Raw genomic sequence first — 72089 nt, 5'->3', positions numbered from 1 at the left:
CGACCTAAATGAGAGTTGAAGATCTCATTAATAGGAACTCAACGACAAAAAGATGGACGAAAACGGATTCCGTATGAAGGAGTTACGAATTCTTCGTGGTCATTTAGCAGTCTAAACGCCTCCTACTGTTAAATTTGAGATCGGTCGAGAATTAGCCGACGAAGTCTAAACGAAAGTTGTAGATCTTGATTTTACCTACACGTTGAAAAAAAGAACGTCAAAACGGAGCTCGTATGCGAGATTTATGATTTTTCTAAGTTTGAAGACTGATACGCGATAGGGGGTGACGTGGCACCACCATAATTGAACACGTGGCACCACCAGAAGGCTGCCACATGCACCAACTCGGCGAGTAGGTCCTCCTACTCGACGAGTAGGTCAGTCAGCACCCCTATAAATAGAGGTGCCGGGTTCCCTCATTTCCTTACCCCTCAACCCTCTTCTTTCTCTCTCTATACTCTCTCTCTAAGCTCCCTAACCCCCCTAAAAGCTTAGGTAAACCCCTAGCACCCGAAGGAAGCCCCGAGGCTCCCGGAGTCCCAAGAAAAGAGCCTTTCGGCTCAGGAACGCTGCTCCAGCGAAGCCCGGTTTTCGAGAAAACTCGCTGTAAGTAAGCTATGCCTACGCTATCTTTAGTATAGCTTATGTTTCAATATAGTAATGTTATTAGGACCTTATAATAAGTATTTGGGCTATTATTATGAGTTATATTGAGTGTTATTTAACGCTTATATAATAATAATAATAGCTAGACTATTAATTTGTCGTGGTTAACGTCAGACTAAACTCTAGTGGTAATGATATGTGACAACCGTCAATTTTCGGTCAAGTCAAAGTCAACAAAAGTTAACAAGTCAAACCGGTCAACCCAATTTGCCGTGAGTACTAGAGTTAACGTTAAGTAACTTCTAAACAACTCTCTATTCTAATGAGAGATCATAAATCGAAAAGTGCGTTCACCTAAATCTCCTTAACCTGAAACGGTGGTACGTAGAAAGCCAAACCGATACGACAATGTTACATACTCATCGGGAGTATGCAAGATCCCTAATCAAGGCCTAATGGGGTTTATGGACCCTGCAGTGCGTAGCCGGACACTCAAAAAGGTCACCAGTGAAATCTCTCCCAAATCTCTCTCTGCATGTGAAATCTCTCCAAGTATGTCAAATCTCTCCCAAATCTTCCTAAGTATGTGAAATCTCTCCCAAATCTCTCTCTGTATGTGAAATCTCTCCAAGCATGTCAAATCTCTCCCAAATCTCCCTAAGTATGTGAAATCTCTCCCAAATCTCTCTCTGTATGTGAAATCTCTCCCAAATCTCTCTGAGTATGCGGAATCTCTCTCGAAATCTCTCCCCGACTTTCTATAATCACTCGGGGCATCCCGACCCTCGAAATTGGTGAAAAATAGCCCAAGAACGGAAGTCTACGCGAAAAACGGACTTAAGGGAACGAACCCTCCAAACCGAAAGTACTATTCATGAACTGAACCGAAAGCACTATTCATGAGGGTCTGAACCGAAAGTACTATTCATGAACTGAACCGAAAGCACTATTCATGAGGGTCTGAACCGAAAGTACTGTTCATAAGCTGAACCGAAACTACTGTTCATCCGAACCGAACCCAGCTTGGAAAGAAGATCCGAACCGAAGCTACTGTTCATTACTGTTCACTACAGTACCTTCGGTTCTGGCTTCCCTTCGGACCGAACCAACCGCCTGCACTTCTCGCCTTCGCTTCGGACAACTACTTCTCGGACCGAGCCTCGCTTTCGCCTCCCTGCCTCAGCCACCCGCGTCCGAACCTTCGCCCAGAGAACCGAGCCTCGGCCGAGATCCGAAGGGTCTCGCTGGGCAGCTCGGATTTCGCCTATTTTTACATATTTTTGCATTTTAAACCCATTTCTGATTATTTTAACATGGGATTTTCATCCAAAACTTTATTTTTAATTATAAGACCCCTAAATTAATGATTTAATCACATTTTAAGGGTAAAATCTTATTTAAAAAGGAGTTGGTAAAGTACAAAAAGAAGAAGTGTTGACCTTACATTAGTTATGACGCAAGCAACCCCCTCACCCACTCCATGACAACCCACACTCCTCCCCACCATACCTTGTACTTTTTACCTCCCTCACAATCCACCTCCATGCTTTGAGGGCTGGATAATCATCCTCTCTCCTCATTTTTCTTTCATTTGTTCTCATTTCACAAGAAGATCAAACTCCTTTCTCTCTCACTTTCTCTCTCTAGAAATCCAAGATTCAAGGGCTGATCTTGAGAGTTTCCTCCACCTTTGGTAAGCATAATCCATTCCCTTTAAGGTTATCTCAATTATTTCCACTCAAATCATGAGTATCTTACACAAACTCCATTACATTTGTGTTAAAGCTTCGAATCTTCCAGCGATTCTTCAAGTGTTCTTGGGTTGAACACTTCTCTTTTTCAACACTTATCTACTGAAATCACACAAGGTGAGTTCATACCCCTACATTTTCATGTTTTCTCAAGTTTTTAGGGGGGGAATACAAGTTAAAATACTTAGAACATAACTACATTTTTCTAAGAGCTTTCATCAGAAACGTTTCACTCCATTCACGGACTGTTTTGGACATCTTAAATATTTTTGTTTTCAAAACTGTTTTAGGTGCATGTAGTTCCACTTCTTAGCTTTAAAATGACTACTTGCACATCTCCATACGATTTTTCTATAATTTAAGGTGATTTTTACAAAACTGCCTATCATTTCAAACATCAATCCGGACCAGTCTGTGATTATGGACTTTTTCACCCAAGTTAGAGGTCATTGAAAATTATAATAAAAATCAGGAACAAACTAGACTCATTTTCCAAACTCTCAGAAGTTACAGAACCTGATTTGGACATTTTATGATTTTTCTACAATTTTTCCAATAACAGTTACAGAAAATGTTATTAATAGAAAAACACAATAAATTTCATTTCACCTTGTAACATGTTGAGCAAGGTATACATCGTTATGTGATTATGTGTAGTTGCAATATATAACAAATTTTGTATTCTTACATAGACATACATCAGAAAACAAATGGATTTATACCTTCAAGTATGACAAATATATATATATATATATATATATATATATATATATATATATATATATATATATATACGATATTACGAGGCTATATCCATTAAAATATAAACATTGATAAATTATGACAAGTAAGGCCTATGCTCATTTCCCACGAAATAAATCGATAAACTATAATAGGTATAGTTTAGGGTTATTCATATAACAAATACAATATTAAAGGTCTTACACTTACAAAAGAGTTATTGCCGCTATGGACGATTAAGATAATCTATAATAAGTATAGTTAAGCCATCTTACCCCCACAAACGAACGCGTTAGTTATAATCGGTATAGTTATGGTAAATACATATTACAAACAAAGTAATAAACTATAATAGGTATGGTTTATGTTTCATCTACCCTAGGAACTTAATTACAAGAAAGGAATTCACCATCACTTTCGATAAGCTATTCATATGCATAGTTCAGGTTCACTAATCTCTATTACCCCCCGGTGAACTATGATATGTATAGGTTATATTCACATTAGCACATCATATAGGTTATATTCACATCACTTTCGATAAGCTATTCATATGCATAGTTCAGGTTCACTAATCTCTATTACTCCCCGGTGAACTATGATATGTATAGGTTATATTCACATTAAGGGTTCACATTGTTAGACTTCAACTATAATCGTTGAGCGTATATGCTTGAGTCATACAAGAATTTAGTCTGGATTGGCTTAGAATTGGTGGTGCCCGCCTCATCTCCTGTTCCTCGTTGGGTTGTGGACCTAGGGCAGACCCACTACATTCGACGTTTTATCTGACTTAAATCTTCTATAACTTATATACGCTGGACAATTATAGGGGAAATCTACGGGTCAATCTAGGATACATTAACACATCATATAGGTTATATTCACCATCACTTTTGATAAGCTATCATATGCATAGTTCAAGTTCACTAATCTCTATTACTCCCCGGTGAACTATGGTATGTATCGGTTATATTCACATTAAAGGTTAGCATTGTTAGACTTCAACTATAATCATTGAGCGTATATGCTTGAGTCATACAAGAATTTAGTCTGGATTGGCTTACAATTGGTGGTGCCCGCCTCATCTCCTGTTCCTCGTTGGGTTGTGGACCTAGGGCAGACCCACTACATTCGACGTTTTATCTGACTTAAATCTTCTATAACTTATATACGCTGGATGATTATAGAGGAAATCTACGGGTCAATCTAGGGTTCATCAACACTTCATATAGGAATATTTTGTTTACACCTGACTAAGAAAATATTGGATTTTCTGGATTCATATCCTATCGCTTTTAAAAAGGAAAACGGTTTTTACTCCAAACAAAACTCTTATGAACTCACCAACTTAATTGTTGACACTCTTTTTCAAAACTACTTGTATTCTCAGGAAATCAGTGAAACAGGAAAACTTCAACGCTTTGAGGATGGGACGTTAAACCGTCAACAATTTATTTTGTCATCATATTGTAATTGATTTTGAAACATGTAAACATATACTTGATGTAACTTTTTCAATTATATTTATGATGGTTGTATTTACTTTGAGCACTATTATACACGTTGTTGTGACACTGTACATGAAGTCCTCCACCCCTGGACGTTTCCGCCATCCTTGGTTTGGGGGTGTGACAGATTGGTATCAGAGCATTGTTTATAGTGAACTCAGTATATCGAACCACATAAGATATACAAACTATAAATACATTGGGACCGAAAGTCTCTGATTTAAAGTTTTCAAAACAACTATACTTTTAGAAACAAATAATTCTTCAGTAAAAGTAGGAGCATGTGCACACACACACTAGGGTCAGTATCACGATGGGATGGGACAAAAGTAGTAATTGTTGAACAATACGAGTAGGCTTGGGGATGTATAGTCAGGACCGGGAATGGCATAGCCTGATCAATTATGTCTCACCCAGAAATGATTACCATATGCCCAGGAATGGTCGTAGGAGTTGCAACAAGTCTAAAAACTTACCAACACTACCACAATGAAATACCATAGGGGTATTTGGAATTATTATAATTACTTATTTGAGAACTAAATAGATTTTTATCAATAGGTCAATAACTGCCTAGAGGATACAATAAAACTATATGTATCCAGGACGTCATAGGCTTAGAATCTGTGAATCTTTGCTTTACTTCCTGTTCTCGTTGGATTGGGGATTTAGAGTTAGGATCGCTTATTCGAAGGTCTATCCTGTCCCAAATACATGTGACTAGTATACCCTAAATAATATATTGAAGTACCTGATAAAGATCATCTCATAATTATCTAATTAGTACGTCTACTTAGTTATTTCTCATATCCCCATTTCTCGCAAAGATATTATGGCTAAATTCCTTCTCCACGACGACCCGCACTACCCTAACCACGACAATACTGAATGGCTCGGAGAGGAGCCATAGAGTGAGTACCAAATCCCTTTGGATGATCACCAAGCTGAAGGCTTTGCTGATGGCCCTGACCCCAACCCTGAAGTGGAGAACCTACCCTGATAGCCCTTGTTCCAAATCCTAACCCTCGTCCGGTTATTCAAGGCCCAACGCCTCCTTGGGTAGAGTGCTTGGAAACCTGGAAAGAAGAACACGACCAACCTAGGTTGTTAAGTGGAGACATTCGAATCCTTCAGAATCCGGAGACTACACTATTCAAGGGAACCGTAGCTTTGCCCAAAATCTTCCTTACGTTAATGAGATGTAAACCTATTATCCTCGAACCCTATACTACAAACAATATACATATGGTAACTCTAAGAAATTCTTAATATATATCAAGTAATTTTAGAAAGGGATTAGGCGAAACAAATCACTAGTTGCATTTGAGTCACCATCACTAAAATTCATTCACGAGGACTTTGTTGCGAAATACATACAAAATACTTTTAAAACAGAACATGATACAGACAAGTCTGGCTTGATAACTTCTGACTTGTCTCTATTATTAAAAACTTATCGTTTGTACGTCTCTACCAACTTATGACAGGACTATGCCGCCAAAGAAAAAGTCCAGACCCTCCGGGAGCACAGCACCGCCCCCTCCGCAGTTTGATCCCATAATGTTTCAAGCTGCCGTAACAGCAGCAGTGGCGACAGCAATGTCGCAAATGGGTACAAATGGATCCGGCGGATTCGGATCCGGGAATACTAACTCAAATCAGGGGGACAGCACAGGACGCACTAAGGAGTGTTCTTACAAAGACTTCACAAATGGAAAACCTGATTCTTTCGACGGAAGCGGGGGCATCATCGCGCTGATGCAATGGTTTGAAAGGACCGAAGCAGTCTTTGAAATCTGCGCTTGTCCCGAAGCGAGCAAAGTCAAGTATGCGGCATTCACTTTTACAAGAAAAGCTCTTACTTGGTGGAATAGCCGAGTTAAGTCACTTACTCCTGCAGTGGCTAACTCTATAAGCTGGGAGGATCTAAAAGCTTTAATGCTAAAAGAGTATTGCCCAAGAGGCGAAGTGCAAAAACTAGAAGAGGAACTCTGGAACCTCAAAATGTCGGGAATGGATCTCGAAGCTTATACTGCCCGATTCAGTGACCTAGCACTCCTCTGTCCTGCAATGGTCACCCCAGAGGAGAAGAAGATAGAACGATACCTTTGGGGGCTATCATCCCAGATTCATGATAGTGTATTGGCCTCAAGACCAACTACCTTCGACAGCGCCAAGGAGTTGGCACAACAACTGATCGACCATCGAGCCAGCCGTGACACTTCGACAACCACGCCAATTGTCGCGATTCATGCCGCCACAACCCTCACCACACCCACTCCCATAAAGCAATATGCTGGAAACCTCCCGAAATGTAACAAGTGTAGCTTCCATCACACTGGGGCTTGTAGAGAATTGCATTGCATGAACTGCAATAGAAAAGGGCACACTACCCGTTTCTGTAAGGCACCGGTACGACCCATCAACCAGTTCCCCGGCTCTGGAGTAAGCCCAGCCTGTTACAAATGTGGAGAAGCAGGCCACTTTAAAAGGAACTGCCCAAGAGCAAGGGATGCCCGTGGTGGTGGAAGGGTACTTGCGATCACCGAAGGAGAGACCACCCCGGAACTGCCTGCAAATATTAGTACGTGTTTCTAACACCGACGTTTTAATTCCAAATTTCTTTATTTAATTAAGTCTAACATCGATTTAAGCATGCATAGTAGTAATGCCAAAGATTAAACTGGGAGCATAAACAATAGGAAATTCCAAGGCCGTCATAAGACCATTCTAGGAATTGCTTCGACTCCGCAATGGGACTGCATCATAGGGATGTAGGTCAACTTTCGAGAACATACTTCTACTTTATAGGTGAGCGGTTAAAATACATCTAGGTTCAATGTTAGCCCTGACTAGGAACTCTAATTCATTAAGAAGAATTACTAAGTTATTTGTTATGATTTCCTCGCTTATACATTCCCCAGTTATATATAACAAATACCTGGTAGATAATAAAATGTGAGAATTCTGACTTAGTTTCTTTTCCTCGTTGGGATGTGAAACTGAAATAGAATCACACATTTTACTATCCGCCCAGTATTGGTTATATCATAATGTGTATAAGCTAAGTTTCATGTATGATAACTCGTCTCTTAGTCAGAATCAAAATAATGTAGAGCCGACCTTAGTCATTTTCAAACTCCTTGCCTAAATTCGAATTTCGGGACGAAATTCCCTTTAACGGGGGGATGATGTGACAACCGTCAATTTTCGGTCAAGTCAAAGTCAACAAAAGTCAACAAGTCAAACCGGTCAACCCAATTTACCGTGAGTACTAGAGTTTACGTTAAGTAACTTCTAAACAACTCTCTATTCTAATGAGAGATCATAAATCGAAAAGTGCGTTCACCTAAATCTCCTTAACCTGAAACGGTGGTACGTAGAAAGCCAAACCGATACGACAATGTTACATACTCATCGGGAGTATGCAAGATCCCTAATCAAGGCCTAACGGGGTTTATGGACCCTGCAGTGCGTAGCCGGACACTCAAAAAGGTCACCAGTGAGATCTCTCCCAAATCTCTCTCTACATGTGAAATCTCTCCAAGTATGTCAAATCTCTCCCAAATCTTCCTAAGTATGTGAAATCTCTCCCAAATCTCTCTCTGTATGTGAAATCTCTCCAAGCATGTCAAATCTCTCCCAAATCTCCCTAAGTATGTGAAATCTCTCCCAAATCTCTCTCTCTGTATGTGAAATCTCTCCCAAATCTCTCTGAGTATGCGGAATCTCTCTCGAAATCTCTCCCCGACTTTCTATAATCACTCGGGGCATCCCGACCCTCGAAATTGGCGAAAAATAGCCCAAGAACGGAAGTCTACGCGAAAAACGGACTTAAGGGAACGAACCCTCCAAACCGAAAGTACTATTCATGAACTGAACCGAAAGCACTATTCATGAGGGTCTGAACCGAAAGTACTATTCATGAACTGAACCGAAAGCACTATTCATGAGGGTCTGAACCGAAAGTACTGTTCATAAGCTGAACCGAAACTACTGTTCATCCGAACCGAACCCAGCTTGGAAAGAAGATCCGAACCGAAGCTACTGTTCATTACTGTTCACTACAGTACCTTCGGTTCTGGCTTCCCTTCGGACCGAACCAACCGCCTGCACTTCTCGCCTTCGCTTCGGACAACTACTTCTCGGACCGAGCCTCGCTTTCGCCTCCCTGCCTCAGCCACCCGCGTCCGAACCTTCGCCCAGAGAACCGAGCCTCGGCCGAGATCCGAAGGGTCTCGCTGGGCAGCTCGGATTTCGCCTATTTTTACATATTTTTGCATTTTAAACCCATTTCTGATTATTTTAACATGGGATTTTCATCCAAAACTTTATTTTTAATTATAAGACCCCTAAATTAATGATTTAATCACATTTTAAGGGTAAAATCTTATTTAAAAAGGAGTTGGTAAAGTACAAAAAGAAGAAGTGTTGACCTTACCTTAGTTATGACGCAAGCAACCCCCTCACCCACTCCATGACAACCCACACTCCTCCCCACCATACCTTGTACTTTTTACCTCCCTCACAAGCCACCTCCATGCTTTGAGGGCTGGATAATCATCCTCTCTCCTCATTTTTCTTTCATTTGTTCTCATTTCACAAGAAGATCAAACTCCTTTCTCTCTCACTTTCTCTCTCTAGAAATCCAAGATTCAAGGGCTGATCTTGAGAGTTTCCTCCACCTTTGGTAAGCATAATCCATTCCCTTTAAGGTTATCTCAATTATTTCCACTCAAATCATGAGTATCTTACACAAACTCCATTACATTTGTGTTAAAGCTTCGAATCTTCCAGCGATTCTTCAAGTGTTCTTGGGTTGAACACTTCTCTTTTTCAACACTTATCTACTGAAATCACACAAGGTGAGTTCATACCCCTACATTTTCATGTTTTCTCAAGTTTTTAGGGGGGGAATACAAGTTAAAATACTTAGAACATAACTACATTTTTCTAAGAGCTTTCATTAGAAAAGTTTCACTCCATTCACGGACTGTTTTGGACATCTTAAATATTTTTGTTTTCAAAACTGTTTTAGGTGCATGTAGTTCCACTTCTTAGCTTTAAAATGACTACTTGCACATCTCCATACGATTTTTCTATAATTTAAGGTGATTTTTACAAAACTGCCTATCATTTCAAACATCAATCCGGACCAGTCTGTGATTATGGACTTTTTCACCCAAGTTAGAGGTCATTGAAAATTATAATAAAAATCAGGAACAAACTAGACTCATTTTCCAAACTCTCAGAAGTTACAGAACCTGATTTGGACATTTTATGATTTTTCTACAATTTTTCCAATAACAGTTACAGAAAATGTTATTAATAGAAAAACACAATAAATTTCATTTCACCTTGTAACATGTTGAGCAAGGTATACATCGTTATGTGATTATGTGTAGTTGCAATATATAACAAATTTTGTATTCTTACATAGACATACATCAGAAAACAAATGGATTTATACCTTCAAGTATGACAAATATATATATATATATATATATATATATATATATATATATATATATATATATATATATATATATATATACGATATTACGAGGCTATATCCATTAAAATATAAACATTGATAAATTATGACAAGTAAGGCCTATGCTCATTTCCCACGAAATAAATCGATAAACTATAATAGGTATAGTTTAGGGTTATTCATATAACAAATACAATATTAAAGGTCTTACACTTACAAAAGAGTTATTGCCGCTATGGACGATTAAGATAATCTATAATAAGTATAGTTAAGCCATCTTACCCCCACAAACGAACGCGTTAGTTATAATCGGTATAGTTATGGTAAATACATATTACAAACAAAGTAATAAACTATAATAGGTATGGTTTATGTTTCATCTACCCTAGGAACTTAATTACAAGAAAGGAATTCACCATCACTTTCGATAAGCTATTCATATGCATAGTTCAGGTTCACTAATCTCTATTACCCCCCGGTGAACTATGATATGTATAGGTTATATTCACATTAGCACATCATATAGGTTATATTCACATCACTTTGGATAAGCTATTCATATGCATAGTTCAGGTTCACTAATCTCTATTACTCCCCGGTGAACTATGATATGTATAGGTTATATTCACATTAAGGGTTCACATTGTTAGACTTCAACTATAATCGTTGAGCATATATGCTTGAGTCATACAAGAATTTAGTCTGGATTGGCTTAGAATTGGTGGTGCCCGCCTCATCTCCTGTTCCTCGTTGGGTTGTGGACCTAGGGCAGACCCACTACATTCGACGTTTTATCTGACTTAAATCTTCTATAACTTATATACGCTGGACAATTATAGGGGAAATCTACTGGTCAATCTAGGATACATTAACACATCATATAGGTTATATTCACCATCACTTTTGATAAGCTATCATATGCGTAGTTCAGGTTCACTAATCTCTATTACTCCCCGGTGAACTATGGTATGTATCGGTTATATTCACATTAAAGGTTAGCATTGTTAGACTTCAACTATAATCATTGAGCGTATATGCTTGAGTCATACAAGAATTTAGTCTGGATTGGCTTAGAATTGGTGGTGCCCGCCTCATCTCCTGTTCCTCGTTGGGTTGTGGACCTAGGGCAGACCCACTACATTCGACGTTTTATCTGACTTAAATCTTCTATAACTTATATACGCTGGATGATTATAGAGGAAATCTACGGGTCAATCTAGGGTTCATCAACACTTCATATAGGAATATTTTGTTTACACCTGACTAAGAAAATATTGGATTTTCTGGATTCATATCCTATCGCTTTTAAAAAGGAAAACGGTTTTTACTCCAAACAAAACTCTTATGAACTCACCAACTTAATTGTTGACACTCTTTTTCAAAACTACTTGTATTCTCAGGAAATCAGTGAAACAGGAAAACTTCAACGCTTTGAGGATGGGACGCTAAACCGTCAACAATTTATTTTGTCATCATATTGTAATTGATTTTGAAACATGTAAACATATACTTGATGTAACTTTTTCAATTATATTTATGATGGTTGTATTTACTTTGAGCACTATTATACACGTTGTTGTGATACTGTACATGAAGTCCTCCACCCCTGGACGTTTCCGCCATCCTTGGTTTGGGGGTGTGACATGATACTAGGTTTTGTCGAGGAAGTTGTTTTAAGAGTAACGAAGTGCTGTCCGAGTGCCGAGTCACCACCTTCCCAGGTGAGTGCATAGTCCCTTTCATGAACATGATTTTAATACAATTATTGATTGAAGTATTAATTATATGTTTATGTGCGAGTTAATTGATGTTGCCTGAAATACATGTTAAAGAACATACCTGATTATATATGATGATTTAGGATGAAGAGTAAACCTAAATTAATTATGAGGAATATTGGGTAGTATTTTCTTACGAGTACGAGTGACTTATACTCTGAGAATAGAACTTTAGTATATGTCATTGATCCGAGAGCATGGATTAGACATAGTCATTGTCCCTAGTCCGAGAGTATGGATTAGGCATAATCATTCATCATTAACCCGAGAGTATGGATTAGTCATTTGTCCCTAGCCCGAGAGTATGGATTAGGTAAAGTCGTTCATTTCTGATCCGGGAGTATGGATTAGGTAAAACGGCTAATCTTAGGTCCGAGAATATGGATAGTCTCGTTGTGAGGATCGACAGGGTGGGATAAGAGTTGTTTATATATATGGTGATATGGTATATTTTGTGAGTTTAAAGTATATATATGGTATAACATTGTGGGATTGGAATCCCTATGTACTCACCAGGTTTCCCAACCTGACCCACTCAGTTTATTTATTTCACAGGTGTTGATATGAAGTCACATTACACTGAGAGATTAAGGAGATATAAATCACTAGTGATAATGAATGTAAGTTCTGTTTATGCTTATGTTTCTGTATTGACGATGACATCCCAAATGTTTTAAAATGAATAAAAATACTTTTCTTCGGAAGTGCTTTGATAACACGATTATCATGTTTTACTGGGAACAAATTCCGCAACATTTTTATTAAAAGATGTACTCTGATTTTTATAAAACATAAACAAAAATCGGTCTTTTCTGGCCGTGAAAATGGGGATGTCACAGTTGGTATCAGAGCATTAGTTTAAGCGAACTAGGAATTTGGATTTATTTCTAGACTTAAACTTAGAATGCTAAGCGATGATTGTGAGGTGTGAGCACTAGCTTATTTTAGGAATTATGCCTAAAATGCTTTTATGTGGTAAATGCTTTGTGCCTGACATGCTATTATTTGTTCGGATCTATGGTCTGTTGCCGACCGGATCTGGAAACCTTGTGTTTAGGATTCTAAGCGTTTAAATACGATATTAGAACTAGCATATAAACGTTTTGGAGAGATAAGGATGATTTAAACGTCAATCCTAAATAAAGATCTAGATTCACCTTATTCGGTGTATAGATCAAGATGGCAAGGACCCGTAGCGGAAACGTGAATGCAAATGGGAACCGAGATCAGCCCCCAGTGATTGAGCAAATACCAGTTGTGGTAGCCGCTGTTGAGCCAATAACAATGGCCGAAGTGCAAGCATTGATCCAAATGATGTTGGATCGTCAAATGGAGGAAACCAGACGTTTGCTCCAGCAAAATCGAGAGGAAGCGACTATTCAGATCGAACGGCCCGAGTTGAACGAAGGGCAGACTGAGGAGGAGAACTACAGTGGAACCGTTGGTCAAGATGATCCCCCGATGATTAGGAGGAACAATCAAGATGAAGGAGTTGAGAGGAATGGATGCAAGTACAAAGATTTTCTAACTTGCAAGCCATCGAATTTCACTGGGAAGGAAGATCCGATCGGGGTCATGGATTGGATCTCAGAGATGGAATTGGCTTTCATGACATGTGGTTGCAAAGGCAAGCTACAAACCACGTTTACAGTACGTCAATTCAGAGGAGGCGCTGTTCGCTGGTGGAATACCCTAGGGAAGACTTTGAGCCCCAATGAGCCCCTGCAACTGACATGGGCAGAGTTTCTGGTGCAATTCAAACGAAAGTACTGCTCAGCTCAAAACTTACTCGAGCTAGAGAACCAGTTCCTAACGTTGAAGAAAGGAAGCATGTCAATCGATGAATACACGAACAACTTCACAGAAAAGATGGAGTTTGCCTTGCGTCTTGTTCTGGATGAGCTGGCGAAAATTGATAAGTACGCAAAGGGACTTCTGTGACAACCCGATATTTCAACTCTTTGTAATGACCTAAAAAGTCAAGTATTGTAACCACCTTTGAGTGAATGAAATTAACTTTGATAATAAAATGTCCAAAAAGTTTCTATTTAAATTCCTATTATGTTTAATGTCATTAAACCGTGATCGTACGTAAAAAGAACGCCAAAATCCGACTTCGTATATTGAAGTTATGATTTTTCCAAGTTCGGCGTAGCAACAGACAGCTAAAAACTCGAATCGGAGATCGAGCGACTTTTGGCCGGAATGATGTGACATCCCCAAAATCTCGGCCAGAAAAGACCGATTTCATTTATGCTTTTAAAATAATTTCAGAGTAAATCCTTTTGATTTGATATAGTTGCGGAATTTGTTCCCAAAAAACAAAACATGATAAACAATGTTTACCAAAGCATTTCATAAAAGAAATGTATTTTTCATTATATAATCAAAACTCGGGGTGTCATGTTCCGATACAGACCAATAAGCATAAACGATAACATTACAAGTCCTTCAACAAATATATACATATACAGACTTGTAAACAAAACAACTGATGGTTCATCCATCTCATGCCCTCGCGCCAGTTCCTGTAATACAAATAAAACTGAGTGGGTCAGGCTTGGGAGCCTGGTGAGCATATAGGGTTTCAACCCACAATAAATAATCATATTTAATTTCCACCAACCAACAATAACCCAATTACCCATTCCCGTTATTCTCACTTTATGTCCCTAAAACAACTAACATAAGGGACCTAGTCTAAGAATATTTCACCGGGGTGACAACACATGCTTCTGGGGTACCTCAACAATATAAGTCAAATAAGGCAACCATGAGGGGGATGGAGTACAGTGAATGAACACCCGAGTTCATTAACACCTACAGGTAGCGAACCTGCTAATGTTTCCACAAGACTGTCTAGAATAGCCCGTGGTCGTCATCTAAACTCCGCTAGATGACTAAATCAAACAACAACGAGGCCTCTCATCTGTTTATTACACACCAACTATCTACCCATGTTCTACCTAACATATTAGTAGATAAAAATATACATTTTTATACATAGTTTAAAAACCTATATAGCATGCTTTAATCAACAAATAATCCACATAACAGATGAGGCACACACACACATAACACATATCTCATAGAGAATAAATCATATCTATGAGATAGAAGAAAGTGAATACACATTCACACATATAAACAACAATATACCCTACACATAGCACGTATTTTATAGAAAATACTTAATATTTATATGTTAGAAGAAGGTAACTACACACTCACACTTATAAACAACAATATACTTAATACACTCGAACCAAACTTGTATTATTATCGTGTTTATGAAAGGTAGTATACACTCACTTGATCAGAAGATGATCGGACAACACTACGACTTGCAGAAGTAGTAATCCTCAAGAGATCTGAAAGATCTTCACAAAAATCGAACTTCTCGCGGGCAGAGCTTCGGCTCGGGAACCGCACTTCTTGGGATCTTTGGGATCTCGGGACTTGCCTCGGGGCTCGAGTATGATACCGGGGCTTCGGGATATTTCTGGCACGCAAAACGATGCAAAACGGGAGAGAGAAGAGAGAAAATGAACAAAAGACTCGGCTGCCTTCGGATCCTATTTATAGGAGGCTGGAGCCTCGGAGTACTCGGGGCGTACTGCTTCCGAAATCGTCATTGCATGCGTCATCCGAGCCACTTGCTGCGAGTGTCGACACCTTCGGAGTACGCGGGGGGTACTTCGGATGAGTCCGATGACTCGTCCTCGGATAATACCGGAATTAAAGATTAAATTTAATTACAAAATATTTAATAAACTTCGGAAATTCATAACTTTCGCATACGAACTCCGTTTTCGACGTTCTTTACATCCACGCGAAGGTGAGACTACGCTCTATAACTTTCGATTAGACTCCGTCGGCTAATTTTGACTTTATTTTTATTATTTATTTTTAATAGGCCGCGACAGAAAAACTTCGTTATAAATTCATAACTTCTTCGTTTGACGTCCGTTCTCGCCTAACTTTTTATCGCTTCGATACCAACAACGAGACCTTCGATCCTCGTTTAGATTACTTCGGCTAAAAACCGCTCGATCTCAAGTCGAGTATTTCGGGCTGCACACCGCTAAGCCGAAACTTCGATAAATTATAACTTCCTCATACGAAGTCAGATTTGGGCGTTCTATATATATTCGGAAACCTCGTTTCAACTACTACAACATTATTCAAAGATATTAAGTTTATTTTACACTTAAATTTTGACGCTTATTTTTATTCATAATTAATCAAACCACATAATTAAGCAATTAAGCACAAAACATACAATACTCAAATAATACACTTCTATTATTTCAAAACGGGTTACAGAGGTTAACCTAGACTATTACATTGCTAAAAATGGCAAGCCCGGAAACACAGGCGTTACAAATGACCTAAACGAGAATCGAAGGTCTCGACAATGTTCATTCAGCGGTAAAAAGTCTGGTAAAAACCGACGTCAGATAAAGAAGGTATGAATTTTTAGAGAAATTCCTTAAACACGACACTTTAGAAATAAATAATAAAAATATTTTCGAAATTTGCCGACGGAGTCTAAACGAAGGTTGTAGAGCGTAGTCTCACCTACGCGTGGATATAAAGACCATCGAAAACGGAATTCGTATGAAGAAGATATGAATTTTAGAAGTTTATTAATTAAATTAAATATAAATTTAATTATAAATGTTTGGTATTATCCGAAGGGAGTCAGCAGATAGGGACGAAGTACGCCCTGCGTACCCTCGTACGCCCCGCATACTCAAGGCCTAGGCCTCGGATCGTCCACGTCCCGGTCTATGCGAAGCTAGCCTTGTCCCATCCGAAGTCCGAGGCAGTCGAGGACTCGGTCATGCATGACGTACGCGTACGCCCCGCGTACCGAGGCGGTTCCAGCCCCTATAAAAGGGATGCGAGGGTTCCGAAGAAAGGGCTCCTTTTCTCTCTTTTCTTTTGCATTCTTGTCTCGTTTTCCGTTCCCGTTCTAACCCGAAGCCCCGGTCATTTTGCTCAAGTCCCGAAGGTCGTTTTTACTCCCGAGATTCCCGAGAATCCCGAGAAAAATCCGTTTCCCGAGATGAAATTCTGCCCGGTTTCCATGTCGCTTTCTTCAAACTTTCAAGTGAGTTCATACCCCTTAATTAACCTTTTAAATATTCTATAAATGCTTTTATATGCTTTCAAGGGGGGGGATACAAGTAAAACACACGAGTATCATCGTGTGTTATATAAAGAATTATTATATGATTTTATTTAACCAAATCATATGTGATTTATAAACTTTATAGGGAACTCTCGTATATAAAATATGTTACAATAGCAGTCTATCTTTTGAAATATAAATTGTTGTAATGCATGTATAAACTAAACATTTTCTTAGATTATGTGAATACGTGTCTATCTTAGGCTCTACAAAAATCTATACTTTCATAATAAGTGATTCCTTTTCTAGATATTTCTAAACAAACGAGGCACACTTCTAGAAAGCTATGATAGGTATAGTTTTACGAGGATATTGCTAACTTTTACATACTAGAAACACGATTTTCAAGAAGTCACTTTCATATACAAGAACAAACGAACATTTTAACACGTAAATCTGTTTTTATACCATGATTTGTGAGACATTAACTTCACGTACGTTCGAGTACACATTTCAAGTCCTGTATTATATACCAGAATCCCTTGGAGGGGGAGCATGATGTTTGTGTATAGATCTATACGGGCTTGACAACCCGCGCCTTGACTATTAGCTACAGTCCACCATTTGGGGTGACAAACGTCATAACATTCCAACGCCTGAAGAACGTTGTGTATAGGCATTCCGAGTCAATAGTATGGTTATAAAACTCACATGGGGTATTAAAAATACATTGATTTACGAGGTTTTCAAACATATTGGTTATTTTACACTTACAAACATTTTAGAAACAAACATTGGTCTTGAGAGAAGGCTACTTTTATACTAGTAGAAAATATAGGATTTTCTAGAAACAAACAAACAAGGACAAAACATTTCATTTCATACAAACCTTTGTCATTTAATACTTATGAAACTCACCAGCTTAAATGCTGATCTACTCTTTCAAAATTACTTGTATGCCCAGAGATTCAGTAATTTCAGGTATCAATATGCTTTTGAAGAAGGGATGCTGCGGCGCCAGTATAATCTCATATTTTGACATCATATTGTAATTGGTTTTGAACATGTAACTTTTGACAAATGTAAACTTTCAATTATATATATGATGGTTGTATTGCTTTCTTTACTATGTATTCATTTGTTACGTTACCACATGAAGTCATCCGCCCCCGAACGTTTCCGCCGTTCAGGTTTGGGGGTGTGACAGATTGGTATCAGAGCAATGTTTATAGTGAACTAAGTATATCGAACCACATAAGATATACAAACTATAAATGCTTAAGGGACTAATACTCTCTGACAAAACATTTTTCTTTTGTTTTTACGCTTAAGCAGCGTTACGTTTAACTTAAATTGTTGGTTTAATTAAGTACAAATACATGCATACAACAAATTATTTTCATGATATCTAACTATACAACAAGTATTTAGACAAGTTGACACTACGATTAAGACTCAATATATGTAATCAGATTTGGGACAAATATAGCGTGATCAACTATATTTGCCCGAGATTGGACCAACGTATATCGAGGAATGCTCGTAGTAAGCAACAAGTCAAACTTACCAAAACATCACAAGAATCAAACACAAGAATTTAAATACTATAGGAGTATTTGCTACATAAACTAGTTTTACTTACATGTTTAATCTTGCATGTTTCAACCTTATTCAAATTCTTATAACCCTATTTCTCGTACAGTCAAATGGCTAGATTTCACCACCCTGGCGACCCCTACTTTCCCAACCAAGGCAACGGAGGATGGGTCGAAGATGATCCCGAAGAGGACGAGGAACCCATAGAAGTGGATGATGACTCCGGTACCGACTCAAAGCTGGAAGTGATCAACCCACCACCCGTACAACCTCCCGTCTTCGTAAGGAACTTTCAAGGACCGACCCCCGTCTGGGGAAGTCACCTCCACCATTGGAGCCAACAACAAAACCTACGCCCTCCCTACGGCATGTGCCGGGACTTCTACGATGTCCGCGGCGGAGGTTCGGCTGATCGGGTACTCCCAGTAATGGTGGGCAAGCTAGCCAATCAGTCCTATCAATCTGGAGTTCAAGCTAGCCGGCTTCGGGATGTCAACGTGTAAGTACAGGTTCACACTTCCGACATCCGTAGGCTGGACATAATGCAAGACAATGCTCAACTCCAAACCGAGGCATTCCAAGCGCAAATGATTGCATCCCTCGCCGAATTAAGGGAACAACAAGCCGCTTTTGATAGGCGTCTAATGGAGTCAAAGCAATCGGATGTGGAGTCAAGCTCCAAGCACAACCTACGTCGCAAGTAGTGCTTGCAAAAATCTCAAATTTTGTTATAAGTTAGGACCTCGGCTAAAAGTCTTTAAATTTCTCAAACTTTGTAACCGGAGAACCTTATAGGGGTCAAATTTTCGTGATCGTTGTGTCAACTATTATATTAATATAAGTGGCACTATTATTACTACGTTGAGTATTTCATTAAATCCTTGAAAAGTCATCGAGAAACCAAATGCTTGATTCATATTTTCAGTCTTACAAATAACTTTCATTCTTCTATTTTAAGACTCATACTATCATCTGTTGTCGAACTATAGCAATTTGGTTCATGAGACACATTCAGTTTCTATACTAAGCAATTCTTATCGTTATCTTTTCAACCTTTAGTTGAAGGATGCCTCCGCGTAGGAACCCAAGGCGAAACAACGGTGGGGAAGTGCCTATACCACCACCACCTCCACCTCCTCAATTTGATGCTGTCATGTTCCAAGCAGCAGTCACCGCAGCGGTAGCAGCTGCCATGTCACAAATCAATAACTCGAGTACTATTGGCTCGGGAACTGGCACATACCTATCCAACCATGGCGAGAGTCATGGACAACCCCGAGAATGCACCTATAAGGACTTTACTAATGCCAAACCCCGAATGTTTGATGGAACTGGTGGTGTGATAGCCCTGAGGCAGTGGATTGAAAGGACGGAATCAGTCTTTGAAATCTGCTCTTGTCCTGAGCACAGCAAAGTCAAGTTTGCAACTTTCACCCTTATTGATAGAGCTTTAACTTGGTGGAATGGCCACGTTAAGGTACTTACCCTGATAGTGGCAAACTCCATAAGCTGGGAGAGTTTTGGCGATAGGCAAACTCCATAAGCTGGGAGAGTTTTGGCGAAATGCACTTACCACCATCATGGACCTTGTCGGGAAATGCAGTGCGCCAACTGCAACAGAAAGGGGCACACTGTCCGTTTCTGCAAGGAGCCCGCAAAGCCGATCACTCAAGTTCCCAACGCGGGTGTAGGCCAGACTTGCTACGGTTGTGGCGAGGTGGGCCACTACAGGAGGAACTGCCCTGAGGCAGTAAATATCGGCGGGGTGGGACGAGTTTTGGCGATAGGCCACGATGAAGCTGTAGCTGATCTGACTGTAGTTGCTGGTACGTTCCTTCTAGATAGTTCATATGCATGCATATTATTCGATAGTGGAGCGGAGAGAAGCTTCGTGAGTCAAAACTTTATTCACTTACTTAAACCTAAACCTAGAAAGTTAGAAAAATCATTCACTGTAGAGATGGCCAATGGAAAAACCGAAAACACTAACTGCATATACATGGACTGTACGTTAACCTTAGACGGTCATTCTTTCCCAATCAATCTCATGCCGGTCCAAATTAAAAGTTTCGACGTCATAGTCGGCATGGATTGGTTGAGTCTTCTTCGCGCCGACATCATGTGCTTTGAGAAAGCTGTTCGTCTTAATCTCCCTAACAACGAAACATTAGTGATTTACGGTGACAAATCAAGTACAAACCTTCGCATCATTTCGTGCATCCAAGCTCGAAAGTGTTTACGGAAGGATTGTCGAGCATTCCTAGCGCACATCGTCGATACAAGTCAGGAGCTGAAGGACATCAAGAACATTCCGCAAGTACGCGACTTTCCCGATATCTTTCCAGAAGAACTACCGGGATTACCACCACAACACCAAGTCGAGTTCAGAATCGACTTAGTTCCACGGGCTACCCCAGTAGCGAAATCGCCTTATCGTCTCGCACCAGCAGAGATGCAAGAACTTTCCAGTCAACTTAACGAACTCCTTCAAAAAGGATTCATAAGACCAAGTTTCTCACCTTGGGGAGCACCGGTCTTGTTCGTAAAGAAGAAAGACGGATCGTTCTGTATGTGCATTGACTACAGAGAACTGAACAAACTTACCGTCAAAAACCGTTATCCTCTACCCCGTATTGACGACCTATTTGATCACCTTCAGGGAGCAAACTACTTCTCAAAGATAGATCTACGATCCGGATATCACCAATTACGAGTACTAGAGGGGGATATTCCCAAGACAGCTTTCCGAACTCGTTATGGACACTACAAATTTGTAGTGATGCCGTTTGGATTAACCAACGCACCAGCAGTATTTATGGACCTAATGAATAGGGTGTGCCATCCTTACTTGGATCAGTTCGTCATCGTCTTTATCGATGATATACTTATCTACTCCCGAAGTAAGGAAGAGCATAGTCAGCACCTACGAAAAGTCCTAGAAACACTGCGATCGGAGAAACTCTATGCGAAGTTCTCTAAATGCAAATTTTGGATTCGAAGAGTCGAATTTTTGGGTCACGTTGTTAGCAAGAAAGGGATACACATGGAACCCTCCAAAATTAAGGCCATTAAGAACTGGTCGGCACCAAAGACACCTACATAGATTCGTCAATTTCTAGGTCTCGCCGGCTACTATCGCAGATTCATAAAGAACTTCTCTAGCATTGCGAAACCTCTTACTACATTAACCCAGAAAGGCGTGGCCTTTGACTGGGAAGCGAAACAAGAGAAGGCGTTCCAAACGCTGAAACAGGCCTTGTGCACTGCACCGATACTATCCCTCCCTGAAGGGATACAAGATTTCGTAGTGTATTGCGATGCATCAAACCAAGGACTTGGTTTTGTTCTTATGCAGAGAGGGAAAGTTATTGCTTATGCCTCCCGACAGCTTAAGACACACGAAGTGAACTATACGACCCACGATCTTGAGTTAGGAGCAGTGGTATTTGCTCTGAAGATCTGGAGACACTACTTATAAGGAACAAAGAGTACTATTTTCACCGATCACAAGAGCCTTCAACACATTTTTAATCAGAAAGAACTCAACATGCGACAACGACGATGGGTTGAGTTACTCAATAACTACGAATGTGAAATTCGTTATCATCCTGGCAAGGCCAACGAGGTGGCTGACGCCCTCAGTCGAAAGGAATACATTGGTCGGAGGGTCAAATCTCTGACTATGACTATCCATTCCCACTTATCCACAAAAATTAAGGAGACAAAAATGGAAGCTTTGCAACCTGAAAATGTGGCGGGTTAATCCCTGCGAGGAATGGAAAAGAATCTAGAAGTCAAGGGTGGCGGAGCATATTATCTCATGGACCGAATATGGACACCGAAACATGGTGGTTTCAGAGACGTAGTCATGACCGAAGCACACAACACAAGATATTCCGTTCACCCAGGTTCAGATAAAATGTATCTGGATCTTAAGAAACTGTACTGGTGGCCTAACATGAAAGCAGAAATTGCTACCTTTGTAAGTAAATGCCTTACTTGCGCAAAGGTTAAAGTCGAGTATCAAAAACCGTCAGGATTACTACAACAACCGGAGATACCAGAATGGAATTGGGAACGGATTACTATGGACTTCATAACCAAGTTGCCCAAGACGATGGGTGGACTTGATACCATATGGGTCATCGTCGACAGATTGACCAAATCCGTACATTTCCTACCAATCAAGGAGACTGACAAAATGGAAAAGCTTACAAGAACTTACATAAGGGAAGTAGTGCGACTGCACGGTGTTCCGATATCCATTATCTGCAATAGAGATAGTATATTCACTTCAAGATTCTGGCAGTCACTACAAAGTTCCCTGGGGACTAGGCTAGATATGAGTACAACCTACCACCCACAAACTGACGGGCAAAGTGAGAGAACGATACAAACTTTGGAAGATATGCTGAGAGCCTGTGTGATTGACTTTGGAAAGGCATGGGATATCCATTTACCCTTGTCGAATTTTCATACAACAATAGTTATCATACAAGCATAAAGGCTGCTCCGTTTGAAGCCCTCTATGGTCGAAAGTGCAGATCCCCTCTGGGCTGGACTGAAGTTGGCGATACCCAGTTAGCTAGAGGACGAGTTCCCGAAAGCACTCTCACCGGTCCAGAAATCATACGAGAAACGACAGAGAAGATCGTTCAAATTCGTGAACGGTTGAAAGCCTCCAGAGACCGACAGAAAAGCTACGCTGACCAAAGGAGGAAACCTTTGGAATTCCAGGTAGGAGACCACGTTTTATTGAAGGTCTCACCGTGGAAGGGTTTAATACGCTTTGGGAAGCGTGGGAAACTAAATCCAAGATACATAGGGCCTTTCGAGATTCTTGCTAGAATCGGCCCTGTGGCTTACAAACTTAACCTACCGCGTGAACTTAGTAACATACATCCAACCTTCCATGTCTCGAACTTGAAAAAGTGTCTGTCCGATGAGACTCTTGTTATTCCACTCGACGAGATCGAGATCAACGAGAGCCTCAACTTTGTGGAAGAACCGGTAGAAATCATGGACCGAGAGGTCAAACAAACAAAACAAAGTCGCATACCCATCGTGAAGGTTCGCTGGAACGCCAAGCGGGGACCTGAATTCACATGGGAACGCGAAGATCAGATGAAACAAAAGTACCCTCATCTTTTTCTCTGATCCACTAGTATCTTTACTACTTTAAATTTCAGGACGAAATTCCCTCTAACGAGGGGATGATGTGACAACCCGATATTTCAACTATTTGTAATGACCTAAAAAGTCAAGTATTGTAACCACCTTTGAGTTAATGAAATTAACTTTGTTAATAAAATGTCCAAAAAGTTTCTATTTAAATTCCTACTATGTTTAATGTCATTAAACCGTGATCGTACGTAAAAAGAACGCCCAAATCCGACTTCGTATATTGAAGTTATGATTTTTCCAAGTTCGGCGTAGCAACAGACAGCTAAAAACTCGAATTGGAGATCGAGTGACTTTTAGCCGGAATGACCTAAACGAGAATCGAAGGTCTCGACAATGGTAATTCAGCAGTAAAAAGTCTGGCAAAAACCGACGTCAAATAAAGAAGTTATGAATTTTTAGAGAAATTCCTTAAACACGACACTTTAGAAATAAATAATAAAAATAATTTCGAAATTTGCTGACGGAGTCTAAACGAAGGTTGTAGAGCGTAGTCTCACCTACGCGTGAATATAAAGACCATCGAAAACGGAATTCGTATGAAGAAGATATGAATTTTAGAAGTTTATTAATTAAATTAAATATAAATTTAATTATAAATGTTTGGTATTATCCGAAGGGAGTCAGCAGATAGGGCCGAAGTACGCCCTGCGTACCCTCGTACGCCCCGCATACTCAAGGCCTAGGCCTCGGATCGTCCACGTCCCGGTCTATGCGAAGCTAGCCTTGTCCCATCCGAAGTCCGAGGCAATCGAGGACTCGGTCATGCATGACGTACGCGTACGCCCCGCATACCCTCGTACGCCCCGCATATCGAGGCGGTTCCAGCCCCTATAAAAGGGATGCGAGGGTTCCGAAGAAAGGGCTTCTTTTCTCTCTTTTCTTTTGCGTTCTTGTCTCGTTTTCCGTGCCCGTTCTAACCCGAAGCCCCAGTCATTTTGCTCAAGTCCCGAAGGTCGTTTTTACTCCCGAGATTCCCGAGAATCCCGAGAAAAATCCGTTTCCCGAGACGAAATTCTGCCCGGTTTCCATCTCGCTTTCTTCAAACTTTCAAGTGAGTTCATACCCCTTAATTAACCTTTTAAATATTCTATAAATGCTTTTATATGCTTTCAAGGGGGGGAATACAAGTAAAACACACGAGTATCATCGTGTGTTATATAAAGAATTATTATATGCTTTTATTTAACCAAATCATATGTGATTTATAAACTTTATAGGGAACTCTCGTATATAAAATATGTTACAATAGCAGTCTATCTTTTGAAATATAAATTGTTGTAATGCATGTATAAACTAAACATTTTCTTAGATTATGTGTATACGTGTCTATCTTAGGCTCTACAAAAATCTATACTTTCATAATAAGTGATTCCTTTTCTAGATATTTCTAAACAAACGAGGCACACTTCTAGAAAGCTATGATAGGTATAGTTTTACGAGGATATTGCTAACTTTTACATACTAGAAACACGATTTTCAAGAAGTCACTTTCATATACAAGAACAAACGAACATTTTAACATGTAAATCTGTTTTTATACCATGATTTGTGAGACATTAACTTCACGTACGTTCGAGTACACATTTTAAGTCCTGTATTATATACCAGAATCCCTTGGAGGGGGAGCATGGTGTTTGTGTATAGATCTATATGGGCTTGACAACCCGCGCCTTGACTGTTAGCTACATTCCACCATTTGGGGTGACAAACGTCATAACATTCCAACGCCTGAAGAACGTTGTGTATAGGCATTCCGAGTCAATAGTATGGTTATAAAACTCACATGGGTATTAAAAATACATTGATTTACGAGGTTTTCAAACATATTGGTTATTTTACACTTACAAACATTGGTCTTGAGAGAAGGCTACTTTTATACTAGTAGAAAATATAGGATTTTCTAGAAACAAACAAACAAGGACAAAACATTTCATTTCATACAAACCTTTGTCATTTAATACTTATGAAATTCACCAGCTTAAATGCTGATTTACTCTTTCAAAATTACTTGTATGTCCCAGGGATTCAGTAATTTCAGGTATCAATATGCTTTTGAAGAAGGGATGCTGCGGCGCCAGTATAATCTCATATTTTGACATCATATTGTAATTGGTTTTGAACATGTAACTTTTGACAAATGTAAACTTTCAATTATATATATGATGGTTGTATTGCTTTCTTTACTATGTATTCATTTGTTACGTTACCACATGAACTCATCCGCCCCCGAACATTTCCACCGTTCAGGTTTGGGGGTGTGACAACTTCCATGGGAGTACGCGGTGCCAGTGCATCAGGCACACACTCTGGAGGTAGCTATTTGGACTGCCAAGTCTGTGGAGGATATGATTAAGGGAAGAGCTGCCAACAAGGTTGAGGTTGGCGAGAAGAGAAAGTTTGAAGGGTCTTCGAGGTCCGACAAGAAGAGAAAATTCTCGAAGTCTGGTTCAAAGAAGTTCGAAGAAGGAACACAATGGTGTGACAAGTGCAGAAAGAAGCACGTTGGGAAATGCTCTAAGGAGATGACCTGCTTTAAATGCGGGAAGACTGGTCATTATGCTAGTGAATGCACAACCAAGATAGAAGTCTGCTTTAAGTGTGGTGAAGAGGGATACTTCAAGCAAGACTGCCCAAGGAAAGAGGGGGCTACAAAGCCAAATGTGCCGCCAAAACCAAAGGCGAGAGCATTTCAAATGATCCTTGACGAAGCAGATGACAATGCAAGGATTCAAGAGTGAAGGCTTGACATCCGAAGGTCAAGTTATGAAGTGACCATAGAATCATATGATGTAGCCTATTAGAGGCATAGTCTAGGGTGAACTTGAACACCTATGTAATAGTTTCAAGGAGTAATAAACCTTCGTTTTGATATTTGATGTGTTAAGCTGTTATGTGATTTTCTTGTGTGGTGACTTGGAAAACTGCGGGACAATACTTGGGACGAGTATGAGTAGGTGTGAATGGTAGTAGAGGCCTATACTACTGGAAGCACAGGACTCACACTTGGATCAGGGAAAGTCACAAGGTTACCAAGAAACTAGTAATTGATTTCGTTCAATTCAAGTATGTTGTTACCCATCGTTTCGGTAATGACTAAGAAGATTGTTAATATTCCGACCCTAGTGGTCATATCACATTTAGTCCGACTACGATTAGTAGGTTACATGGTTCAGAGAACCAAGTTTGATGTAGCGTCCGACTTAAACCAAACGATTGAAATCAAAGCGAAGTATCGTGCTCGTTGTTAAAGAAGTTGGTAACTAGAAATGTTACATGTTAAAATGTGATTATATCACATTAGACCATGAAGGAAGACATATTCCATTCCAGAATTTGACTCTAAGAGACCCGAGTCTAAGCGTTGCTACATACGATGATAGGTCATTAGAATATGACACATCGGTCAATTGTATTAATCAACTTAACTTATCCTAAGTTTGTTAATAAGAATAAGGAGTCTCTGATAAAGAATGAGGTTGTGACACGAAGGTCATGATTGAAAGTCTAACGAGCAAGTGCAAGATCGAGGACCGCCTGTAGTCATGGAGTCCAAGAGTTAGATATTCATTCAAAGAAACGAGGAAGTTACGTTTATTACCTAGGATGAAGACATAACATATGGAATCATTATACTATCCTATTTCATTGATGATTCCGAGACGTAATCATCCTAAGGGGGAGATAATTGTAACGCCCGTAGATCCGGGATAGTCAATTTAGAGACAATAAGTGTCGAAAATGACTTTTTGGAAAAAGATTATTTATAATAAATAGTCTTAATCAAGTTGTATAATAGTTCTCAAGGTTTCCATACATATAAAGAACGCCGAAATCCGAGTTATAACGAAGAAGTTATGGCCCGTCGAAGTTTTACGGCAAAATCGGCACGACACCGGGAAGCGTAAATAGTGAAATTACGATAGAGCGAGATTTAGCCTTAGAAATCTAAACAAAAGTCGTAGAATATGTTAAAATAAGAGCGTCGATAAAAAGAACGCCCAAATCTGACTTCGTATGAGGAAGTTATGATTTTTCTAAGATTCGGCTTAGCAGTGCACGACTCGAAACTCGAATTTTAGTTCGAGCGGTTTTTGGCTTACGCGACCTAAATGAGAGTTGAAGATCTCATTAATAGGAACTCAACGACAAAAAGATGGACGAAAACGGATTCCGTATGAAGGAGTTACGAATTCTTCGTGGTCATTTAGCAGTCTAAACGCCTCATACTGTTAAATTTGAGATTGGTCGAGAATTAGCCTACGGAGTCTAAATGAAAGTTGTAGATCTTGATTTTTCCTACACGTTGAAAAAACGAACGTCAAAAACGGATCTCGTATGCGAGATTTATGATTTTTCTAAGTTTGAGGGCTGATACGCGATAGGGGGTGACGTGGCACCACCAGAATTGGACACGTGGCACCACCAGAAGGCTGCCACATGCACCAACTCGGCAAGTTGGTGCTCCTACTCAGCGAGTAGGTCAGTCAGCACCCCTATAAATAGAGGTGTCGGGTTCCCTCATTTCCTCACCCCTCAACCCTCTTCTTTCTCTCTCTATACTCTCTCTCTCTAAGCTCCCTAACCCCCCTAAAAGCCTAGGTAAACCCCCTAGCAACCGAAGGAAGCCCCGAGGCTCCCGGAGTCCCGAGAAAAGAGCCTTTCGGCTCGAGAACACTGCTCCAGTGAAGCCCGGTTTTCGAGAAAACCCGCTGTAAGTAAGCTATGCCTACGCTATCTTTAGTATAGCTTATGTTTCAATATAGTAATGTTATTAGAACCTTATAATAAGTATTTAGGCTATTATTATGAGTTATATTGAGTGTTATTTAACTCTTATATAATGATAACAATAGCTAGAGTATTAATTTGTCACGGTTAACGTCAGACTAAACTCTAGTGGTAATGATACTAGGTTTTGTCGAGGAAGTTGTTTTAAGAGTAACGAAGTGCTGTCCGAGTGCCGAGTCACCACCTTCCCAGGTGAGTGCATAGTCCCTTTCATGAACATGCTTTTAATACAAGTATTGATTGAAGTATTAATTATATGTTTATGTGCGAGTTAATTGATGTTGCCTGAAATACATGTTAAAGAACATACCTGATTATATATGATGATTTAGGATGAAGAGTAAACCTAAATTAATTATGAGGAATATTGGGTAGTATTTTCTTACGAGTACGAGTGACTTATACTCTGAGAATAGAACTTTAGTATATGTCATTGATCCGAGAGCATGGATTAGACATAGTCATTGTCCCTAGTCCGAGAGTATGGATTAGGCATAATCATTCATCATTAATCCGAGAGTATGGATTATTCATTTGTCCCTAGTCCGAGAGTATGGATTAGGTAAAGTCGTTCATTCCTAATCCGGGAGTATGGATTAGGTAAAACGGCTAATCTTAGGTCCAAGAATATGGATAGTCTCGTTGTGAGTATCGACGGGGTGGGATAAGAGTTGTTTATATATATGGTGAAATGGTAGATTTTGTGAGTTTAAACTTAATATATGGTATAACATTGTGGGATTGAAATCCCTATGTACTCACCAGGTTTCCCAACCTGACCCACTCAGTTTATTTATTTCACAGGTGTTGATATGAAGTCACATTACACTGAGAGATTAAGGAGATATAAATCACTAGTGATAATGAATGTAAGTTCTGTTTATGGTTATGTTTTTGTATTGACGATGACATCCCAAATGTTTTAAAATGAATAAAAATACTCTGATTTTTATAAAGAATAAACAAAAATCGGTCTTTTCTGGCCGTGAAAATGGGGATGTCACAATGACGTGTAGAAGAAAGCTTTTAGGACTCGTTATGGTCATTATAAGTTCATGGTGATGTCATTCAGGTTCACCAACGCACCAACAACGTTCATGGATCTCATGAACAGGGTTTATCGGCCGATGCTAGAACAGTCAGTGACAGTATTCATAGATGATATCATAGTCTACTCCAAGACCAAGAAAAAATACGAGGAACACTTGTGAGAGGTGTTGGAGACCTTGATAAGGGAGAGCTTCTATGCCCAATTCCCCAAATATGCGTTCTGGTTGCGCGAGATGCAGTTCTTGGGGCACATCTTCAACTAGAAGGGTATATTGGTCGATCCAGCCAAGATCAAGGCCGTGATGCGATCGGAGGTGTCGAGGAATTCATCTAAGATTTGGAGTTTCCTAGGTCTCCATGGGTATTATTGAAGATTCATCCAGGATTTCTTTAAGATTGCAGTGCCTTTGACCTCCTTAACGAAGAAGAATGTTACTTTTCAGTGGGGCCTTGTTCAATAGTTAGCTTTTGAGACTTTGAGACAGAGATTGTGCGAGGTCCTGAATCTCACGCTTCCCAAAGGTATTGATGATTTCATGGTTTATTGTGATGCCTCCATTTCATGATAGGGAGTTGTTCTTATGCAGAGGGTGCATGTGGTTGCTTACGTTTCAAGGCAGTTGAAGCCTCATTAGGCGAATTGTCTTACGCATGACTTGGAGTTGGGGGTTGTGGTTTTTGCCCTCAAGATTTGGAGACACTATTTGTATGGTTTAGGTGTACTATTTACATTGACCACAAGAGTTTGTGGTACTTGATGGATCAACCGAATTTGAATATGTGGCAACGGATATGGTTGGATGTGGTAAAGGACTATGATTGCGAGATCCTATACCACCTTGGGAAGGCCAATGTGGTGGTCGATGCTTTGATCCGTAAGACGGTGATTGCTCCGTTCAGGGATGTTTGTTTAAGATGGTTATTACCTTGCCTTTGTTGTATTTGATCAAAAAGGCTCCAATGGATGGATTGAAAAACGAGAATTGGAAGGCCGAGCGAATGAGGGAGAAGATTCTTTTATTTTTCAGAGACAGTCGAGGGGTTGTTGACTCAATGTGGTAGAGTTTGTGTTACGACTACTCATGGGGTGAGACAGAAAGTTCTGGAAGAGGCACATAAGTCAAAGCTTTCAATCCATCCAGATGCTACAAAGATGTATAGGATCTAAAGTTGAGTTATTGGTGGTCCTGTATGAAAAGGGAAATAGCATGGTTTGTTGAGCGGTGTCTGAATTTCAAGAAAGTCAAAGTCGGACATTAGAGACCCTATGGCAAGATGTAGTCGTTAGTCGTTACCCATTCCCATGTTGTAATGCTCGTGTTTCTAGGCTAAGCATTAATAGTATGATGTTGTTGGATCTATATACCCAAGAATCATTATTGAGTGGTGTTAGTCCCAAAACTAAGGATCCAATTCAGTAATCAATGAAGTTAATTGCAATTAAGGTGAAATGTAGAAGAAGAAGAAGAAGTAACATCAAGCATGCACACATCTATTACGAGTAAATGTCAAGTTCATCTTCAGAAAGTACAACCACTGCAGAGTTCTGACTAAAAAAGTACAATCTGACACAACTCAGTTACTATAAATAGTACCCCTCCTACCAGCACAAGAGTGTGCAGCCGTACACACGTGTGCGGCCGCACACACATGTGTGGTTGCACACATTACAAGCTCAATACAAACAATACTGCAATACAAACTCTGACATCCTGAATAGATCTATACAACAATTATGACTAGCTCAAACCACAAAATTATGTACCTTCAATCTCCCCCTTGGTTTGAGACTAGCATAGTCTTGAACTTCATTCGTTTGGCTTCTCAGCAGGCTTCTCAAACAACTTTAGATCTGATCTCCCCATCGAGCCCATACACATTCTTCCGTTGATGATCGTAGCCACCATTGCAGTGAATTCTTTAGCAACAGCTTCCATGACATCTTTTCTACAAATGATTTGATGATGAGCCAGAGTCCGTATATCCCTTTCTCTGAAATGAAGAAGATCTTTAGCACTAATCAATCTCAGAACGTGTTCGTGATCCTTCAATTTGATAGTTGCAGTTGCAGTTTCATCATCATAGGCCCAAAATTCCATATTATCCAGATATCCCTCATGAACATGTTGAGGAATAGGAATTTCCTTTTGTTTCTTAGTTGCAGGCCAGAGTATGATCTTCATGGGTTCGCCTGATTCTGGATCAAGAACATCTTTGTCTTTTCTATACAGAGCTCTTGCAGTCATCATTGATGGAAAGTTTTCTCTGACCTGTCTATCAAGAAACCTTTTGAAATTAGAGGCACTGGGATTATCAGAGTGATTATGGAATGGGGCCCTGGATAATTCGGCTAGATCAGTTTTGGTCCAAGAGTTGAAATCGTGGGTGCTTTTGTAACATTCAGATGCTCCTGAGTTTCGCTTTACAACCCACAAATTCGTCTCTGGATCAAAGGCCCACATTCGGATACCGGACATGTCTCCATACTCATCACCGAACATTCTTTTCTTGAAATCTGTTACAGTCAAAACAGGGACTTTTGCCTTGCGATTTTCATTAGAATTTTTCATGAATAAAAGGCCTTCACTTTGATTTGCAGTTACGATTCTTTTGCCCTGTTTGATTGTGATTCTGGCTCTGCTTCCTTCTGGTTCTTTTTCAAACCTGTTGACAATTATAGTTGATCTTAGAGCAGGTGGGTTGACAGGAAGATCATCAATTGTAGAAGGTGATTGAACTGTGGGAGGATCAGCTATTCCATGTGGCTGTTGGAAGAGGGCTTTGACGTTTTCACCAAATGCATCGTACAAACCGTTCTTGCGATTGAAATAATTGGCTAATACAGATCCAAGACTCGTTTGTAGATCATTAATTTGTTTGGTCTTTTCTTCATCCTTCGCCCTGAGCTCAAAAATGTATGCAGAAAGCTGATCCATCTGAATTGACTCTTCGATGAGCTCTTTACGGAGAATCCCAATCTCCTCTTGAAGATCAGGCGAAGAAGATTTGTCATCACCTGTCCGACCCTCCTTAAATGATATTCCTTTCCCGCGTGAGGAAATTGGACTAGATTGAGCCAGATGTTTTACTAATCTAATAGAAGCTTCATCTAGTGAAGGTTGAGTTGGAGAATATTCTGGAATGGATGAGGATCCACCTGTCTCAAACATGGTACTCGGACCTTCATATGTTTGCTTTGGAGGAGAGAGAACAGTGGTAGCAGTGATTGTTGACAGAACTTGAGGTTCACTTCTTACAGCAGGAACCTCCAGACTTGCAAAAGATTGGCTTGATTTTGTAGAAGTCTGAGGTTGAGTTGAGACAAGGATGACTGGAGCAGAAGTTGAGATGAATGACACAGAGGGAGGAATCTCTGATGTCAAATCTCCTTGGCTTGATGCGACCTCCGAGTCCTTTGAAGTAGAGAGCATAATCTTGAGAACATTTCTTTCATCTCTAGTCTTGGTTGCTGAAGAAACAACTTCATCGACTTTATTGACACGGCTGCTGGGAATATCAAAATTTTCATCACTCAGATCAAACTCTATGTTTGTTGGAATGTCGTCATTGATTCCCGTAAAGTCAATTTCTTTTAAAAACTCTACATCATCATAAAAATCATCGTCATCATCCTCTCGAGTAGATTTTGATTCATTTGCTTTCTGAAGATCATGCTCATCAGCTACACAAGCTGTGGGAGAGTCATGAATCTCCTCCACTTCTGGCTCGGAGGGAGAGTGAAAAATATCTTCATTTTCCGTCGGCATGGATTGTTCTTCTGATTCTTCTCTATCATTCTCTTTAAAAATTCCAAATTTTATTAATGGAAATTTTCCTTCAAATACAAACTTCCCGCCTCTCTTTTGTTTCATTAGTCCAAAAGCACTTGGACCAATGGATTTGAAATCCAAAGTATCATTTCCTCTCTGCAGCTCGGGGTGAGTCACATTAAGGATGATTTGCAAAAATCTTGGATACATCCAGAATTTGTCCCTTTTGCACCCTTCAAGGTTTAGTATCATTTCATTCATTATAAATTTTGAGAAATTGAACTCAAATCCTGCAGCCAATGCTGGAATGGCACCAGTGTTGGCCAGAGAGATCTCGTTTGCTCCTGATCTCCTGCCGGAAATGCAGCTCACAAACACATGAGCCAAATACTTCCAACACGGAGGAAGCAACTTCTTAATTGTAGGGGGAAAGGTTCCCTTGTATCCCATATGCTCTAAGACATCCTGAGTTTGATGAACGTCAATCTCCATGGTGTCCTCAGGTTTTTCCTCTATTTGGAGAGATTCTCTAATGGTGCTCTCTGTTACTTGAATTTTCTTGTCTTCGATTGTTGCTTCAACAAACTTTTCACCCTGATCATTCTTCTTTACAACAACACTCCTCCAGAAATCCTTAATCAAACTCTAGTAGATAGCAGGAGTTGTAGTTAGGGCATGAACCAAGCAGGATTTCTTCAGACCATCCATAATGAATTTCAAGTCATTGTGAGCTGCAGGAGGGTCTTCGAGAAAAATTGCGGAGTTGTGGACTTTAGCGAATTCCATGTCTCCCATCTTAATCTGAAAGTCAACACACAAAATTATTAGGGCAAAACTATTGAAAATGATGTAGCTGCACACAGAATTACACACAGCCGCACACGTGCAAGTGTACAGCCGCAACCGCACATGGCTGATCGCACATAAAATTATACAGCCGCACACGGTCAGCCGCACATGCCCGTGTGCGGCCGCACACAACGTGTGCGATCACACTCGAAGACAAACAATGTGATTATGATTCAACAGCAAACGATGGAAACTTTTTATGAAAATAATCGGAAAAATAAGCCGTGTTCATAAGAATTACCGAGTAAGAGCTTTGATTTCACGAAAAAATTATAGAATATATAAGGAGTTTGAGAGAGAAATGGGTGTGTGTGCGGTTGAGGCAAGAAACAGTGACGGTGAAAAACTCACCGCACACACACTATTTATATACACATAATTTTCATTTCCTCCCCTTTACCTTTTAACATTAAAAACCGATGCCCCTTCCACTCACCATTTTCTCAAAAATGAATTATTTTTAGGATTTTTAAGAGATTAAATTCATAATTCCTAAAAAATAAAATAAAACTAAAACAAAATAAGACTTATTAAAAAAATAAAAATAAAAAAAATAAAATAGAATAGAATAAAATGAAATTGGAAATACTATTAACGACGAGGAATTAAAAAAAATCAATTTAATCCTATATAAATTGTTTTAACCTATTGAAATTAGGGATCAAAGTTTTTAGACAACCTTTATCCGCTTGTCGGTACCTTCCATCTTCACATTTTTGTCTGGTCGATCGCCGGTATTATTGTCCACTTAAACACGAAAAATTGTGACAAAATTAGGACATACTATAAGTGACAAGACAATGTGATCCTAAGTTCCTAGATAATATATTTGATCCTAAGTTTCTAGATACTATATCTTAAGGACCATTTAGCTAACGACGACCAGGGATATTGTTGTCCACCTAAATTGAGCAGCGAGATCTATAGACAATCTTTGAGTGTTCAATTTTAATTGTACTGGAACATGTTTCCCGCTTCTAGATATGCCCCGGTAATCAAGGACTTCCAGAGTATTCCTTACATCGGATGAGCAGACCATCATTAGGGGAGAAGATAGATTCAGAGTATTATCACTTATAGTGCATATGTTGTGTACCAAGTCAGATTGTTAGTCACGCAAAGGAGACAGCATATGGCTAATAGATAAGAGGAATTTCATATATATATATATATATATATATATATATATATATATATATATATATATATATATATATATATATATATATATATATAATATGCAGAGAAATAGAGTTGCATATGTTACAGTCCAGGTCGGATCTCTTCCAATCATGCAGAGGAGGTAACATATGACTAACAGACAGAAAGAAAGAAAATGATTTTCTACAGACCTAATTTATCGGAATTTACCAGTTGCCCCATCAATACCGAAATTAAGGACAGAATCCGCACATGGAGGAAAAGTTAAACCACGGTTCCAGATAGGGGTTCAATTAATGTGACGAGTAGATTCTCATATATATCTCTCTGCTCAACCTATCCGAGTGTCGTATTGTCAGGCTGAACGGATCTAACTAGGTCAAGATTTGTCAAGTCTATAGATTCCTTAAGTTCATCTGCACCTAGTCATGTCCATTTAGAATCTTTCGTGCCTACCGACGCATCAAATCAAAGCATAGACGCTTCAACTTTGGGTATGCTACACAGACTTAGATTGCCTGTTATCACTTGATAATATCACTTCCCCAAAACATCTCCTTCAAGCACATTTTATAACCAGCATAATAATTTTTGTTTTTCTGATTTTCTAATGTTTTTGGATTTTCTAACTTTTTATGTTTTTGGATTTTCTGATTTTCTAATGTTTTTGGATTTTCTAATTTTTTTTTTATGTTTTTGGATTTTCTAATTTTCTAATGTTTTTGGATTTTCTGATTTTCTAATGTTTTTGGATTTTCTAATTTTTTTTTTTAATGTTTTTGGATTTTCTAATTTTCTCTCCTAAATTTGTGCATATAAAAAAAATAAAAAAATGCGCAAATTTATCCTAAGATAGACATAAAAGAAATTAATCCTCAAAATGAATCATTTTTAGAAAATTAACCAGCACGTCGAATCGAGCTTTGTTAAATGGCTTGGTGAACAAATCTGCTACATTATTATCAGAGCGGACCTGTTCTAGCCGAATGAGCGAACGCTCATAACATTCTCTGATAAAATGAATCTTGATGTCGATGTGCTTGGTTTTTGAGTGCTGGACCGAGTTTTTGGCAATTTGGATCGCAGCCTCATTATCACAAAAAAGAGGGGTTTCTTGAAAATTCAAACCGTAGTCCAACAGCTGATGTTGGATCCAGATGACTTGTGAACAACAAGCAGACGCAGCGACATACTCTGCTTCTGCTGTTGAGGTGGAAACGGTATGCTGCTTCTTACACTGCCATGAAACCAATGTATCGCCCAGAAATTGGCATCCGCCTGAAGTCAATTTTCTATCAAGCTGACACCTACCATAGTTGCTGTCTGCAAAAGCGTAAAGATCAAATTTTGGATTTTTCGGATACCAGAGACCTAGTTTTGGGCACCCTTTGAGATACCGAAAAATCCGTTTAACAGCATGTAAATGAGAGAGTTTAGGATTAGCCTGGTAGCGAGCACATTAACAGACTGCAAAAATTATGTCTGGTCGACTGGCAGTTAGATATATAGTGATCCGATCATTGATCGATAATGCATCTGATCTACGGATTCACCCTCAAGATCAGGGGTCAGAAGAGGTCTTTCCGCCATGGGTGTAAGAGCAGGTTTCACGTCTCGGAACCCGAACTTCTCCAGTACATCATCCAAATACTTTGCATGGTGAATAAGGATTCTGGTTGAAGATTGCTGGACCTGAAGCCCTAGAAACATGGTCATCTCCCCAAGCGAACTCATCTCGAACCGTTTCTTCATCACAACTTCGAACTCTTTGCAAAGCTGTTAGCTTGTCGACCCAAAATAATGTCGTCAACATAAATTTGAACAAGAATTTGATCGGGACGGACATGTTTGAGGAATAGGGTTTGATCAATGGTGCCTCAGGAATAGCCGTGGTTGAGCAAATGCTGAGTCAGGGTAGCATACCAAGCTTTAGGAGCTTGATGCAATCCATACAAAGCTTTGTCTAACTTGTAAACATGATTGGGAAGTTTGGAGTTAACAAAACCGGGTGGTTGGTCAATGTAAATCTCCTCCTTGACCTTGCTGTACAAGAAAGTTGTCTTGACATCCATTTGGTATACGGTGAAGTTCATGTAGGAAGCATAAGCAAGGAAGATACAAATGGCTTCCAAACGAGTGACCGGAGCATAAACTTTCGTATAATCAAGACCCTCAACTTGCCGAAACCCTCGAACCACTAATCTCACCTTGTTGCGCACAATTACACCGGAGTCGTCTTGTTTATTCCGAAAGACCCATCGGGTGTCAAGAGATTTCTTTCCTTTTGGCAGCTCCACCAACTTCCAAACCCCGAGCTTCTCGAATTGATCCAGTTCGTCATGCATGGCTTCAACCCAGCTAGGCTCATTCAGAGCCATGTCGACAGATTTAGGCTCTATCTGAGAAATGAAGAAAGAGTAGAGACATGTGTTAACATCCCCACTTTGACTTCTCGTTTGAACGTCGTCGCCCAGTTGGCCAATGACGTTCTCAATTGGATGATCGTGCTGAATGCGTGCAGGGATCTCGTAGCTGATATCATTGACAGAGACTGGAAGAGTAAGAATGTTAACTGCTCCATCATTTGCTGTGTGATTCACAGAAGATGAACAAAGTTCGTTCGGAGGATCTTCTACAAACTCTTCAGCAATACTTTCTGGAAAGAGAAGTTTCATCAGATTTGAAGTTACAGCGGAAGTCTCGTGGTTCATGAACTCTCTTTCCACCGGAGTTAGAGGAGTAGCAACAACATCAGAAGAAGGTTGTTGAGGAGAAGACTCAGAAGATTTAGTGTGAACAGAGGGTACCATTGGAGGATCAGAAGAAATCAGTGGTGGTCGGTAGACGACTTCGTCTTCTTCATCTTCAATAAGGTTCTTCGAATTTGATGTAGATCCTTCTTGATTATCTGAGGACACATTGAATGATTTGAAAAGAGATGTGTAGTCAAATAGCCAATCAGGACCCACTCTTGCATCTATCTCATTTTCTTCGAGCCAACAAACATCGAAAGATTCTACAATCTGTTTTGTCTTCTTGTTGTAAACCCTGTAAGCAGTTCGAGCAACATATCCAACAAAGTAACAGTCATCGGCTTTTGTATTGAATTTGGGGTTGGATTCCAAGTGAAGAAGGGTGCAAGGGCAGCCAAATACTCAGAAATGGCTGACAGATGGCTTGTGTCCAAATAGAATTTCGTACGGTGTCTTCATTCTGGCTTTGTTGATTAGCACACAATTCTGAACATAACATGCAGTGTTAATTGCTTCTGCCCAGAAGAACACAGGAAGCTTGGAATCACAGAGCATCGTCCTTGCGGCGTCTTTTAGAGTTCAATTCTGGCGTTCGGCAACCCCGTTTTGTTGAGGTGTTCGAACTGAACTGAACTGACACACAATCCCTTTCTCAGCGCAAAAATGATCAAGAACAGCGTTCTTGAACTCTGTTCCATTATCAGTACGCAACGCTTTCATTCGATTGTTGTTCTGATTTTCAATCATCACAATGAATCTTTTGATGAGGTCAGCCATCCCAGCTTTGTTGGGCAAAAAGAAAACCCAAGTGAAACGAGAGTAATCGTCTATCACAACGAGGCAATATGAGTTGCAATTGATACTGAGAATATTAACCGGACCAAATAAATCCATATGTAACAACTCGAGCACTTGACTTATGGAGTTTATCTGCTTTGGAAAGTGTGGTTTCCGATGATGTTTTCCCTGAGCGCAGGAAACACATTTTTCAAAAGTAATGAAATCTTTGATAGGTAACCCTCGGACCAGTTCGTTCTTCGCAAGCTGATTCAAGTTCTTTGCATTTGCATGACTGAGACGACGATGCCACAACATCGCATTTTGTTTAGAAGCTTTGGAGAAAAGACAAGTGACATCGTCAGGGAAATTGCTATTCATGTCTATAATGTAGGCATTTCGATCCCGCTTAGATCTTACAAGAATCCAATCTTCAAGGATGACAATGCCAGACTTTAAGATCAGACATTCCTTATCTGTGAAATGAGTGGAGTAGCCCTTGTCATATATCTGGGATACACTCAGCAAGTTGTGCTTCAGTTCCAGAGCAAAGTTAACATTCTCAAAATTCAGCACTCCATTTGAAACAGTTCCTCTTTGAGTAATTTTTCCGCCCTCTCCGCCCGCAAAGGAAACATATCCTCCATTAAAAGTTTGAATGTCATGCAGTTGGGATATGTCTCTAGTCATGTGTCGGGAGCAGCCGATGTCGACATACCAAGGTCTGGAGACATTTCTCCACAATTGTCCCTGCACGATGAGCGGAATCATTTAGTTTTGGGAACCCAGGTCATCATAATCCTGGGTTGACCCTTTCCTTTCACAGATTTTTCATTTGATTCTTTCTTTTCTTTTGATTTAGAGGTGAATGGTGACTGATCTGAAGTTGTTTTTAAAAGTGATTTTGGTATCCACTGAAAGTTAGGTTTTGAAAATTTTTTAGTTTGTTTCGAGCAGGTGGATTTTCTACTTGAAGAGTTTGAAGATCCAGTCCCGCTCTTTGGCAAATTCAGCTTAGGCTTATCTTGAGCTGATTTTGGCAAACTCCTGTTGTTTTTATGAAAAACCTATTTATTCTTTTGAGACTTTTCATTTTCAAGTCACCATTTCGAGAACGAGTTATGGGGGTTTTTCTAGTTAAAGATCGTCCCCGAAATTCGTTCTCTCCTCTTTTTGTTGTATGAGAAACAAACATCCGGTTCATATAATTTCTTGCAATGTGTCCAGCAGTGCCACAGCTAAAACATATTTGTTTATTATCAATGGTTTTGGCACTGCTGTTGACAGATTTATTCTTATTTGTTTCATTATTAACACTTCCACATTTGCAAGTTCCATCGCAGGATTTTGAGGCAAATGTGGAGGGTGTAGAAACATTCAAATCAGATTTATCAGTTTGATTAGAGACAACATCATCATTCATAGAAATATCAGACTGAAATAAAACACCTCCAGACACAAAAACATTAGCATTTGTTTTTGACCCAGACTCTTAACAAGAATTAACACCAGACTTAGACACATGATTATTTGACTCAAAAGTTTCAGCTTCATGCTCCCCTGAACTATTGATATATCTGCACTTAAATAGAAACGTTAATATGCAAACTCTCATTATTAGACTGTATTGCCTGCTCAGAAGCTGACTTTCCGTATACCATACTAGGTTCTCTGTCAATTTCTTCTTGAGACAGAGGAATAGAAGTGTAATTGTGATTAAAAGGAGGAGGGACACTCTCCAATCCTAGTCCAATTTTTATTTTATTTCCATGAGTGATACCTCTCCAATGTGATTGTCCTTCAATTAATTTTGCAATCTTTTCACTTGACCCATCGTATTTCTTGAAATTAAATTCAGATTTTTCAAAACAGTTTTTTAATGTGTCAAGTTCCGCGGTTACAGCAGCAAATTTTCTTTTGAGATGATCATAGTTCTCACATTTGTTGCTGTAATCCTCTTGCTACTTTTTAAAATCTTTTGTTTTATTTTCTAATTGAGTTTTTAAGGGCTTTTGATTTTTTCTAAGAGTATATCCCTCATATTTCAAGTCCTCGTTCTCTCTTTTGATTATCTCAAGTTGATCTCTTAAAAACTTAACAGTTTTAATACAGGATGGAGAGCAACCGAATTCACTAACCTCAGATTTGACCGGTTCAGGAGTGGTCTGCACCATGAATGCAAATTGCAGATTCATCATTTCCTCTTCTGGATCTGCTTCCATTTATTCATCTTCTTCCTTGAGTTGAGCAAGATTTGCCTTTTCAGGTCCTGAAATGTTTAGGGCCTTAACTTGATCTTCCCAGCTAAACGATTGGGCCACCATTGCCATATTTGCAGACTGATTTGTTGAAGATGATACTTTGTTGTTGCTGTGAACATAAGTTACTGGCACCATGGTTCTTTCAGAGTTCTCTCATCGATCGGGTTTTGGGCATTCCCTTGCAAAGTGACCTGGTTCATGACAATTGTAACAACGTAACTTTCCTTTACTAAATCCCATCTTCTTGTCAGAATTTACACTCCAATTGTTCTTTCCAATATTCTTTGAGAATTGTTTAGCCCTGAACACTGCGATTGCCATCTGCCAAGTAATATCCATCTCTTCCACATCTTCAGGGTGAATTTGGTCGAGATCAGCGAATGAAAGTTGTGGAGAGAGCTCTCCGGCAACAAAGGCATTATAACAATTTACTAATCCAATAGCTAGAGCCAAGTTTTCCTCTTTTTCACTTACAGATGAACTTTGAGAACCAATTCCTTGAGATTGAACTGAAACACCTGTGGAAGAACCAACACTCGAACCAACTTGAGTTTGTTGTATTTGAGGTATGTTGTATGGTGTGGTTTGATGGGCTGCATAAGGTTGAATTTGGGGAACATGAATTTGAGAATTTGGATGGGTGGTAAAGCTTGAGAAAGAGGTGTTGTTGTTTTGAATTCCAAGATTAGCTGTAGAGTACGAGTTGACATGGTTGATTTCTCTTTGTTTATCATCAAGATCGCAAGCTTTAATGATAGCCATTGTTTCAGATAAGCTCAATCGGTTCAGGTCTTTTGTCTTTTTAATCACTGAGACATTCATGTCCCATGATTTTGGAAGAGAATTTAGCAGCTTCTTGTTAATTTCGGACCTAGTAACCATCACACCCGTGGAGCTCATTTCAATGGTTAGTGTGATAAATCTTTGTAGTTGATTTTCCAATGTTTCTCCCAATACGTAATTGAACATGTTGAATTTTTGTCGGAGCATGTCTTGTCGACTTTGCTTCATGTCTTCATTTCCTTTATAGACTTCTATGAGCGCTTCCCACAATGCTTTTGCTGACGTGTATTCACGAAATCCTTGTGCAGTATCAGGAGACAATGCCATGGTGAGTGTAGCGAGTGCCTTTTCTTGTTCTTCAACTCTTTCAAAGTCATCATCAGTGTAGTTTTCAATCTGTTTTTCAATTACTCTGCCATCGTCTAGAGTGGATGTAATCCGAATTGGTCCTCTTAAAATACTTCTCCAAATTTTGAAATCTTTCATCTTGATGTATTTTTCAATTCGATATTTCCATTCAGGAAATCCTTCAGCTAATAGCAATCTGGGAATACGAGTAGTGGTTCCCATAATTGCATCCAAATCTTGATGAGCAATCATGCTTTCAGATTCCATTTTGACAAGCTTTGAGTGATTGTTAAAAAATAATAACCACACACAGGTTAATCACACACTTGACTTCAACCGTACACCCAACAACAGAACAGTACTTAACCGCACACACTAACAGCAAAGAAGTCTTAACCGCACACGCTAATAGCAAACAAATTTCAACCGCACACACACTAATAACAAACCCAACCGTACACAATGTAACCGCACACTCAGTCGTACACTGTAACCGCACACTCAACCGTACACTTCTCAACAACAAAAACCAACCGCACACACTTCAAGAATACGCTCCACCGCACACACTATGGCAGCAAACCTTCAACAGTTGGCAGCAAACCTTGAACAGTTGGCAACAAACTCGATTTTTTCAGATTTTTGATGAAACTTGATTTCAAGCTTTTGCAAACTATTAAAAACAAGAATCAAACAACAGTTCTTCGATCAAAAATAAGTCAAAAACAGTGAAATTTTTGCACCCTCACACTCCAAAATACTTCAATTGATACCAAATTGGCTCTGATATCAATTGTTAGTCCCAAAACTAAGGATCCAATTCAGTAATCAATGAAGTTAATTGCAATTAAGGTGAAATTTAGAAGAAGAAGAAGAAGTAAAATCAAGCATGCACACATCTATTACGAGTAAATGTCAAGTACATCTTGAGAAAGTACAACCACTGCAGAGTTCTGACTGAAAAAGTACAATCTGACACAACTCAGTTACTATAAATAGTACCCCTCCTACCAGCACAAGAGTGTACAGCCGCACACACTGTGTGCGGCCGCACACACATGTGTGGTTGCACACATTACAAGCTCAATACAAACAATACTGCAATACAAACTCTGACATCCTGAATAGATCTATACAACAATTATGACTAGCTCAAACCACAAAATTATGGACCTTCAAGTGGCATTGCTAATAAGATATGATCCTATAGGATCACACCTTAATCAAGTTGGTACTTATTGAATATTTATTATAAATTTGATATTAATAAATAAATTCAACTCTTGTATTTAATTAGAGAAAAATTATTGTTCTATCAAAACAATATTGTAAGAAGTAGAAAAATAGTCTTTATTTGATAAGGTATCATATAATAAGTCATGTACAAAGTTTTGGACACTTTTCTTAACCATGATTAAATCAATACTTACTCTACCATGGTTAAAGGACAAAGTAAACAATTTTTTATTCAAAAGGCCATATGGCCGAACGTATGTAAGAAGCATGGAGGTTGTTTGTCAACCTCCATGATAATGTCCCCATGCCTCCCTTTATAGCCCATACTTTTGAATATAATATTCAAAAGTCCATGCTTGGATGGTATTTTAAAAAGAGGGTCTCTTACATGAAGAATGCACAAGTTTTTGGTCTAAAAATTCTTCTCCTTTCCTTTTCTCTCAAAACCATGAGCTAGTGAAGAGCTTGGAGCTCTTTCCGCTTTTGAAGACATTACAAGCTTTTGGTGTTTACTTTGGGTCTTTCTTTTAGAGCTTAATTGTTTAAGCACTTAAGACTACAACAAAAACGTTATACAAGAAGAAATCTAGCAATTTTGGTACCTTAATCTTGTTGGTGGATTGCTTGTAAAGAAGATCAAGCTTATTGTTCTTGCCATCTACTTCAAGACCTCAAATCCAAGAGGGTCCAAAGGGTAGAAAGTTTGTAATTTCTAAACACCTTATGGTTGTTATAATATCATTCTAACCTCTTTAAAAGGATCCTTGCTGGTTTGGTTTGTTGCTTCACTTGAAAATTTTCAGAAAATTTTAAAGCTTCCATTGCCGTTTTTTATGAAAAACTATCTATTTTATGCAACAAAATCCCTTCAGTGGTATCAGAGCCATCTTTTAAATGTTAGAATGATTTTTATGTTATAATAATCTTTGGATTTTGGAAAACAAGCATAAATTTCTTTTTGGCTAAAGAAATCTTCATATTTGTTTTCTTTGGCAACTTGTTAAAAGTGTTTATTTTTATATAACTATTTTTTCATGCATTTTGGTTATATAAAAGTTACCTTAGGAAAAACAAAGAGTTGTTTGTTGATATATTTGTTATGTATAAACAAGCCATTAGGACATTTATGGTTGGTATTTATTTATTCATATGATGATGTAATAGATAAATAGTTATTATTTCATTTGTTCATTTTATATATAATAAATTAGTTTTAGACTAGTTGTATTTTATTTTTTTATAAAATGTAACAAGATGGAGCATGAAGTTTTTGAGAATACATGGAGCCTTTTGAAGACCTTGAAGTGTACTAATAAGTCTTTTAGGAAATTATTTAATATGTGTTGTGATGACTCACAATAAATATCACTAGAAAATGGCTTTGTTTATACATTTTAAATGCATGCTTGTGATGTTTAATTTTTTTGTTATAAAATGTTGAAAATATGTTTTCCATGCTAAAACATATTTACAAAAATTAACATCAAACTTGGAGTTTAGATTTTTATATAAAAGTTTCAACATAAGATGTCAAATTTGAGTTTTTGTTTTAAATATTTTAAAACTCTAAAGTATCCAAACTTTTAAATATATAGAAAGTTTAAAATATATTTAAACTTAATCTAAACTCCAAAACATAATAATAAAAGGTTGTTTTATTAACAAAGTTAGAAACCGGTTCCAATCCATATAACGTTGAATTAAAATTGTATATAAATTTTAACCGGTAAAATGTTATATGAAATAAATTCAAATTTATAATTGTTTGAACACTTTAAATGTACCATAGAATAATTTATGGATGAAATATTCATGATACAAAATGTTTTAAAATGCTAGAATTATAAAACATTGATAAAAGCCTTTATTTACAAAACGTCAAATCTATGTAATCCATTTAAAATTCACATGTGATTTTTGTGTAGTTCATATGGATTTTATGTTGGAATAGTGTCTAAGGCTGCAACTATATTTGGTAAGTATTTGACCCGGTTGTGCATGGTCCTTTTGGGTTGCCTTCACCATAGCAACTTGACAGGATGATTTATAATGAGAGAAGAAATATTATTAATATATTATGAGAATAATATAAGGAATAATAATATTGTTATTTGATTAATATAAGTCATAAATCAATTAGGAATTAATTTGGTGACTTAAAGAGATTAATTAAATAAAAGGGCATAAACTGTCAATTGTATGATAGTTGTACTTTGGGCTATAATTCCTTATGACTAAGGGGGTGGACGGTTTTAGGGTTTAGAAGGACCTAGAAATCGTCCAAGGCTTATCAATAAGAAGATTGGATTACTTAGGGCCTAAGTTATCCAATTAGGGTTTTAAGGGTGAAACCCTAGGAGGCTCACTAGTATAAATAGACCCATGGGGTCAAGAAAATCGACACTCTTGCAATAGAAGAAACCCTGGCCGATTTCTTCCCCTCCCTTCTCTCTCTCTCTCTAATCATCCTCTTGCTAAGTTGGTGTTTGTAAGCCATTAGAGGAGTGACATTTGTGACTCTAAGCTCCAAGGACAAGAAGATTCAAGCAAGCAATTCAAGGTAATCTTTCATATCTGATCTCATGTGTTATTATATGAATGTTTACATTAGATCAATCAATCAAAGTCTTGGATACATTGCATGTTTAATTAGTGAAATCTAGATCCAAGCATTAGGGTTTGCATGTGCACATAGGAAAGTTCTTATGGCTCAAACCCATCAGTGGTATCAGAGCATTGATTGGTTTCTATTGAATTGATGCATTGGTTGCTTGATTGTTGATTGCTAAATTCATTTTTGTCCTTCTGCCTGATGAAATCGGCGAGTACCACTGTGTACTCCGCGAGTACATTGTGGTACTCGGCGAGTTCGAGCGTCAGAAGGAGCTAGTTTCAGGATTTCTTGCTATTTATCTTATGGAAACTTGCCTTTATCTTAATGGGTCAATATAAATCCGCTTTTAACATATATTTGAGTATATCCTTGACCTAACTGAAGATATTTACCAATAAATTGAATAATAATTTCCTTATGTGATAATTGATTGATTATTTTAATTAAATTGGTAAATTGTTTTGCAAGAAACAATTAAATAAATCAAATATGGATAATTAAGTGATTAAATGTTAATTTAGATTATTTGTTATTTGATCCCTTATGTTTTGAAAAGTTTAAAACTTGTCCTCAAGTTTTGAAATTTACGTTTTGTGATTAAAAGCTTAATTTAGACAATTTAAATTTCAAACCCTAGAGTTTTACAAGTTTAAAATTCAACCCTATACTAATATCATATTACAAGATTAATATATATATATATATATATATATATATATATATATATATATATATATATATATATATATATATATATATATATATAATTAAAATGCTAGTCTTACCGTTAGTAGGCCTCATTCACGAAGCCGGTCTATAAGGTGGGTATAAGGTTGCTACCTATAAAATGGCGCTTAATGGGTGTACACTCACACCCACCGCTTGCTTGATCGGTGGAGGGTCGTTAGCCGAACGGGTAGGATAGGGCAACTTTATCTCCTCATTAAAAGTATAATATTAAATACAAAGTAACTACATGTTTTTCAAATTCCCAATCCTAGTTACTTTAGGAAAAGTGAATTGATGCAATCCCATGAAATTACACTTTGCACCCTTGCTAAGAAGTTAGTGGAGCGTGTGTGGTTTACCGGCACACTAATTGGTTCTAAGCAAAGGTGGCAAAGGGTGATTCATTGTTTATCATAGTTCGATGGAGCGTGTGTGGTTTACCGGCACATCGAATAGATGATTGTTACAATGAAGGCACCGTGTAGATTTGCATGGTTATTCACACCCACTTTGTGATCCTCGGTATCCCAGTCACAAACGAGAGGGGCATATCGAGATTTAAACATGCCATTGAAAAGTTCAAAGAATCTTATCAAAACCTAGGAATTCTCAATACATTTAGAACTTAAAGTTAGGATTTCATGGTGGAGAATTAGTGAATCCTCATTCACTTACCTTCAAATTGTTTGCATGTTGGATTACGGTATCCCTTTTCTAATATGTAAATAATGTTGTTGGATCCTAACCCTAATTTTTCTTATTTGGTGATAATTAGGTATTTTAAATTCTAATCAATCTTTGTCCTTTCTATTTGTAGATGTCGAACGCGAACAACGTTGCTGCTAGCTCGTTCACATTGATGAGCCTTTGCCAAAAGGTGACTTTTGATGGAACAAACTTTAGCGAATGGATAAGATACATTCGTACGATTGCTCACTACGAGGACAAGGAGTATGTCCTTGATGAGAAGCTCGAGAAGATCAATCCAGAAATCGCTACTCCGGCTGAAATGACCGCTTTTGAGACTCATGAACGTGATGCAACGAAGGTTCATTGCATCATGATAGCCACAATGAACGCCGAATTCCAAAAGTCCTATGAGGACATGTATCTGTACGAAATGCACCAAGACTTGTTGGAGAGATACCACCAAAATGCGAGGCAGGAACGTTACGAGATCTTTACTAACAAGATATCTGCTAAAATGGGACATGGAGAATATCTAACCGTACACTTGCAAAAGATGCAAAGGTATGTCGATCGTCTTCGCAAGTTGAATGTCGAATTTAGGGAAGACTTGGCTATCGACATGGTCCTTCACTCCTTGCCTCCGTGTTACAACCAATTTAGGATGACCTACCACATGAACAAGCAAGAGGTCACCCTAAGTAAGCTCCAAGGTCTCCTTAGGGTTGCTGAGAGCAACCTCAAGGACAAGTCTGTTGCACCCACTCCCAATCCACCTGCTGCTCCTGTTTTGGCTACTGGGCATGGAAGGGGAAAGAAGAGGAAGGCTTCATCTAAGAGCCACCGCAAGGGAAAGTCCCGAGATGGTTCCTCTTCTAGTGGGACCAAAGTTGATCCTGCTAAGCCTAACCCTAACCCAAAGGAGGCAGAGTGCCACCATTGCCACAGAATAGGGCATTGGAAGAGAAGCTGCCCAGAATACATGCAAGCCATCAGGGAAGGAAAGATCAATCCGTCTTTTGCAGGTATATACACAATTAAATCTAATGATTCATCTCATGCTATTTATTGGGTCCTCGATACCGGGTGTGGTTACCACATTTGTTCTGAATTGTAGGGACTAAGAAGAAATTGGGATGTGGAGCATGGAAGAATAAATCTAATCATGGGGAACAGAAGATCGTTGCCTGTGACCAAGATTGGAGTGTATTCTCTAGTGCTTAGTAATGGATTATGTTTAGATTTGAATAATTGTTGCTACTTGCCAGAAATGGCAAGAAAAATCATTTCGTTTCATGGTTTGTTTAGACAAGGATTTAGATTTTCTTTTAATAATGAGAATGGTTCAATTTATGCTTATCTAAATGGTGTCTTATACTTTGAAGCAATGCCATGTAATGGAATTTATGAAATTGTTATGATTGTAGATAACCTAGGAAATGATGTTTTATGCATGGATTATTCCAATAGTATGGATAGAGCATCCTTGTGGCATTGTCGTCTTGGACATGTCAACAAGAAGCGCATAGCCCAACTCCAAAAGGATGGAGTGTTGGAGTCATTCGACCTTAGGGAAGATGACACATGCGAATCTTGTTTACTTGGAAAGATGACCAAGTCACCCTTCACTAGCACATGTGAAAGGGGTGAAGGTTTATTGGACCTCATACATACCGATGTATGTGGACCCTTTAGATCAACCACAAAGGATGGGAACCGCTTCTATGTGACTTTTACCGATGACTATAGTAGATATGGGTATATCTACTTAATCAAGCAAAAGTCAGAAACGTTTGAAAAGTTCAAAGAGTTCAAGAATGAAGTGGAGAATCAATTGGGTAGGAAAATCAAGATACTTCGATCCGATCGAGGAGGAGAGTACCTAAGTCTTGAATTCCATGACTATCTCAAAGAGTGTGGAATACTTTCACAATTGACGCCACCTAGGACACCTCAGTTGAATGGTGTGGCAGAAAGGCGTAATCAAACCTTGTTAGACATGGTCCGCTCTATGATGAGTCGTGCTTCACTACCTATCTCATTCTGGGGGTATGCCTTAGAGACTGCCGCCCATATTCTTAACCGAGTCCCTACTAAGAAGGTTGCCAAAACACCTCACGAGATGTGGACAGGGAAAGCTCCCTCGTTAGCACATATCAAGGTTTGGGGTTGCGAGGCTTTCGTAAGACAAGATACTCACGACAAGCTTGAACCTCGTAGTGAGCGATGTATTTTCATTGGCTACCCGCAGAAATCCTTTGGATATCTCTTCTATAGACCGAAGGACAATGTTGTCTTCGTTGCGAGGAAAGGAGTTTTCCGAGAGCGAGAACTCATAAGCCAAGGAGACAGTGGGAGGAAAATCGAGCTTGAAGAGATTCAAGAATCGATTGATGAAGGAACCTCTACCGATGGCGCTCAACCCGAGGAGGAAATTCCGGTTGAGCCAATTGACGAGTCCTTACCTCTTAGACGTTCCGAAAGAGTTAGAGTTCAACCCCAGTTTTATGGTTTTCATATTACTACCGAAGGGGACACGTATATTAGTGATGGTACACTAATAAATCTAGATGAACCTAATAGCTATAAGGAAGCCATGGCAGGCCCGGAGTCTACAAAATGGAAAGAGGCAATGGACAACGAGATCCAATCCATGTATGACAACCAAGTTTGGAATTTGGTTGATAATGTGCTCAGACGTAAGACCGTTGGGTGCAAATGGATCTTCAAGAAGAAGACCGACGTGGATGGAAATGTACACACATATAAAGCGCGATTGGTTGCGAAGGGCATTAATCAAACTCCCGGAGTTGACTATGATGAGACCTTCTCACCAGTTGCGAAGATAAAGTCTATTAGAGTGATGCTAGCTATTGCCGCATTTCATGATTATGAGATTTGGCAAATGGATGTCAAGACTGCTTTCCTTAATGGAAAGTTGGCTGAGGATGTTTACATGGCTCAGCCAGAGGGTTTTGTTGATCCGAAGCATCCAAATAGAGTGTGTAAGCTTGAGAAGTCCATTTATGAACTTAAGCAAGCGTCTCGCAGTTGAAATCTTTGCTTCGATGAGAAAGTCAAAGAGTTTGATTTGTACAAAGCGAAGATGAATCATGTGTATATGTCAAAGCCAGTGGGAGTATAGTCAGCTTCCTCATAGGAAACGACATCCCGACACTGCAGGAGGTTAAGTCCTGGCTCGGGACGTGTTTCGCTATGAAGGACCTCAGAGAGGCTTCCTATATTTTGGGAATAAGGATAGTGAGAGAACGAAGTAAGAGACTAATAGGACTTAGTCAGAACACTTACTTGGATAAAGTACTAAAACGTTTTAGTATTGAAAATTCGAAGAAGGGAGAATTACCGATACAAAGTAATGCCAAGTTGAGTAAGACTCAAAGTCCGAGTACCGAAGCCGAAATAGCAAAAATGAGCCGAGTACCATACGCTTCCGCAGTTGGCTCAATCATGTATGCTATGACTTGTACTCGTCCTGATGTAGCCTTTGCTTTAAGCATGGTTAGTAGATATCAAGGGAACCCTGGCAGAGCCCATTGGATTGCAGTCAAGAATATCCTTAATTACCTTCGGAGGACCAAGGAATGGTTTTTATTCCTCGGAGGGAGTGATAACTTGAAGGTGCGAGGGTATAGTGACGCCAGCTTTCAGACCGACAGGGACAACTACCATTCGCAGTCGGGCTGGGTCTTTACCCTGAATGGAGGAGCAGTAACTTGGAAAAGTTCCAAGAAGGAAACCGTAGCTGATTCAACGTGCGAATCAGAGTACATTGCAGCGAGCGAAGCGTCGAAGGAGGCAATATGGTTAAAGAACTTCATTGGTGATCTTGGAGTTGTGCTTGCCATAAAGGAGCCTATGGAAATTTTCTGTGATAATGAAGGAGCGGTTGCCTTGACCAAGGAACCAAGGGATCATGGTAGATCTCGTCATATCGACAGAAAGTATCATTTCATTAGACATCGAGTAGAAGAAGGACACCTCGTGTTTAGGAGGATATCATCAGAAGATAACCCAGCAGATCCGCTTACGAAGGGACTGAGTAGGGTCAAGCATTTGCAGCATGCTATGAGTATTGGACTGAGAGATGATATTAGATTAGATTAGATAGTTTTAGAAACTTGTAATAGATAAATGTAATTAACATTTGATGATTAAATAATGGAGTATTATTTATAAGTAAAGCTACTGTCTTATGTTAATTGTTTAACTATTGTTTCACTTTGCATGTTTTGACTTCCTGAATAATTGAGTTATTTAGAATATTCGAATTATTCAAACAATCCACAATCGTTCATATGTTGGAAGTAGGTATGAATGAAGATTGTCATGAATTGGTGTGTAGATTGTCTAAATGGTATTAGACATAGCAAAAGTTTGCTGCAACGTTCATGAGTGCTTATGAACTAGTTTTGATCATTGGAACAAACCTGCGCTTGCTGGAATCACCTTATGGAATGTGATAAAAAAAGGGTGATCGCAAGACGATATATCATATGGTCTTAAAACCTAGATATATGGTTTGTTATTTGTTAATTGGTTGTACATTGATAATGCGAAACCGCATCAGTAAATTGATGTTATAAAACGCATTGTTGTGTATAATTGATTAATGAATAAGTAAATGCATATAGTCGAAGTTTATCTGTTACTTTTATCCTAAGAGGGTAAAAGCGATATCTCGGCCGATCGATGATTTGATTTGACTTATGTGTCGGGCCCGGTCAGAACTAAATTGATGTGTTCGATTAAGTTCTATGTCAAATAAATTTGAGATCGAGAAACCAATTGCTAGACAATTGGTTCCATAGTATTGTCTGCATGATATCTAAACAGAGGACTGTACGATCCCTTATCTAAAGGACAAGATTGATAAGATCAGAGTTTGACAGCGTCTTTGAGAGCTACGATTGCTAATCGGATTATGCTTGTATGTATAGTTACTAGACTTATCCAAGTGGGAGACTGTTGGAATAGCGTCTAAGGCTGCAACTATATTTGGTAAGTATTTGACCCGGTTGTGTATGGTCCTTTTGGGTTGCGTTCACCATAGCAACTTGACAGGATGATTTATAATGTAAGAAGAAATATTATTAATATATTATGAGAATAATATAAGGAATAATAATATTGTTATTTGATTAATATAAGTCATCAATTAATTAGGAATTAATTTGGTAACTTAAAGAGATTAATTAAATAAAAGGGCATAAACTGTCAATTGTATGATAGTTGTACTTTGGGCTATAATTCCTTATGACTAAGGGGGTGGATGGTTTTAGGGTTTAGAAGGACCTAGAAATCGTCCAAGGCTTATCAATAAGGAGATTGGATTGCTTAGGGCCTAAGTTATCCAATTAGGGTTTTAAGGGTGAAACCCTAGGAGGCTTACTAGTATAAATAGACCCATGGGGTCAAGGAAATCGACACTCTTGCAATAGAAGAAACCCTGGCCGATTTCTTGCCCTCCCCTCTCTATCTCTCTAATGATCCTCTTGCTAAGTTGGTGTTTGTAAGCCATTAAAGGGGTGACATTTGTGACTCTAAGCTCCAAGGACAAGAAGATTCAAGCAAGCAATTCAAGGTAATCTTTCAGATCTGATATCATGTGTTATTATATGAATGTTTACATTAGATCAATCAATAAAAGTCTTGGATACATTACATTTTTAATTAGAGAAACCTAGATCCAAGCATTAGGGTTTGCATGTGCACACAGGAAAGTTCTTATGGCTCAAACCCATCATTTTAGGGCCACCTTATTCAAGTGAGTTGTCAAAAATAGTCAAGGTGTTTTAGTATTTGCTTATGTAAAAAAGGTCACCTAACCATTTGTGAAATATAACTCACATGTCTTTTAAATGGATGATTTGATCAATTTCTTAAGTGAAAAATGCCACCTAAGAATAGGCCGGAGTTTTGAAGCATAGATGGGATGAAGATACCATATAAAAACAAAGTAATGTTTTTGGATCCCATAAATCTAAGAATTACATAAGAGTTGTAATTCGTTATCGTAAACTATCGATCAACAAAATCACTTGAGTAGTGGGTCGCCTCCTCAAGTTATTTTGGATGATGTGGATCTTAGCTTTTCAAAATTTATTTTAAAGGGTAGTTATTTTTTGAAAAGAATTCATATCGAAGATATTAAAATGAATCTTGTTATTTTTTTGATGACTACCCTAACTTTTACCACCTCATCCGTCACCATCCAATCCATCCTCGGAAAAGAAAAACTAAGTGGACCCAACTTCTTGATTGGTTCAGACAACTGAGAATTGGCCTCAAGCTTGAGAAAAAGGACTATGTCCTTGATGAACCTATCCTAAAAGAGCTCCCAGCTAATGCTCCCAAAGCATCAAAATATGCTCGAGAAAAACATGTTAATGATTCGACTGAAGTGGCTTGCATCATGCTTGCAACTATGACTCCTGAAATTCAAAAAACTTTTGACTTTCATGAAGCGTTTGAAATGATTGAACAACTGAGAGTTATATTTCAAATTTAAGCTAAGCAAGAGAGGTTTGAGACCTTGAGAGCTTTCATTGGTTGCAAGATGGATGAAGGATCTTCTATGAGTGCACATGTACTCAAAATGAAAACTTATGTTGAGCAACTGGCCCGCCTCAGATTCCCATTTGGGGATGAGCTGGCGACCGATGTGATCCTAGCCTCATTTCCTAAGTCATTCAACCAATTTGTGATGAACTTCACAATGAATGACCAGGAGAGGAGCATTAAAGGTTCTAAATGGCGTGAGGCGTGGCGTGGCGGCAAGGCCAATCCTCAAGCTTAACGAGCCATGGCGTTTTTCAAGGTGTGATGTAAGGCGGCGATGTTGTATTAATTTAAAATTATATTACCACATAAATATAAATTTATATTAAATATAACTACTTTTTAGAAGTGTTAGATCAATAACTAATAACAAAAAGTTAACAAAAACCACAATACTTGTATCTCCGATTTGAAAAGACATAACAAAAAGCAAAAAAATCTATCTCAAACGAAAAAACACGCGCCATTACATGCCATAACGCGCCATTTTCACGCCATATCATGCCTTGCCACGCGCCACGCCTAACAACAACGTTAAGAAGCTTTTCATAACGGCGAACCCACGCCTCACGCCATGGCACGCCTTTTAGAACACTGGGAGCATTAATGAGCTTCACAGCATGCTCAAAAATTTTGAGACAAATATCAACGAATCTGGGAACAATGAAGTGTTGATGATCCCTGAGGGTCAAATATCCAAGAAGAAAACCGGTAATAATACCGGTAAGGGGAAAGGCAAAGCTGCCAAAAAAGGCAAGGGGAAGGGAAAGGGAAGCCTCCTTCCACTAACCCAACTCCTAAACCCAAACCTGCTGCTGACGCTGATTGCTTTCACTGCAATGAAAAGGGACATTGGAAGCGCAACTATCCCCAATGTTGGATTTGGTGTCTAAGCCCATAACTATAACTGGGATGTACTTGACCCGATTGTAGCATGGTCCTTTTTGGGTTGCCTTCACCATTGCAACTTGATAGGATGGATTTTGTGAATAAGGTTGCATATGGTTTATTAATATATTACAAGAATAATACATTAATATGAAACCAAATTATTATTTAATTAGTATTGATCAAGAATTAATTTGGTGATTAAAAGAGACTAATTAAATATAGGGGGATTGATTATGAAAATCAGTCATTCTTGTAGTGTGGGCCAATGATCCATGATCATGTAGATGGGCTAAACTAATCCATTAATATTCCATGGAGGTTAAACCCATGGAGCATGAGAATGTGGAAAGTCATGGGTTATTAGGGTTTGCAACGTGTAACCCTAGGATGTGCAACACTATAACTAGATCCCGTATAGAGCCAAAATCGGCTACACCATCTCTTGGAGATAACCAACTTATTCTCTCAAGCCTCCTTTCGCATTTTGGTGTTTGTGAACCAATATAGGCATCACACTTGAGGTGCTAAAGCTTTCAAAGGTCAAGAGCTCTACCCTACTCAGGAGGTAAGCATCCAAACTAAAGTTTTGTATCATATAGCTTCAATTGTATGCTAGATAGGGAGAATGCTTTGGAAAAACAAATGCATGTATAATTAGAAAAAACATAGATCCAAAGCATTTAGGGTTGCATGTGCACCATAGGAGTGTTATACTGCTCAAAACCCAACACCAAATACCTAGAGGAACTTAAGAAGATCAAAGCCAACCAGTTTGGCACCTCAGGTATATATGTGATTGAATTATATACATTCTGTACTAATTCTTGGGTATTCGATACCGTAAGTGGTACTAACATCTGCATGATTTTCGTGGACTAATGAATGTTAGAGAACTAAGAGATGGCGATTTGGAACTTCATGTTGGCAATGACAATCGTGTAGTTGTGAAAGCCATAGGACAATATCATATTTTTCTTCCAAATGGCCTTAATCTTATTTTGAACAATTATTGTTATGTACCTAGTATAACTAGGAATATTATCTCTACTTCTCGTTTGTATGAAAAAGGTTTTCGTTATAAGTTTGACTTTGATTTTGAAAATATTTATGTGTTTAAAGATAATGTGTTCTATTTTAAGCTTTGTATGAACAAGGTTTTCGTTATGAACAAGGTTTTCGTTATAAGGTTATTGCTATAAAAAATATTTCTTGAAACTAACTTTATATCTCATAAAGTAAGTGGGAGCCCCATTGATCTCAAAGAAATCGAGAGACACAACCTTTAGTTAAGAATGATAATCAACAAAGCATTGTTGAACCTGAAGTTACATGTCGGAAACCACACCAAATGTACGACTTTCCACTAGAACTTGTCAGGAATTTGATAGATTTTGATTTGTTATTCCTAAAGAGGAAGTCTTCTTGATAGATCAATGTGAGCCAATATATTACAAGGCTACTACTACAGACCCGAAGTTTGACATATGGCTTGAAGCCATGAGAAATGAAATTCAATCCATAGATGACAATAAAGTATGGGACTTGGTTGACTTACCTCCTAATAACAGGGCTGTTGGAAGCAAGTTGATATTTAAGAAGAAGATCGACATGGATGGAAATGTACAAACTTTCGAATCATGACTTGTCGCTAAAGGATATACTCAAATTCAAGGTGTTGACTATGAAGATACCTTATTGCCAGTTGCTAAGATTAAATCTATTAGGATTATCATGGCTATAGCTGCATATTATGACTATGAGATATGACAAATGGATGTCAAAACCGCTTTCCTCAATGAATATCTTGAGGAAGATGTTTATATGGAACAACCTGAAGGTTTTGTCAAACCAGATAACCTGAAGAAGGTGTGTAAACTGAAGAAGTCCATTTATGGATTGAAACAAGCATCTAGGGCCTGATAGCTTCGTTTTGATGAAAACTTCAAAAAAAATTGTTTTTCAGAAAGTCCCGATGAACCATATATATATACATCAAAGCAAGTGGGAGCCATATTTTTTTCCTAATTCTATATGTTGATGACATATTATTGATCGGGAAAGATATCCTGACATTAAAGGAGACTAAGGCCTAACTTAGTAAGTCCTTTCAAATGAAAGATCTAGGGGATGATGCATACATACTCAGTATTTGGATCTAGAGAGACAGATCTCAAAGACTCATTGGTTTAAGTCAGAGTACATACATTGAAAAAATCTTAAAACGTTTTTCAATGGATAACTCGAAACGAGGAATAATTCCTGTACTGCTTGGTACCATTCTTTCTAAGGCTGACATCCCTAGTACATAAGACGAGTTCAAAAGAATGAGATGCATACCGTATGCTTCAGTAGTAAGTTCGATTATGTATGCTATGACATGTACAAGGCCGGATGTAGCTTATGCTATTAGTATAACTAGTAGATACTAAGCTAATCCTAGCAAAAATCATTGGGTGGTTGTTAAGAACATACTTAAGTACTTAAGAAGAACTAAAGATATGTTTATGGTCTATGGAGGAGTTGAAGAAGAGCTCATTGTAAGATGTTACACTAACGTTCGTTTCAACACTGATCGAGATAACTCATGATCACAATCGGGATATGTGTTCATACTTAATGGAGGAGCCATAAGAGTTCAAAACAAGAAGTGGTTGCACTCTCTATAGCAGAATCAGAGTACATAGCTGCATATGAAGCGGCTCAAGAAGTTTATTGGATGAAGAAATTCATCGGTGATCTAGGTGTTGTTCCTGATGGGTTTTGAGCATTCTAACACTTCGTAAGTGTACATGCAACCCTAATAAACCTTGGATCTATGTTTGTCTAAGATACATGCAAATAATTACTTTCCAAGGTTCATATCCTAACTAGCATGGCATGGGGAACATGAATCAAATAAAGCTAGTGGAAATACCTACCTTGTAGTAGTAGTTGATTGCTTGGAGTTTTAGAGCCTAGCACCAATAGTGTGGATGCCTCAAATGGAAATCACAAATCACCACAAACTTGGAACTTTGAGAGAATAGTCACTACTATCTTGAAATCGGCCCTCTTGCTTTACTCACCTCAACTAGTGTGATTTCAAGAACCAAAGCCTCCATTATATAGTGTGGTGGATAAGGGTTACATCCATGTAAATCCTAATACCCATGTCTCTTCATTTCCATGAGATCCATGGGTTAAAGCTCCATGGAGTATCCATGGACTTTCCATGCAAGTCTAGCCCATTCCAAATAAGCATTAGCCCACACTATATAAATATAGAAGCCCATATTTAATTAGTAATATCTTTGATCTCTAAATTAATCCTAGATTAATTATAGATCAATACTAATTAAATAATATGATCTTATATTAATATATTAGAACTTATAATATATTAATAAATCATAACTTGTACTATTCTCAAAAGATTATCCATAACTTGTTCAGGTGAAGTGCAACCCAAATGGACCATGTCGGGTCGGGTCAAGTACATACCAAATATAGTTATGGACTTAGACACTATATCCAACAATCTCCCACTTGGATAAGTCTAATAACTATAGTTGCAAGTATGACTTCAGGAACCGATCAGCAATCGTAGCTCTTTAAACTCTGTTGAACTAGAACGCGCCATTTTAGATAAGTGATCATATAATCCTCTGTTCTAGATATCAGCCGGACAAATACATGGAACATGGTCTTACTTATTGTCGAGCATTTGTTTCCCGATTTCTGATTTGTTTGACATAGAACTTAACTGAACACATCAATTTAGTTCTGACCGGGCCCGGTACATAGGTCAAAACAAAATCATCGAGGGGCCCATATATCGCTTCTAATCCTAGAAGGAACAGATAAACTTCGACTCATATGTTTGTTCTACCACTCATTGAATTACACACAAGAGCACGTTTTATAACATTGAGTTACCAATGCTTTTCGTACAATCAATGTATAACCAACTCATAAGTAACAAATCATATCTCTAGGTTTGAAGACTTATATGATATTACCATCTCACGACCACTCGAGATAAAATTCCATGAAGTGATTCCAGTGAGCGTGGGTAGAGTCCAATGCTCAGAACTTATGAGCACTCATGATTGTTGTAGCCATGTCCAACACCTTAGACCTCTGCAACCAATCATGACAGTCTTGATTCATACCTACTTCTGACATATGACCTACTGTGGAGGTTTGAATAATATGATATACCAAACATAATTATTCTGGAAGTCAAAACATGCAAACGAAATATAGTAAACGATCGACAAGAGATAGCAACACTTTGCTCATAAATAAAACACCTTTTATTCATCATCTAATGTCAATTAGACTTTACAAATTTCATAATTTATCTAACTACTAAAACTTATATCATCCTTCAGCCCTATACTACGAGCATGCTAGAGACGCTTAACCCTACTCAGTCCCTTTGTGAGGGGATCTGTTGGGTTCTCATCCGATGATACCGTCTTTGCCACGAGGATTCCATCTTCTATTCGATGTTTGATGAAGTGATATTTTCTGTCAATGTGTCTGGATCTCCCATTATCTCTTGGTTCCTTGGCTAAGGCAACCGCACTATTGCTGTCACATAAAATCTCCATTGGCTCTTTTATAGCTGGTACAACTCCAAGGTCTTCGATGAAGTTCTTTAGCCATATAGCCTCCTTTGCTGCCGCGCTTGCTGCTATATACTCTGATTCACAAGTGGAATCAGCCAATGTCTCCTGCTTGGAACTCTTCCAAGTGATTGCTCCTCCGTTTAAGGTAAATACCCAACCCGACTGAGAGCGGAAATTGTCCCTATCAGTCTGGAAGCTAGCATCGCTATACCCTACAACTCTCAAGTCATCACTCCCACCGAGGGTAAGGACCCAGTCCTTTGTCCTTCACAGCTACTTGAGGATATTCTTTACCGCAGTCCAGTGTGCCTTGCTAGGGTTCCCTTGATACCTGCTAACCATGCTCAAAGCAAAGGCTACATCAGGTCGAGTACACGTCATAGCGTACATGATTGATCCTACAGCTGAAGCATAAGGTAGTCGACTCATTTCTGCTATCTCAGCCTCAGTACTAGGGCTTTATGTCTTACTCAATCTGGCATTACTATGAATGGGTAACTCACATTTGTTGGAGTTATGCATGTTGAATCTTTTCAACACTTTGTCCACATAGGTGCTTTGACTAAGTCCAATTAGTCTTTTACTCCTGTTTCTTAAAATCCTTATCCCTAGGATATAGGCAGCTTCACCAAGGTCCTTCATAGCGAAACACTTCCCAAGCCAGGACTTTACTTCCTGCAGGGTTGGGATGTCATTTCCTATAAGTAGTATGTCATCCACATACAGTACCAAAAAACTGACTATGCTCCCACTCGCCTTGATATAGACACAAGATTCATCTTCACTCCTTAAAAAGCCAAATTCCTTGACTTTGTCATCAAAGCAAAGATTCCATCCACGAGGTGCCTGTTTCAATCCATTAATGGATTTCTCGAGTTTACACACTCTATTGGGGTACTCTATACTGACAAAACCCTCTGGCTACACCATGTAAACATCTTCAGCCAACTTTCCATTAAGGAAAGAGGTTTTGACATTCATTTTCCATATTTCATAGTCATGAAATGCAGCAATGGCTAACAGAACCCTAATAGACTTTATCTTGGCCACTGGTGAGAAGGTCTCATCATAATCAACTCCCGGAGTTTGAGAATAACCCTTTGCAACCAGTCGTGCCTTATAAGTGTGTACATTACCATCCATGTCGGTTTTCTTCTTGAAGATCCATTGCACCCAACTACCTTACGATCAGGTACATGGTCAACCAAGTTCCAAACTTGATTGTCATACATGGACTGTATCTCGCTATCCATAGCCTCTTTTCATTTAGCAGCCTCAGGGCCTGCCATGGCTTCCGTTTAGCTGTTAGGCTCATCCAGACCTACTAGTGTCTCATCACTAATAAGTGTCTCACCTTCTGCAGTAATATGGAAACCATAGTAATGCTCAGGTGCATTCCTAACTCTCGTGGAACGTCTCAGAGGTACAGACTCGTCGATTGGCTCAACAGGAGTTTCCTCCTCAAGTTGAGGGCTAGGGTTTGAAGTTCCTTCGCCACTTGACTCTTGAATTTCTTCAAGGTCAATTTGCCTCCCACTGTCTCCTTATCTTATAAACTCTCTCTCTTGAAAGACTCCTCTTCTTGCTACAAAGACCAAATTATCACTAGGTCTGTAGAAGAGGTAACCAAAGGATGTTTGTGGGTAGCCGATGAAAATACACCTCTCGCTTCGGGGTTCTAGCTTGTCATGAGTCTCGCGCCTCACAAAAGCCTTGCAACCCCAAATCTTGATGTGGTCTAGGTTGGGTACTTTACCAGTCCACATCTCGTGAGGAGTTTTGGCAACTTTCTTTGTAGGGACTAGATTAAGGATATGGGCGGCAGTCTCTAAGGCATACCCCCAAAATGAGATTGGTAGCGAAGCTCGACTCATCATGGAACGAACCATATCCAACAAGGTTCGATTACGCCTCTCAGCTACACCATTCAACTATGGTGTCCTGGGAGGTGTCAATTGTGAGACAATCCCACATTCCCTAAGATAGTCGAGGAACTCTAAACTAAGATACTCGCCACCTCGATCGGATCGAAGCATCTTAATGTTCCTGCCCAATTGATTCTCGACTTCCTGTTTAAATTCCTTAAACCTTTCGAAAGTCTTTGACTTATGCTTGACTAAGTAGACATATCCATATCTACTGCAATCATCAGTAAAAGTCAAATAATAACGATTAGCATCCCTTGTGGCATGTTTGAAAGGTCCACACACATACGTGTGTACAAGGTCCAACAAACCTTCACCCCTCTCACAAGAGCCTGTGAAGGGTGACTTTGTCATTTTTTCAAGTAAGCATGATTCGCAACTATCATCTGACTTTAGGTCAAACAACTCCAAGACTCCATGTTTTTGGAGTTGGCCTATTCGTTTCTTGCTTATATGTCCAAGACGACAATGTCATAATGATGCTTTATCCAAGTTATTATTATTAATAGAATCAATACACATCACATTATTTCCTAAGTTATCTACAACAGACATAGCTTCATACACACCATCATAAGGTAATGCTTTAAAATAAAGAACATTATTAAAGAAAGCATCAATAGAACCAACTTCATTATTAAATGAAAAGGTAAGCGCTTGTTTATACAATGCATCAAAGGAAATAATATTTCTTGCCATTTCTGGCGAGTAACAACATTTATTCAAATCTAAATTTAACCCACTACTTAACGACAAAGTATAAACTCCAATCGTGGTGACAGGTGTAACTTTCCTATTCCCCATGATTAAGTTTATCCTTCCTTACTCCACATTATCACTTCTTCTTAGTCCCTGCAAGTCACAACAAATATGAATACCACAACCGATATCAAGGACCTAAGAGTTCGAATTGGGTGAGTTATTAGAAATGATAGTGTAAATACTTGCATGGTTGGGTTTAACTTTCCCATCCTTCACATCTTTCTGGTACTTTGGGCAGTTCCGCTTCCAATGTGCCTTTTCATGGCAATAGAAGCATTCAACCTCTTTTGGGTCAGAGGAAGGAGTGATGAAACCTTTCTTGGTTCCACTTGAAGAAGAGCCATCAAGGGTCCTAACCTTGGTACCCTTCGAAGAACTCTTTCTCTTCTTCCCTCGTCCTTTCCCGATTGCCAAGACAGGGGCGGTGTTGGTAGGAGTAGGAGTAACAATCACCTTACCCTTAAGACCACTTTCCGCGGTCTTTAAGAGTCCTTGAAGTTTGCTGAGTGTGACCTCTTCCTTGTTCATGTGGTATGTCATGCGGAATTGATCATAACATGAAGGTAAGAAGTGCAAAATGATATCTATTGCAAGCTCCTCGGGGAAGTTCACATTTAGCTTCAGCAAACGGTCCACAAATCTTTGCATTTTCTACATGTGGACCGTGATGGGTTCATCATCCTTCATCGAGGTTTTATCATGGAGGAGATGATTTCATACCTCTCTTCACGAGCACTTTGGTGGTATCATTCCATCAAGTCTTGGTGCATCTCATAGGGGTAGAAATCTTCATAGGATTTTTGGAGATCCGCGGTCATAGTGGCCATCATGATGCACGCCACTTTGGTGGCATCCCTTTCATGTGCCCTAAACTCAGCGATCTCTTGAGGAGTAGCAACTGTCTCATCAATCTCCTTAAGCTCCTTATCGAGGAAATATTCCTTGTCCTCGTAGCGAGTAATCGTTCTGATGTTTCTGATCCATTCATTAAAGTTGGATCCATCAAAAGTGACTTTCCCACACAAGTTGATAAGAGAAAAGGAGCCACTAGGATTAGAGCCAGAAGCAGCGTTGTTTGCAGACATCTGATAAGAGAAGAAATAAAGGATTAGTTTAGATATAGCGATAGTCCTTAATAAAACACCCAAATGTAGTATTAAGGCTAGGACCCAATCACAATATATTATACTTAGAAGAGGTATGTCGTAATCTAAGTAATAACATATTTGAAAGGTAGGTGAATGACGATTCACCAATTTCCACCAAAGTCAAAATATTAAAAATATTTAATTTGGTTTTTAGAAACTCCTGGATTCTTTTGAGATTCAATGAACTTTTCAAAGGCATGTTTCAATCTCGAGTGTGCCCTCCAAGTTTTGTGACTGGGATGCCGAGGATCACAAAACGAGGTGTGAAGTAACCATGCAAATTACTTGGTACCCTTAATAAATTACCCCTCAATCGATGTGCCGGTTAACCATACACGCTCCATCGATACTATGATAAATATTAAGTCACCCTTTACCTACCTTGTTAAGTCCAAGTTAGTGTGCCGGTTAACCACACACGCTCCACTAACGACTTAGACAAATTGTAAAGTGTAACTTCATGGATTAGCACCTTATTCACATTTTTCCTAAAGTAACTAAGATTTGGAATTTAATAAAACATTTAGTTACTTTATAAGATTCATCATACTTTTAATGAGAATTTGTAAGTCCTTGTCCTATCCGTTTGGCTAACGACCCTCCACCAGTCAAGCAAGCGGTGGGTGAGAGTGGACACCCATTAAGTTGGCAACAACCTTATACCCACCTTATAGACCGGCTTCGTGAATGAGGCGTACTAGCGGTAAGACGAATTTGATCTTATACATATATATATTATTATTAACTTATAATATTATAAGTATAAGGTTTGAATTTTAACTTTTAAAATTCTAAGGATTGGAACTAAAGTTTTTTAATATGACTTTACTTGTTCCAAAACTTGAGGGCGAGTTTTGTAAACTTTCAAAACTTTTCATTTCTTGTAACTTATGAGTTTATTAGGGTATTAAAAATGAAGACTCTTCATTTTTATAACCCATGTGTTCTTTTAATGGTTTTTAAACAAAGTGACTTTTGGTTTTCCATAACTTGAGGACAAGTTATGGACTCCATTAAAACACATAATGATCAAGAATTAATCTACCACATAGGTTACAAATAATTCCTATGATCATCTAAACATCATAAGATCAAGAACATGAATATGAACACTTTCATGAATCAAAATTACACTTAAAAACTTTGTAATTTTGATAACAAGTTGTTGTAAATGGATTAGCAAAGACATTACACTATCTAAAACAAGTTTTCAAGTACCAAAACAGTTTAGGGTAATGTTTCTAGTCCATTTCCAACAACTAAAGTCGAAAATCGGCATTTGAGGCTCCTTCTCGCCGAGTGCATGAACCTACTCGGCGAGTAGGTTGAAGATTCACATGAACTCGGCGAGTTCATCGGGTAGACAACAAGTTTTTCGACTTTTTCAAATATTTGCATCAAGTATCAAACAAACAGGCCTAGTGTCACGAGTCGGTGTTCTAGAATCCTCCAAACCGATCAAGAAGATAGTAGAACAAGTAATAATCTACCATAAGTCCCTAGAACGATCTAGAATTCTCTAGGATACAAAAGTATAGAATAGAATTGTGTAGAACTTTGTATAGATAAAGATCTTGTAAGAACAATCTAGAATACTCAAGAATATATGAAATCTAGAAACTTCCCTTTGAGGAGGTGTAGGATGCCTATAAATAGGAGGAGGACTCATTTGTACAAGGCATCCAAGAAGTTCTCTTGTAAAAATTAAAGTCGTATAAAGAAGCTCTTTTCTTAGAAGTGTTCCTTGTTATTTCTCTTGCTTCCTTTAATCGTTAATACATCTAAGCCATCGAAGTTGGCCTGACTTAGTAGAAGAAAGTACTAAGTGGCGCACGGTGATTAAAGCATCCTGTGACACGTGGTATCAGAGCTGGGGTTCGTACAAGCAAGAGATCATGACTACAGAAGCATGAAGTAGTGAAGTCGCAAACGTGCCCCCCGTTGTCGAAGAGAAAATAAGAAAGTCCAGGAAGAGGGACCAATCGATAGATGCCTTGGCAAGCTTAGAGAACAAGCTTACAAGGATAGAGATTAACGTCGGTGAGATCCTTGAATGGAAGGATACCGTCGATCAGTTCGTTGTCGAGATAAGTGACACGAGCGATGGATTGAAGGAGACCATCGGTGTCATCAAGGAAGAAGTCCTTGGACTTATTAACACCCTGCAGAATGAGTTCCGTGAGAAGGTAACTACTCTAGAAGCTGAAGTAAGCTCTTGCAAAGCCGCAATTGCTGGAGGAGCAAGTACAAAGATGACACCACATGACGATGCACCTAAACCCCTAAAGTACAGAGGTAAGCGTGACCCTAAACTTCTTGAAGAATTTTTTTGGTCCATAGAATGTTATTTCAATGCAATCGGGGTAAAGGATGATAAGCCCAAAATAGACACGGCTGTCCTATACCTATGTGAGAACGCCGCCCTATGGTGGAGGCGGAAGCATAACGACATAGAAAAAGGTTTGTACACCATAGAGACCTGGGATGAGTTCAAAAGGCAACTCAAGAAGCAGTTTTGTCCCCATAACGCCGAAGATGTAGCAATGAAGAAGCTTCGGGCACTGAAACACGTTGGGTCGATTAAAGATTATGTGGCAGAATTTACTGCGTTAATGCTGGAGTTGCCTGAATTACAAGAAAAAGACAAGTTATTTTACTTCCAAGATGGACTACAGTCTTGGGCCTATAGCGAACTCAAGCGAAGGAATGTCCAAGACGTTGACGAAGCTATTGCTGTAGAGGAAGACCTTATGGACTTCCGAAGAGATGCACCGATCAGAAGGACTAGTGGGGGAGATAAAGCTGCACCAAGTCCGTCACCAAGGGACGATAGACCCGCTGTCAAACCCTCAACTTTCAAAGGAAAGGCGATCGAAGGAGGGACTCGTAAGGAGGTGAAGTGCTATTTATGTGACGGTCCCCATCTAATAAGAGATTGTCCCAAGAAGAAAAGTTTCAACGCCATGGTCTTTAAAGATGAAAATGAAGAAAGGGGCGAACAACAACTAAGCTTGATGCGTCTTCTCAACTCGATGGCTAAGGAAGAGACAAAACCAAAGAAGGGAGGAGGTCTCATGTTCGTGAAGACTAAAATAAATGGAGAGACAACTAAAGCCCTAGTCGATACAGGTGCGTCTCATAACTTTCTTGCTGAAAATGAAGCCAAGAAAAGGAATATTCAATACACCAAGGAGATAGGTTGGCTGAAAGCAGTAAATTCCCCATCCGAACCCATCCCTGGTGTCGCCCACAATGTGCCCATCGACATTGGAGGATGGAAAGGAACCATTGACTTAACGGTAGTCCCTATGGATGATTACTGCATGGTGCTTGGGATGGAATTCCTAGACGAAGCCCGACCTTTTTCATTTGAAGATCAAACCATGCGCCTCACCAAGGGATCCACGATTCACATCGTTCCCTTAGAAAGAAGCAAGGCGAATTCCCGTACCATTTCAGCCATGCAACTTAGCAAAGGCCTTCGGAGGGGCGAGGTGACATTCCTAGCCACATTAAAAGAAGAATTCGATTTTCCGGAGATGGAGGTACCGAACAAAATCAAGAAGGTACTGGAGGAATTTAAAGAGGTAATGCCACCGGAATTACCCAAGAAACTACCACCACGAAGAGAGGTAGATCATGAGATAGAATTAGAACTAGGAGCAAGGCCACCAGCGTTGGGACCGTACCGAATGGCACCACCGGAATTACAAGAGCTAAGAAAATAGTTAAAGGAGTTACTAGATGCTGGCTTCATCAGACCTTCCAAAGCTCCGTTTGGCACCCCGATATTGTTCTAGAGGAAACATGATGCTAGTCTAAGAATGTGTATTGACTATTGAGCCTTGAATAAGGTAACCGTGAAGAACAAGTACCCAATCCCCTTAGTCGTCGATCTCTTCGATCGACTCACAAATGCTCGATGGTTCACAAAGTTAGATCTACGATCGGGGTATTGGCAAGTTCGCATAGCAGTGGGAGGCGAGCCAAAGACAACATGTGTGACCAGGTATGGATCGTTTGAGTTCTTGGTCATGCCCTTTGGACTCACAAACACACCAGCCACATTTTGCACCCTCATGAACAAAATCTTTCACCCGTTCTTGGATAAGTTCGTAGTAGTATATCAAGACGACATCGTAGTATACTCAGAAACGTTGGAGGAACACGTGGAACATCTAAGATTGGTTTTTCAGTCATTAAAGGAAAACCAATTGTATGTGAAGATGGAGAAATGCACTTTTGCCCAACCCGACGTAACATTCCTTGGGCAAAAGATTAAGGACGGCAGGATCTACATGGATGAAAGAAAAATAAAAGCAATTTCAGAATAGGAACCACCTAAGAACGTGTCCAAACTACGATCGTTCCTAGGTCTGGTTAATTATTATCGAAGATTCATATCAGAATACTTGGCAAGGTCAACTCCACTAACGGATCTACTAAAAAAGAAGTTCGCGTGGGAGTGGACGGATAAGTGTCAAGAAACGTTTGAGGAGCTAAAGAAGGCCATCACGAAAGAACCAATTCTAGCGTTACCCAATTACTCGAAGCCGTTCCAGGTACAAATTGATGCCTCAGACTTTGCTATAGGCGGTGTTTTGTTACAAGATGGTCATCCAGTGGCGTACGAAAGTCGGAAACTTAATGAGACCGAGCGAAGGTATCCGATACATGATAAGGAGATGACAGCAATTATACATTGCCTTCGAGTATGGAGACATTATTTACTCGGGAATCGGTTTGTAATTCAAACTGACAATGTCGCTACAAGCTACTTTCAAAATCAGAAAAAGCTAAGTCCCAAGCAAGCCCGTTGGCAAGATTTCTTGGCTGAGTTCGATTATGTCATGGAGTATAAGCCAGGGAAGGCAAATGTCATCGCCGATGCTCTAAGTCGGAAAGCAGAATTGGCAACCATCTCCCGGGTAACCTGTTCATTTACTGATCGCATCAAAGAAGGAATAAGCCATGACCCGTTAACAAAAAGCTTAATGGAGATGGCTAAAGAAGGGAAGACTCGAAAATTTTGGGTCGAAGATGGACTATTACTCACTGTCGGTAATCGAATGTATGTTCCGAAATGGGACAACTTAAGGAGAGAAGTCCTAAAAGAATGCCACGATTCAAAATGGGCAGGGCATCTTGGAACACACCGAACCATGGCAATTGTATAAAATACTTACTACTGGCCAAGGATGAGGGACGATGTAGACGCCTATGTTCGGACATGTCTCGTATGCCAACAAGACAAGGTGGAGCAGTCCAAAACAGCAGGGTTGTTAGAACCGTTGCCGATTACGGAACACCCTTGGGAAAGTATAACTTTGGATTTCATCTCGGCCTTACCTACATCTGAAGGTTGTGGTTCCATCATGGTGGTCGTAGACCGTTTCTCCAAATACAGGACGTTCATTCCTGTGCCCAGAGATTGCACAGCTGAGGAAGCTGGTCGGTTATTCTTTAAACATGTGGCAAAGTATTGGGGACTACCTCGGAACATCATAAGTGATAGAGACCCTCGGTTTACTGGAAAATTTTGGAGGGAATTATTTAAGCTCATGGGTTCCGAGCTCCACTTTTCAACCAGTTTCCACACGCAAATTGATGGACAAACCAAGAGGGTGAATCATTTGCTGGAGATTTATCTAAGACACTTTGTTAGTGCTAATCAACGGGATTGGGTAATTGATGTAGCCCAATTTTCTTATAATCTACAACGGAACGAGGCTACCGGAAGAAGCCCTTTTGAAATCATCATGGGTCAACAACCTTTGACACCACAAGAACTAACTAAGGGGTATAAAGGCGGTAGTCCACCCACATACAAGTTCGCTAAAGGGTGGAACGAGGAACTTGACATAGCAAGGTCTTACTTGAACAAAGCAGCCAAACGCATGAAGAAGTGGGCAGACAGAAACCGACAACCGCGTGATTTTATGGTTGGCGATGAAGTGATGGTAAAATTTCCCCAAAGAATGTTCAAGTCCACTCGACAAGTACACAAGGGCTTAACAAGAAGATATGAAGGGTCGTATCAGGTGATCCAAAAGGTCGGGACAAGATCATATAAGCTCGACCTACCCACCCACTTAAAGGTCCACCCTGTATTTCATGTAAGTCTCCTTAAACCTTATAATCGAGATGAAGAAGACCCGTCTAGGAGTGAATCACAATGAGCTCCAGTTGCGAATGTGATCTCCTTTGATAAGGAAGTAGACGAAATTCTGGCGGATAGAATAATTCGCAAAAGAGGATCACCCAACTGGACCGAGTACTATGTTCGATGGAAGGGACAACCCGATACGGAATCCACTTGGGAACGAGAACAAGACTTATGGCAGTTCAGAGACAAGATCAAGGCATACAAGTCCAATGCTTGACGGGGACGTCAAGGATTTCGGTGGGGGAGGGTGTCAAGAGTCGGTGTTCTAGAATCCTCCAAACCGATCAAGAAGATAGTAGAACAAGTAATAATCTACCATAAGTCCCTAGAACAATCTAGAATTCTCTAGGATACAAAAGTATAGAATAGAATTGTGTAGAACTTTATATAGATAAAGATCTTGTAAGAACGATCTAGAATAATCGAGAATATATGAAATCTAGAAACTTCCCTTTGAGGAGGTGTAGGATGCCTATAAATAGGAGGAGGACACATTTGTCCAAGGCATCCAAGAAGTTCTCTTGTAAAAATTAAAGTCGTATAAAGAAGCTCTTTTCTTAGAAGTGTTCCTTGTTATTTCTCTTGCTTCCTTTAATCGTTAATACATCTAAGCCATCAAAGTTGGCCTAACTTAGTAGAAGAAAGTACTAAGTGGCGCACGGTGATTAAAGCATCCCGTGACACTAGGCTCTGATACCACTAATGGGTTTTGAGTATTCTAACACTTCCTAAGTGTACATGCAACCCTAATAAACCTTGGATCTATGTTTGTCTAAGATACATGCAAATAATTATTTTCCAAGGTTCATATCCTAACTAACATGGCATGGGGAACATGAATCAAATAAAGCTAGTAAAAATACTTATCTTGTAGTAGTAGTTGATTGCTTGGAGTTTTAAATCCTAGCACCAATAGTGTGGATGCTTCAAATGGAAATCACAAATCACCACAAACTTGGAACTTTGAGAGAATAGTCACTACTATCTTGAAATCGACCCTCTTGCTTTACTCACCTCAACTAGTGTGATTTCAAGAACCAAAGCCTCCTTTATATAGTGTGGTGGATTAGGGTTACATCCATGTAAACCCTAATACCCATGTCTCTTCATTTCCATGAGATCCATGGGTTAAAGCTCCATGGAGTATCCATGGACTTTCCATGCAAGCCTAGCCCATTCCAAATAAGCATTAGCCCACACTATATAAATATAGAAGCCCATATTTAATTAGTAATATCTTTGATCTCTAAATTAATCCTAGATTAATTATAGATCAATACTAATTAAATAATATGATCTTATATTAATATATTAGAACTTATAATATATTAATAAATCATAACTTGTACTATTCTCAAAAGATTATCCATAAATTGTTCGGGTGAAGTGCAACCCAAATGGACCATACTGGGTCGGGTCAAGTACATACCAAATATAGTTATGGACTTAGACACTATATCCAGCAGTTCCAAGCACCAAAAGTGTCATTGAGATGCTTTGTGACAACACTGGTGCCATCTCTATCGCAAGAGACCCGATGGTAACCAATAAGACTAGACACATTCAACGAAAATTCAATTTCATTTAATTGGAATTAGAATTGGGAAATATACTCATTGAAAAGATTCATACCGATGATAATATAGAAGATCTGTTCACAAAGGCTCTACCTCAAAGCAAGTTTGAGAGTCATACAAAAGGAATCGGTCTACAATTAGCTAGTGATTAGATTTCAATTTGTACTTGACTAATAACTGGATATTCAGAACTATGTATCAATAATATGTAATCTCCTGTAAATATGAGACATCACTTTTGTGTTGAATATTGTTGTGTTCTATACTAGCATGTTATTCAATCCTTAAATAATGTAATTACTTAAAATTTGTCCATAGTAAGTTACTGTTGCGGGATCAACTATGAATTAAGACTAATATGAATCGGCTTGGTTGATTTCAAGAGGCGAAATAGCAAAATGTTGCATCCAAATTCATATGTACTTGTTAGAGAACAACTATTGGATATGACCCGCATCAAGAATCACTTCATGGATCGATATCATAAGTGAATATTGATCACAGGTAAATATCTTTATGTCTTTCGACCTGAGATGCATATTGGAGAACTCAAATATGGGGATTGTTATACTTTGACATGTTTAAATGCTGTTTGTAACCGTGCAATTATAAAAGCCTTCGTTGGGTAGAGTATGAACAATATGTGAGTATGTATGTAGTCAAGATGGGATTTGTTCGTCTTATCTGTTGAGAGTTAGAAATATAAGGTGTCTTTCTTAAAAGTTGGATGGCAAATGAGAATGATCAGGTTCCATGTCTCATATCCAACATGATGTCTGTAACAAAGAGAATATTGATACACTTACCTTATACTTCAATTGTAG

Source organism: Lactuca sativa, chromosome 4, assembly GCF_002870075.4.
Source record: "Lactuca sativa cultivar Salinas chromosome 4, Lsat_Salinas_v11, whole genome shotgun sequence".
Taxonomy (NCBI): Eukaryota; Viridiplantae; Streptophyta; class Magnoliopsida; order Asterales; family Asteraceae; genus Lactuca; species Lactuca sativa.
The sequence above is the reverse complement of the archived record's forward strand: the minus strand, read 5'-3'. Positions refer to the sequence as shown.